At 44.0% G+C, this 72089-nt stretch overlaps 1 protein-coding gene across 1 annotated transcript; it reads right to left on the bottom strand.

Moving 5' to 3' along the window:
- Positions 1 to 55071: 55071 nt before the first annotated feature.
- On the bottom strand, positions 55072 to 57786 carry LOC127313953 (uncharacterized). The gene is made up of 6 exons (XM_051344430.1): positions 57131 to 57786; positions 56933 to 57009; positions 56739 to 56799; positions 56433 to 56649; positions 55879 to 56311; positions 55072 to 55784 (listed from the first exon to the last, which is right to left on the bottom strand). Exons 1-6 carry the CDS (start codon positions 57489 to 57491, stop codon positions 55398 to 55400), a joined length of 1536 nt encoding a protein of 511 aa, XP_051200390.1. The 5' UTR covers positions 57492 to 57786; the 3' UTR covers positions 55072 to 55397.
- Between the last annotated feature and the right edge of the window lie 14303 nt (positions 57787 to 72089).

Raw genomic sequence — 72089 nt, 5'->3', positions numbered from 1 at the left:
GCGCAGAAACAGATTTCTTTGCTGTCACGAATCTGGGCTGTTTTCTCTGTAGGTAACTCAGAAAATTATGCCAATTTACGTGAGTGATCCTCAGATATGTACGCAACTTTCATTCAATTTGAGCATTTTCATTTGAGCAAGTCTGGTGCTTCGATAAAATTCGTCAATACGAACTGTTCTGTTTTGACAGATTCTGCCTTTTATTTCGCATTGCCTCTTTTGCTATGTTGGATGAATTTCTTTGATCCATTAATGTCCAGTAGCTTTATGCAATGTCCAGAAGCGTTAAGAATGATTGTGTCACCTCTGAACATGTTAATTTTTATTGTCGCTAACCCTCTAATGAGTTGTTCTAAGTTGGGTGTGGAGGAAGTTTTCAAGGATCAAGAGAGGAGTATGATGTAACATGATCAAGGAGAGTGAAAGCTCTAAGCTTGGGGATGCCCCGGTGGTTCACCCCTGCATATTCTAAGAAGACTCAAGCGTCTAAGCTTGGGGATGCCCAAGGCATCCCCTTCTTCATCGACAACATTATCAGGTTCCTCCCCTGAAACTATATTTTTATTCCATCACATCTTATGTGCTTTTCTTGGAGCGTCGGTTTGTTTTTGTTTTTTTTGTTTTGTTTGAATAAAATGGATCCTAGCATTCACTTTATGGGAGAGAGACACGCTCCGCTGTAGCATATGGACAAGTATGTCCTTAGGCTTTACTCATAGTATTCATGGCGAAGTTTCTTCTTCGTTAAATTGTTATATGGTTGGAATTGGAAAATGATACATGTAGTAATTGCTATAAATGTCTTGGGTAATGTGATACTTGGCAATTGTTGTGCTCATGTTTAAGCTCTTGCATCATATGCTTTGCACCCATTAATGAACAAATACATAGAGCATGCTAAAATTTGGTTTGCATATTTGGTTTCTCTAAGGTCTAGATAATTTCTAGTATTGAGTTTGAACAACAAGGAAGACGGTGTAGAGTCTTATAATGTTTTCAATATGTCTTTTATGTGAGTTTTGCTGCACCGGTTCATCCTTGTGTTTGTTTCAAATAAGCCTTGCTAGCCTAAACCTTGTATCGAGAGGGAATACTTCTCATGCATCCAAAATACTTGAGCCAACCACTATGCCATTTGTGTCCACCATACCTACCTACTACATGGTATTTTCCGCCATTCCAAAGTAAATTGCTTGAGTGCTACCTTTAAAATTCCATCATTCACCTTTGCAATATATAGCTCATGGGACAAATAGCTTAAAAACTATTGTGGTATTGAATATGTAATTATGCACTTTATCTCTTATTAAGTTGCTTGTTGTGCGATAACCATGTTCACTGGGGACGCCATCAACTACTCTTTGTTGAATTTTATGTGAGTTGCTATGCATGTTCGTCTTGTCTGAAGTAAGAGAGATCTACCACCTTATGGTTAAGCATGCATATTGTTAGAGAAGAACATTGGGCCGCTAACTAAAGCCATGATCTATGGTGGAAGTTTCAGTTTTGGACAATATCCTCAATCTCATATGAGAAAATTATTAATTGTTGTAAATGCTTATGCATAAAAGAGGAGTCCATTATCTGTTGTCTATGTTGTCCCGGTATGGATGTCTAAGTTGAGAATAATCAATAGCGAGAAATCCAATGCGAGCTTTCTCCTTAGACCTTTGTACAGGCGGCATAGAGGTACCCCTTTGTCACACTTGGTTAAAACATGTGCATTGCGATGATCCGGTAGTCCAAGCTAATTAGGACAAGGTGCGGGCACTATTAGTATACTATGCATGAGGCTTGCAACTTATAAGATATAATTTACATGATACATATGCTTTATTACTACCGTTGACAAAATTGTTTCATGTTTTCAAAATCAAAGCTCTAGCACAAATATAGCAATCGATGCTTTTCCTCTATGGAGGACCATTCTTTTACTTTCATTGTTGAGTCAGTTCACCTATTTCTCTCCACCTCAAGAAGCAAACACTTGTGTGAACTGTGCATTGATTCCTACATACTTGCTTATTGCACTTATTATATTACTCTATGTTGACAATATCCATGAGATATACATGTTACAAGTTGAAAGCAACCGCTGAAACTTAATCTTCTTTTGTGTTGCTTCAATGCCTTTACTTTGAATTGTTGCTTTATGAGTTAACTCTTATGCAAGACTTATTGATGCTTGTCTTGAAGTGCTATTCATGAAAATTCTTTGCTTTATGATTCACTTGTTTACTCATGTCATATACATTGTTTTGATCGCTGCATTCACTACATATGCTTTACAAATAGTATGATCAAGGTTATGATGGCATGTCACTCCAGAAATTATCTGTGTTATCGTTTTACCTGCTCGGGACGAGCAGAACTAAGCTTGGGGATGCTGATACGTCTCCGACGTATCGATAATTTCTTATGTTCCATGCCACATTATTGATGTTATCTACATGTTTTATGCACACTTTATGTCATATTCGTGCATTTTCTGGAACTAACCTATTAACAAGATGCCGAAGTGCCGATTCTTTGTTTTCTGCTGTTTTTGGTTTCAGAAATGCTAGTAACGAAATATTCTCGGAATTGGACGAAATCAACGCCCAGGGTCCTATTTTGCCACGAAGCTTCCGGAAGACCGAAGAGGAGACGAAGTGGGGCCACGAGGTGGCCACACCCTAGGCGGCGCGGCCCCCCCTTGGCCGCGCGGCCCTGTGGTGTGGGGCCCTCGTGCCGCCTCCTGACCTGCCCTTCCGCCTACTTAAAGCCTCCGTTGCGAAACCCCCAGTACCGAGAGCCACGATACGGAAAACCTTCCAGAGACACCGCCGCCGCCGATCCCATCTCGGGGGATCTAGGAGATCGCCTCCGGCACCCTGCCGGAGAGGGGAATCATCTCCCGGAGGACTCTACGCCGCCATGGTCGCCTCCGGAGTGATGTGTGAGTAGTCTACCCCTGGACTATGGGTCCATAGCAGTAGCTAGATGGTTGTCTTCTCCCCATTGTGCTTCATTGTCGGATCTTGTGAGCTGCCTAACATGATCAAGATCATCTATCTGTAATTCTATATGTTGCATTTGTTGGGATCCGATGAATAGAGAATACTTGTTATGTTGATTATCAAAGTTATGTCTATGTGTTGTTTATGATCTTGCATGCTCTCCGTTACTAGTAGATGCTCTGGCCAAGTAGATGCTTGTGACTCCAAGAGGGAGTATTTATGCTCGATAGTGGGTTCATGCCTCCATTGATATCTGGGATAGTGACAGAAAGTTCTAAGGTTGTGGATGTGCTGTTGCCACTAGGGATAAAACATTGGTGCTATGTTCAAGGATGTAGTTACTGATTACATTACGCGCAATACTTAATGCAATTGTCTGTTGTTAGCAACTTAATACTTGGAGGGTTCGGATGATAACTTTGAAGGTGGACTTTTTAGGCATAGATGCATGCTGGATGGCGGTCTATGTACTTTGTCGTAATGCCCAATTAAATCTCACTATACTCATCATAATATGTATGTGCATGGTCATGCCCTCTTTATTTGTCAATTGCCCAACTGTAATTTGTTCACCCAACATGCTGTTTATCTTATGGGAGAGACACCTCTAGTGAACTGTGGACCCCGGTCCAATTCTCTATACTGAAATACAATCTACTGCAATACTTGTTCTACTGTTTTCTGCAAACAATCATCTTCCACACAATACGGTTAATCCTTTGTTACAGCAAGCCGGTGAGATTGACAACCTCACTGTTTTCGTTGGGGCAAAGTACTTTGGTTGTGTTGTGCAGGTTCCACGTTGGCGCCGGAATCCCTGGTGTTGCGCCGCACTACATCCCGCCGCCATCAACCTTCAACGTGCTTCTTGGCTCCTCCTGGTTCGATAAACCTTGGTTTCTTTATGAGGGAAAACTTGCTGCTGTGCGCATCATACCTTCCTCTTGGGGTTCCCAACGAACGTGTGAGTTACACGCCATCATGCCACATAGATATAAACCCTAGCTTGATACCACATGTTAGCACCATTGATCACCACTCCTATATACCACACCATTAAGGTCAACCTCAATCATCAAACCCTAGTAGAACCATAATGATAAACCCTAGTACCAATCTTGTGTAGTAATACACATCACATGCTCCTATTCCCCTGAACCCTATTCAGGAAGTGATAAACCATCTAGTTTAGAAGCCATTAATCATTACTTAGTAAAGCAAATGTGAAACCATAGTAAGCCCTAATAGCTAATTTATAGAACCATCTTGATAACCATCCTTTGATATGATGCTTAGAATAAACCATAGCAATAAACCTACCAATACTTGCTATATAGAAACCCAAATCCAAATTAAGAACCAACTAGTTCCTATTAGTGAAATTAAAGGAATCCAATAGTAAACCCTAGAAAGCCATAGCACCTATATATAGTAGTTCATATTCTTATTTTAACCTGTTCTTCAAAAGTTATTCTTTTGAAGTACAAATGTCAATCAAACCTTAGAAACCCTAATCCTTCTTTGAAATACTCAATATTTCTTAAACAACATGTTCTTCAAAAGTTATTCTTTTGAAGTATAGTATAAGTAATCATCAACCATGATCTGTAGAACTTAAAATTGACAACTGTTCTTTACATACTATTCCATCACTATTCTTATGTGTATGAATGTTATGATGCCTTATATCACTTGGTTATGATGCTAATATAACCAAACCCTAATAAGAACCTTCGTTGAGAACCATTCTAAAATGCAACCAACCCTAAAGAAATCTTTACAACTCATACATCCTAAATCATCGAGGTTAGGTTACGCTCGGGACGATTGCATCTCATACTATGCATTATAGCATCTTTGCCAGTTCGTTAAACATTGTCCTTACCGGACGATGATGGTATTTCAGAATTTGGAGTTCTCACGTATCGAAGCTTTTGCCTGCATAATCTTGCAGTCAAGAAAGGCAAGTTCATCGCTTGCTCATGTCATTTGATTATTTGTATCAAACTATATGCAAAGTACTATACTTATCACTCATGCATTGAAAAGCAAAGTATTATTTTACAATTATGAATATGACTATGTGGTGGGCAATGGAACCATGGTATGTGTTGATATGGTGGAGGTTCCATTGCATGGGTACTACTCATCTAGGACTAAGTACCAATGCCGTCCAGTGATTCTAGCGCCGTACATATCACGTTATCCATAAGATCTATAATGGCTCTGGGGAAGTCAGCTGTATCTTTTCCCTTCTGCACGCCAACGGATTGGTAGAGTCGGCGGGATGTTGGAGGCACTGCCGTAGGTTGGGATAGCCTTTTAAATCCCCATCCATTAGTGATGATGGCTCTACGATCTATGATGGATTGTCCGGAGTACACCATGAGTAAAGCCGTATTATCGGGGGAAGTCTACTGGAGGTGTACGGTTGGACAAAAGGGTGGGTTTGCAGGGTCGCGGAGAAGGCAGTGATTGGCTTGGATCTTATACTGGGCCTCACACCAAAGGAAGTGTGGACGGGGACATACTCTCGGCCGGCAACATGGTTAAGATCTCTTGTGGGGTAAAGTAACGCACCTCTGCAGAGGATATCAAGAATTGTGACTGTCACTCCCTGTTCCGGGAAGGGAACTGCGAACGCGGCAGGAAAGGAACTCCACGAAGTTCTAGTCAACCTGTGAAGACTGACGGGCATAGTTTTCAGAATAAAATAAACCTTTTGAAGAAATGATTATGAAAACTTGCATTGGCCTATGACTTTCTGGTCTATGGCTGTAGCTAGTGCATGATACACCTATTTCCTAATATGAACTTGCTGAGTACGCTCGTACTCATTCTATCTCGTTTGAACCCCCTTCTTAGATCAAGGCACCGAAGGAGAAACTACCGTGGAACTCGAAGACAAAGGAGTCAACTGCAACAAGATGAAGAATGCAATCAAAGAAGCCAATGGAGTCAACTTCTGCATCGGCTATAATGGAAACCTAGACTAGTAATAGAAGGGAACCTTTCCCTAATCCTAGCACCTAAGTAGCTAGATTTCTATAGCAAGCCAATTAGCTCTTAAACTTGAGTTAGCAATAAGATAGACTACGAGTCGTTCTTCTGGAGCTTTATTTGAAGTTTTACCTCACTGTAAAGTAGGAGGCTGTGTGGATCTTATGTAAACAGTTCGTGTGTACTTCTATAGACATACCTTGGACTCGCATATGTTTCTGTTGTACCACTCTGAGAGATGTAATATGAGTGGAACGGTGTTTCACCTGTGTTATGTCAACGACTTGTGTACTACACCATGCAGTGGTACGCTGGGTCACCACAGCTGGTATCAGAGCAAATGCTTTGACCCTAGGATTAAAACCCTTTAAAGGAGACCTATAGGTTTGGTAGTGTCTATAGGAAGTTATTTTAGACAAACCAACTATTCTTTTGACTTGAGATGGGTATTCACTTGAGAATAATCCTGACACACTTGAGTCAATCTTTCTTATCTATTTTCTAAAGTAAAGTTAGTTAGTTATATGGTTTCATTCCAAATAATTAGAACACTGATGGCGTGTAACTCACACGTTCGTTGGGAACCCCAAGAGGAAGGTATGATGCGCACAGCAGCAAGTTTTCCCTCAGAAAGAAACCAAGGTTTATCGAACCAGGAGGAGTCAAGAAGCACGTTGAAGGTTGATGGCGGCGGGATGTAGTGCGGCGCAACACCAGGGATCCCGGCGCCAACGTGGAACCTGCACAACACAACCAAAGTACTTTGCCCCAACGAAACAGTGAGGTTGTCAATCTCACCGGCTTGCTGTAACAAAGGATTAACCGTATTGTGTGGAAGATGATTGTTTGCAGAAAACAGTAGAACAAGTATTGCAGTAGATTGTATTTCAGTATAGAGAATTGGACCGGGGTCCACAGTTCACTAGAGGTGTCTCTCCCATAAGATAAACAGCATGTTGGGTGAACAAATTACAGTTGGGCAATTGACAAATAAAGAGGGCATGACCATGCACATACATATTATGATGAGTATAGTGAGATTTAATTGGGCATTACGACAAAGTACATAGACCGCCATCCAGCATGCATCTATGCCTAAAAAGTCCACCTTCAGGTTATCATCCGAACCCCCTCCAGTATTAAGTTGCTAACAACAGACAATTGCATTAAGTATTGCGCGTAATGTAATCAGTAACTACATCCTTGAACATAGCACCAATGTTTTATCCCTAGTGGCAACAGCACATCCACAACCTTAGAACTTTCTGTCACTGTCCCAGATATCAATGGAGGCATGAACCCACTATCGAGCATAAATACTCCCTCTTGGAGTCACAAGCATCTACTTGGCCAGAGCATCTACTAGTAACGGAGAGCATGCAAGATCATAAACAACACATAGACATAACTTTGATAATCAACATAACAAGTATTCTCTATTCATCGGATCCCAACAAACGCAACATATAGAATTACAGATAGATGATCTTGATCATGTTAGGCAACTCACAAGATCCGACAATGAAGCACAATGGGGAGAAGACAACCATCTAGCTACTGCTATGGACCCATAGTCCAGGGGTAGACTACTCACACATCACTCCGGAGGCGACCATGGAGGCGTAGAGTCCTCCGGGAGATGAATCCCCTCTCCGGCAGGGTGCCGGAGGTGATCTCCTGGATCCCCCGAGATGGGATCGGTGGCGGCGGCGTCTCTGGAAGGTTTTCCGTATCGTGGCTCTCGGTACTGGGGGTTTCGCGATGGAGGCTTTAAGTAGGCGGAAGGGCAGGTCAGGAGGCGGCACGAGGGCCCCACACCACCGGGCCGCGCGGCCAAGGGGGGGGGCCGCGCCGCCCTAGGGTGTGGCCACCTCGTGGCCCCACTTCGTCTCCTCTTCGGTCTTCTGGAAGCTTCGTGGCAAAATAGGACCCTGGGCGTTGATTTCGTCCAATTCCGAGAATATTTCGTTACTAGGATTTCTGAAACCAAAAACAGCAGAAAACAAAGAATCGGCACTTCGGCATCTTGTTAATAGGTTAGTTCCAGAAAATGCACGAATATGACATAAAGTGTGCATAAAACATGTAGATAACATCAATAATGTGGCATGGAACATAAGAAATTATCGATACGTCGGAGACGTATCAGCATCCCCAAGCTTAGTTCTGCTCGTCCCGAGCAGGTAAAACGATAACACAGATAATTTCTGGAGTGACATGCCATCATAACCTTGATCATACTATTTGTAAAGCATATGTAGTGAATGCAGCGATCAAAACAATGTATATGACATGAGTAAACAAGTGAATCATAAAGCAAAGACTTTTCATGAATAGCACTTCAAGACAAGCATCAATAAGTCTTGCATAAGAGTTAACTCATAAAGCAATAATTCATAGTAAAAGCATTGAAGCAACACAAAGGAAGATTAAGTTTCAGCGGTTGCTTTCAACTTATAACATGTATATCTCATGGATATTGTCAACATAGAGTAATATAATAAGTGCAATAAGCAAGTATGTAGGAATCAATGCACAGTTCACACAAGTGTTTGCTTCTTGAGGTGGAGAGAAATAGGTGAACTGACTCAACATTGAAAGTAAAAGAATGGTCCTCCATAGAGGAAAAGCATCGATTGCTATATTTGTGCTAGAGCTTTGATTTTGAAAACATGAAACAATTTTGTCAACGGTAGTAATAAAGCATATGTATCATGTAAATTATATCTTACAAGTTGCAAGCCTTATGCATAGTGTACTAATAGTGCCCGCACCTTGTCCTAATTAGCTTGGACTACCGGATCATCACAATGCACATGTTTTAACCAAGTGTCACAAAGGGGTACCTCTATGTCGCCTGTACAAAGGTCTAAGGAGAAAGCTCGCATTGGATTTCTCGCTATTGATTATTCTCAACTTAGACATCCATACCGGGACAACATAGACAACAGATAATGGACTCCTCTTTTATGCATAAGCATGTAACAACAATTAATAATTTTCTCATATGAGATTGAGGATATTGTCCAAAACTGAAACTTCCACCATGGATCATGGCTTTAGTTAGCGGCCCAATGTTCTTCTCTAACAATATGCATGCTTAATCATAAGGTGGTAGATCTCTCTTACTTCAGACAAGACGAACATGCATAGCAACTCACATGATATTCAACAAAGAGTAGTTGATGGCGTCCCCAGTGAACATGGTTATCGCACAACAAGCAACTTAATAAGAGATAAAGTGCATAAGTACATATTCAATACCACAATAGTTTTTAAGCTATTTGTCCCATGAGCTATATATTGCAAAGGTGAATGATGGAATTTTAAAGGTAGCACTCAAGCAATTTACTTTGGAATGGCGAAAAATACCATGTAGTAGGTTGGTATGGTGGACACAAATGGCATAGTGGTTGGCTCAAGTATTTTGGATGCATGAGAAGTATTCCCTCTCGATACAAGGTTTAGGCTAGCAAGGCTTATTTGAAACAAACACAAGGATGAACCGGTGCAGCAAAACTCACATAAAAGACATATTGTAAACATTATAAGACTCTACACCGTCTTCCTTGTTGTTCAAACTCAATACTAGAAATTATCTAGGCCTTAGAGAAACCAAATATGCAAACCAAATTTTAACATGCTCTATGTATTTCTTCATTAATAGGTGCAAAGCATATGATGCAAGAGCTTAAACATGAGCACAACAATTGCCAAGTATCACATTACCCAAGACATTTATAGCAATTTACTACATGTATCATTTTCCAATTCCAACCATATAACAATTTAACGAAGAAGAAACTTCGCCATGAATACTATGAGTAGAAACTAAGGACATACTTGTCCATATGCTACAGCGGAGTGTGTCTCTCTCCCATAAAGTGAATGCTAGGATCCATTTTATTCAAACAAAACAAAAAAACAAAAACAAACCGACGCTCCAAGAAAAGCACATAAGATGTGATGGAATAAAAATACAGTTTCAGGGGAGGAACCTGATAATGTTGTCGATGAAGAAGGGGATGCCTTGGGCATCCCCAAGCTTAGACGCTTGAGTCTTCTTAGAATATGCAGGGGTGAACCACCGGGGCATCCCCAAGCTTAGAGCTTTCACTCTCCTTGATCATGTTGCATCATACTCCTCTCTTGATCCTTGAAAACTTCCTCCACACCAAACTTAGAACAACTCATTAGAGGGTTAGCGACAATAAAAATTAACATGTTCAGAGGTGACACAATCATTCTTAACACTTCTGGACATTTCATAAAGCTACTGGACATTAATGGATCAAAGAAATTCATCCAACATAGCAAAAGAGGCAATGCGAAATAAAAGGCAGAATCTGTCAAAACAGAACAGTTCATATTGACGAATTTTATCGAGGCACCATACTTGCTCAAATGAAAATGCTCAAATTTAATGAAAGTTGCGTACATATCTGAGGATCACTCACGTAAATTGGCATAATTTTCTGAGTTACCTACAGAGAAAACAGCCCAGATTCGTGACAGCAAAGAAATCTGTTTCTGCGCAGTAATCCAAATCTAGTATGAACTTTTCTATCAACGACTTTACTTGGCACAACAAAACACTAAACTAAGATAAGGAGAGGTTGCTACAGTAGTAAACAACTTCCAAGACACAAAATAAAAACAAAGTACTGTAGGTAAAAACATGGGTTGTCTCCCATAAGCGCTTTTCTTTAACGCCTTTCAGCTAGGCGCAGAAAGTGTGTATCAAGTATTATCAAGAGACGAAGTGTCAACATCATAATTTGTTCTAATAATAGAATCAAAAGGTAACTTCATTCTCTTTCTAGGGAAGTGTTCCATACCTTTCTTGAGAGGAAATTGATATTTTATATTACCTTCCTTCATATCAATGATAGCACCAACAGTTCGAAGAAAAGGTCTTCCCAATATAATGGGACAAGATGCATTGCATTCAATATCCAAGACAACAAAATCAACGGGGACAAGGTTATTGTTAACGGTAATACGAACATTATCAACTTTCCCCAAAGGTTTCTTTGTAGAATGATCAGCAAGATTAACATCCAAATAACAATTTTTCAGCGGTGGCAAGTCAAGCATATTATAGATTTTCTTAGGCATAACAGAAATACTTGCACCAAGATCACATAAAGCATTACAATCAAAATCTTTAACCTTCATCTTAATGATGGGCTCCCAACCATCCTCTAGCTTTTTAGGAATAGAGGCTTCGCGCTCTAGTTTCTCTTCTCTAGCTTTTATGAGAGCATTTGTAATATGTTGCGTGAAAGCCAAATTTATAGCACTAGCATTAGGACTTTTAGCAAGTTTTTGCAAGAACTTTATAACTTCAGAGATGTGGCAATCATAAAAATTCAAACCATTATAATCTAAAGCAATGGGATCATCATCCCCAATGTTGGAAAAAATTTCAGCAGTTTTATCACAAGCAGTTTCAGCAGTTTTAGCAGTTTCAGGTAGTTTCTCGCGCTTTGCATTAGAAGTGGAAACATTGCTAACACCAATTATTTTATTATTAATAGTAGGAGGTGCAGCAACATGTGTAGCATTAGCATTACTAGTGGTGGTAATAGTCCAAACTTTAGCTACATTCTTTTCTTTAGCTAGTTTTTCATTTTCTTCTCTATCCCACCTAGCAAGCAGTTCAGCCATTAATCTTATATTCTCATTAATTCTAACTTGGATGGCATTTGCTGTAGTAACAATTTTATTTTCAATATCCCTATTAGGCATAACTTTCGATTTCAAAAGATCAACATCAGCAGCAAGACTATCGACTTTAGAAGCAAGTATATCAATTTTCCCAAGCTTTTCTTCAACAGATTTGTTAAAGGCAGTTTGTGTACTAATAAATTCTTTAAGCATGGCTTCAAGTCCAGGGGGTGAACTTCTATTATTGTTGTAAGAATTCCCATAAGAATTAGCATAACCGTCACCATTATTATAAGGATATGGCCTATAGTTAATACTAGAATTGTTCCGGTAAGCATTGTTGTTGAAATTATTATTTTTAATGAAGTTCACATCAACATGTTCTTCTTGTGCAACCAATGAAGCTAATGGAACATTATTAGGATCAACATTAGTCCTATCATTCACAAGCATAGACATAATAGCATCAATCTTATCACTCAAGGAAGAGGTTTCTTCGACAGAATTTACCTTCTTACCTTGTGGAGCTCTTTCCGTGTGCCATTCAGAGTAGTTGATCATCATATTATCAAGAAGCTTTGTTGATTCACCAAGAGTGATGGACATAAAGGTACCTCTAGCAGCTGAATCCAATAGGTTCCGCGAAGAAAAATTCAGTCCTGCAAAAAAGGTTTGGATGATCATCCAAGTAGTCAGTCCATGGGTTGGGCAATTTTTAACCAGAGATTTCATTCTTTCCCAAGCTTGAGCAACATGTTCAGTATCTAATTGTTTAAAATTCATTATGCTACTCCTCAAAGATATAATTTTAGCAGGGGGATAATATCTACCAATAAAAGCATCCTTGCATTTAGTCCATGAATCAATACTATTCTTAGGCAGAGATAGCAACCAATCTTTAGCTCTTCCTCTTAATGAGAAAGGGAACAATTTTAGTTTAATAATGTCACCATCTACATCTTTATATTTTTGCATTTCACATAGTTCAACAAAATTATTAAGATGGGCAGCAGCATCATCAGAACTAACACCAGAAAATTGCTCTCGCATAACAAGATTTAGTAAAGCAGGTTTAATTTCAAAGAATTCTGCTGTAGTAGCAGGTGGAGCAATAGGTGTGCATAAGAAATCATTATTATTTGTGGTTGTGAAGTCACACAACTTAGTATTTTCAGGGTTGGCCATTTTAGCAACAGTAAATAAAACAAACTAGATAAAGAAAATGCAAGTAACTAATTTTTTTGTGTTTTTGATATAGCAAACAAGATAACAAATAAAGTAAAAGTAGCAACTAATTTTTTTGTATTTTGATTTAGTGCAGCAAACAAAGTAGTAAATAAAACTAAGCAAGACAAAAACAAAGTAAAGAGATTGGGAAGTGGAGACTCCCCTTGCAGCGTGTCTTGATCTCCCCGGCAACGGCGCCAGAAAAAGAGCTTGATGGCGTGTAACTCACACGTTCGTTGGGAACCCCAAGAGGAAGGTATGATGCGCACAGCAGCAAGTTTTCCCTCAGAAAGAAACCAAGGTTTATCGAACCAGGAGGAGCCAAGAAGCACGTTGAAGGTTGATGGCGGCGGGATGTAGTGCGGCGCAACACCAGGGATTCCGGCGCCAACGTGGAACCTGCACAACACAACCAAAGTACTTTGCCCCAACGAAACAGTGAGGTTGTCAATCTCACCGGCTTGCTGTAACAAAGGATTAACCGTATTGTGTGGAAGATGATTGTTTGCAGAAAACAGTAGAACAAGTATTGCAGTAGATTGTATTTCAGTATAGAGAATTGGACCGGGGTCCACAGTTCACTAGAGGTGTCTCTCCCATAAGATAAACAGCATGTTGGGTGAACAAATTACAGTTGGGCAATTGACAAATAAAGAGGGCATGACCATGCACATACATATTATGATGAGTATAGTGAGATTTAATTGGGCATTACGACAAAGTACATAGACCGCCATCCAGCATGCATCTATGCCTAAAAAGTCCACCTTCAGGTTATCATCCGAACCCCCTCCAGTATTAAGTTGCTAACAACAGACAATTGCATTAAGTATTGCGCGTAATGTAATCAGTAACTACATCCTTGAACATAGCACCAATGTTTTATCCCTAGTGGCAACAGCACATCCACAACCTTAGAACTTTCTGTCACTGTCCCAGATATCAATGGAGGCATGAACCCACTATCGAGCATAAATACTCCCTCTTGGAGTCACAAGCATCTACTTGGCCAGAGCATCTACTAGTAACGGAGAGCATGCAAGATCATAAACAACACATAGACATAACTTTGATAATCAACATAACAAGTATTCTCTATTCATCGGATCCCAACAAACGCAACATATAGAATTACAGATAGATGATCTTGATCATGTTAGGCAGCTCACAAGATCCGACAATGAAGCACAATGGGGAGGAGACAACCATCTAGCTACTGCTATGGACCCATAGTCCAGGGGTAGACTACTCATACATCACTCCGGAGGCGACCATGGCGGCGTAGAGTCCTCCGGGAGATGAATCCCCTCTCCGGCAGGGTGCCGGAGGCGATCTCCTGGATCCCCCGAGATGGGATCGGCGGCGGCGGCGTCTCTGGAAGGTTTTCCGTATCGTGGCTCTCGGTACTGGGGGTTTCGCGACGGAGGCTTTAAGTAGGCGGAAGGGCAGGTCAGGAGGCGGCACGAGGGCCCCACACCACAGGGCCGCGCGGCCAAGGGTGGGGGCCGCGCCGCCCTAGGGTGTGGCCACCTCGTGGCCCCACTTCGTCTCCTCTTCGGTCTTCTGGAAGCTTCGTGGCAAAATAGGACCCTGGGCGTTGATTTCATCCAATTCCGAGAATATTTCGTTACTAGGATTTCTGAAACAAAAAACAGCAGAAAACAGCAACTGGCACTTCGGCATCTTGTTAATAGGTTAGTTCCAGAAAATGCACGAATATGACATAAAGTGTGCATAAAACATGTAGATAATATCAATAATGTGGCATGGAACATAAGAAATTATCGATACGTCGGAGACGTATCAAACACCATTGAAGCTTAAGATAAATGGTGGTAGTAGACCACAATTGGTATACAATACATGGTAGTCCAAAGAGAGGATACAACCATAAGGAAGATATCCTATTGGAAGAAGTATACCAATACAAGTATTGTTAAGTAAGAGTCATTAAAAACACTAAGATGAATGATGTTAAGTGAGGAATATAAGATATATAAGGTAGTATATGTCTATGATGAGTCAATCATAGGAGGTAAGGAAGAGTGATAGGAGTTACATGAGTCTACTTTCAATAATAAACTAGGAACTCATATATGATTCACTTGGGAATCATGGTATGATGGAGTAGAACATCATAAGTACGATAACAAAAGGATGATAAGGAGTAGGATTTAGGGAATAGTTCGAAAGCTTAGGCCTTAAAATCCTGGAAACTGTGTCAAGAATGTTAGAACCATAGTCCTTAATTTAAAGAAGGCTTATTTAGAGCATATCACACAGAGAAATCCTAGAGTTATAGGTGGTATCTTCTAAACAATCATGTGTTTAGAGTAGACATGTTAGAACTAATGGTATTATAGGAAGTAGTCCTCAATAGCACATATATATGGTATACTATTTTGTTAGTACTTCTAACGAAAACTAGGTTAACTTCAACTATCCCAGGCCATTTTGTTTCAGGTTTGTCTCATTACAAATGTGCAATTAAGATAAATATTGAGACAAATAGGAGAAATTCACGTATTTATGCTAAGTATCACAACCTAAACCTATCTTATGTGGTGTTATATACTACACATCTGATCCTGATGTTTAGGGATGTCTTACCCAACTACTATATTCAGGCATATAAAGATGTGTATTGTATGCACAAAGCTGGATTTTCTTGGATTTTCTTGAATCTTCATTGATTGACTAGATCCATACATGAAGTTTGACTTTGATATGCAAATGCATGTTGCAATATCAAGCTCTTACTTGATGTTATTGGTCTAGAGGGTAAAGGTATTCGTGTGAGGAAGTGAGGAATTATGAAGATTTTTGGAAGACAAGATGAAGGTTCACTAGAAGAAGGAAGTAAAGTTGTGGGAAGCAACCACAATACTCTAGAGGAAGGACCAATCAAACTCACTTTTATCCTTAATCAAGGAGTACTTCAACATAGAAGTATCATGAAAGTGAGAAAAATAGTGAATATGGAGCAGTAGAAGTAGAGCCATATTCATTCTAGAAGAAGGGAATGCAAGTGAAGTCACTTACAATACTATTTTTATAGTGCCAACAAGTGGTTTTCTTGCAAAATAAACCCTGGAAGAAGGAAAATAGACAAGTGAAGTCGTAGCTGGTATACTAAGACCGCAGCTGATATAGGATAATCATGAAGAGAAAGTATGTGAAGTGAGGTATATCTTAATTAAAACTATGTAAGTAGCCACAGCTGGTAGGTAGATATTGAATAAAACTATAACATAGCCACAACTGGTATCCAATAAGCCACATCTGGTACTAGGTAGTCTGCAGCTGGTACCAGATAGCCCACAGCCTGAACATTTCTTTACCCTAAAAGAAAGGGGGATTCCGCAGCTAGTATTTCACAGCTGGTATCTCGTAGTTGGTAAATATTTGGTCGGAGGATTCGTAATGGATACCCACAACTGTGTGGATACACCGCAAAGAATTCTTCGTGAGACTTTAGAAAGGTACAAAATATAAACCAGACCTAAACCAACTACCTAACCTTGGAGTTTAATGATTAGAAGAAAGGAAGTTTGAAGATCATTAGTAAACTCCAAGGGGGAGAGGAAGGCTGAATGAGAAGTATTAAAATATAATATTCGAAGTATGATGGACCAAGAAGAAGGTCTGAACTGAAAGGAAGTCCGATCTTATTTTTATAAGGTTGTTGGGAACTACCCATATAATAGTACTCTCAGGAGGATATCAGACCAGAAGCCGAGGTTCATATCTCGAGGAAGTAAAGGGTAGACCCTAACTTGAGTGGGTAATTGATAATTACTCAAAAGTAGAAGAGCTCAAGTAAGTCAAAGATGATGAAGTTGGATGAAGAAAATATCGAAGGACATGCAAAGCCTAAGAAAACAAAAGACCGAAGGGTTTGACCATACCAACACTAATGATTATTAGAAAGATTCCTTTCATGGAACCTAAAGAAACCAAAAGGAAGATAACTAGCAGAAACTAGAAGCCATGATTGGATGGACTAAATGAGTTTAATCCATTCGTAGGACTAAACAACCAGGACCATGCCTATTGTAAATACCTTACTAAGCACCATTACTTTCGTTATGGTAGTAAGGAAAAAAAATACCTTACCTTAAATAAATCTTTTAGAATTAAGGTTTGGACACCGCAGCTAGTACACCATAGTGCCATATTACATCGCAGCTGGATTACCGCAGCTGGTAGAACCAAGTTTTGATACCCAAATAGGAAGATGTCACCACAGCCATTAGTAAAGTCCATTAACACAATAAGATGTCTTAATCCAAGAATCTTTGGATAGTAAGCCTATAAGTTTAGAGTGTTGGAAGAAATCATAGAATTAAAGAAAGTATCAGTGCCAGACATCAGAAGACTCCAGGAAGGATCTGGACAAGGGATATATTCCACTATATCTAGTGTGATCACCATGGAGTTGAAGGATGGTGATCTGTTCAAGACATTTCAACGTTCCGAAACATGAGAGCGTTCGAACTTCGGGACGAAGTTCAGTTTAAGGGGGAGAGGCTGTAATATCCCAGGTTTAGAGGCAATAAAATGAGAGAACACCAAAGTGTGCATTTCATTCATGCATAGAAAATCCGGGGAATTTTCGCGCTTCAAATAAAACTTACCACAGTAACTGAAGTTTCACTTGACTTGCTGGAATTGAAGTAGATCATCAAGTCAAGCGCTATAAACTTCACTGTGATCTTTGTTAAAACCTGGTTTTGGGTAGAGATGATTTGATCTATGGGCTAGATCAAATAGAATTAGCTTTACAACAAACAACACCTTAAGTAAGGATCAACTACAAGATCTTATAAAGGATCTCAACATGCCATTCCTTACAACAACACATGAATAATTATTCAACCATAAATCAAAGAACACAAATAAATAAGACACTATTCCTTACTTATCTTATCCATGTCTTCTACTAAATAAATGTTCCTACCATGAGTCACATGGTATATCTTTTCCACTACAATACTTGAATCCATGTCAAGAACATTCATATTCATTCCTCATTAACCCTTGACCATTCCAACCTTGTTTCCCAACTCATACCATTACATCTAGAGAAAGGAGAGAATCATTCATATGCTTATTCTATCCATTGAATAGAACCTAGATTACTATTTAAACCTTATCTAATTGAGGTACTTGTTGATACTAACCAATGATACAAGAAATATAAGTCAAGTATTAAACTCTACTTGACCTAGCTAATACTTGATAGTAAGTAAGTACCTATTTGACTAGAGATTCAAGTAAGGCAAGTGTTGTGATCATTACAACTAGGTAATGATCATAAACCCTAGAGGAACCCTAGCTATTCAGTAGAGCTCAACCTAAAGAGGTATACTCAAGTATATGTACCAATACTTGATCTTGGAGAGAGAACCATAGTTAACTAATGAATTGTTATGAGACTAATACTTTGATCATTACAAATTGAGTGATGATCATAAACCCTAAGAGTTTAAGTGAGTGTGTTGAGTTAAGGATTAAAGAAGAGAGATTAGTGATGAATAAGTGGATCATGTCTGATGCATGATCTTGCTTTATAACTTGAGATGATAAGTTAAACCTATAGATGTGATCTATAGATCTCATTCTTCTCATGAAATAATAAGTAACTCATTAGTAGTTAACCAAACCAATACTCATGCCTTGTATAGAGTAGTAATGATATTGTATTTAAACCTTACCTATTTAAACATTTGGGACAAACCTAGCATTTCCTTGATTCAATAATTCTACCTAAGTGAGGAGGATAACCCTAGCCACTAAAATTGAATCAATGCTTATGCTCATACCTAATCCTAGTGGTGATCACTACTTAAACCCTAGGCCATGTTTGAATTCCAATCCAAGCATCACTTTGGATTATAAATATAACCCTGCCATACCTCATGCCTATTTACACTTAAGTTTAGTGAAGATTATGCAAAACTCTAAACCCTTTCATCTAGGATCCACCCCACATAAAATATTAAGTCCCCACTTATGTATCATGGATCACAAATATAAATTAAACCATCATTAGCAAATGCATTGCTAATTATAAACATAGGATCCATCTTAATTAGTTCAAGCTAAAGTTTACTACAACCATATTAGTGATTATAGAATTTTCTTAGCCATCTTCTTAAAATCATAGAAATAATTCTTCACATACAATCATAACACAATTCCAACCTCAATACCATTTAATTTAAAACTCCAACCTTAATTAAAATATATGTGAACCTCACTATTGTTAAGCACCCTAGCCAAATTAAATGATATGTTCACCATGCACAGGTTATAAATTTCAAACCATTCAAATAGAATTGTATCTCAAATAAAAAGAATTAAGATCAAAACCTGAACCCTATCTATTTTAATTATACATCACAAGAAGACCAATTTAACTCAAATATTAAATAATTAATTGATAACACAATTATGTAGGGAGTATTATTATCAGGTGATATTGAAAATCAAATATTTTAGAATATGCAAAACAACACATAATTCAAATCAAGTTAAAACCAGTAAATAAAAACAGAAAAAGAAAACAGAAATTTGAAAAAGAAAATGGAGGGAAACTTACCTGGCAGGCCGAGCAGCACCGCAGCAGCCCATCACCACCACGTCCACCAAGCCCAGTATCAGCCCAGCCCAAAGCCACTTACCGTATGGACCGCTTTAAAAATCGTGCAAGAAGAAAGCCACCTTCTTCTTCTTCTCCGGCATCGACAGCGCAGAGGTGAGCTCAGGCCACGTCCTCGACGACGATAAGGATGCCCTGGACGCCGCAGAAGCTTCTAGAACTCCACCCTATATCTCTCGCGTCCGTCTTATCCCTTCCGCATCAAGATTCACGCCCGAATGCAGCTCACCGTCGCCATCGCATCTCGGCCAGTACCGCCGGCGAGCCGACGAACCAGACCCTCTCTTGCCCTATAAATACTCCTAGAGCACCGCCAGGAAACCCTAGCACCTTGCCGCCCATCCATTTCTTCCCAGAACCTCTCTATCTCTCACATTGTTCCACGTACTGTCGCCGGTGTCGTGGTCGAACTCGACGGTAGAAGCCACCCCTGGGCTAACCAAGCAGTCCTGGTGATGCGCATCATCACCAGAAGCATCCTGGAGGAGTCCAACATCAAGCGGAGTGAGGAGGAGGGAGAATTTTGGCGTTCCCTTTCTCTCGGGTTCGCCGGAAAATGCTGGATTGCCATCGTCTCCGACCATCTCGAGCTTCTCCGAGGGTCTCATCATCTTCCTGGTGAGCTTGCGCATCTTCTGAACACATTAGACCTTCCTAGCATCGTCTGTAGCTTCGTTTCGAGGTTTGGCCGGAGTGCGCCGCCGCAGCACATGGTTGCCGGCGATGCTCCGGCGAGTTTCTCGGCAAACCACCACTACCATCATGTTCAGTAGGTCATGGGGATCCAGAAAAGTATACTCGCGCATTCCGGGAGGCCAGAAATCGGTGTCGCCGCCGCGTTCTGACCCGCCGGCGTCAAGCCGCCGGTGGTGTCGACGTGGAGGTGGACCCGCTGATCGTGTTGACTGGTCTTTGCCCACGTGGCAAGTGACCTAGTCAACGGCCCCACCTGTCTGTCTCTAGGGCTAGGAGTGAACCGGTATCTTTAGCATTTTCGTTTTATTTTAAATTCCAGAAAATGCTGAAACTTTGCAAAATTGTATAAAATTCATTTCAACTCAGAAAATTATGAATAATATATCAAAATGCTCACAAAAATAAACTCTATTCAAATAAAATATAAAACAAAAATGTGTGTCAAAATAAAAATTCACTTATCTTTAACCTTATTAATTATGCCATTTCATTTATTTAAAATAAAATTGGAATTCAATAATTAGTAAAGTTTCAAAATTAAATTTTAACTATTCAGTAACTAAATAAAATGTTAAGATTAATTTTCTTTATCATAGTCGCATTAACTTAATTATTAGTGGTAATTCATAAACCCTAATTTGAAAATTCTAAGTTACTATTTTCTTAAATAATAATAAATCAAGAAAATAATAAAACCAATCTTAATTTAGTAACTTAAATATTGTGAACTTAAATAATTTTAATTTGCAAGTTATTATTTTTTAAACCTAGTAATAATTGTTAAACCCTTATCTCTGAATTAAACCTAATTAGGAGTTACCCTAATTATTAATTCTTGTGGAAGTTAATAAAATGCCAAACCATTAACAATTATGCTTCAAAGTAATTAGTTACCACACCTATATTTCCAATCATCATTTTAGGAGATGTACCATAATTTAGAAACCCTAGTTTTAATTTAAGTAAGACATTGATCTCATTATTTCATGTATTCATTCATAGTAGTTGCAAACCTAAAACCCTAGGGATTTAATCCATGTGATCATTACACTTTAGAAGCAACTCTAAAACCCTAATTTTGTGTCACATGTGATCATGTGAAATTCACATAACATATAGAACCCTAATAAGCAACAATTGAATGCATGCTTATGATCCACTAGCATAAAAACCAAGTCACGTGAGATTATCATTCCATGTCCCTATTCTTAATTAAAACCTATATGATCCACTAGTGCCACATAGATATAAACCCTAGCTTGATACCACATGTTAGCACCATTGATCACCACTCCTATATACCACACCATTAAGGTCAACCTCAATCATCAAACCCTAGTAGAACCATAATGATAAACCCTAGTACCAATCTTGTGTAGTAATACACATCACATGCTCCTATTCCCCTGAACCCTATTCAGGAAGTGATAAACCATCTAGTTTAGAAGCCATTAATCATTACTTAGTAAAGCAAATGTGAAACCATAGTAAGCCCTAATAGCTAATTTATAGAACCATCTTGATAACCATCCTTTGATATGATGCTTAGAATAAACCATAGCAATAAACCTACCAATACTTGCTATATAGAAACCCAAATCCAAATTAAGAACCAACTAGTTCCTATTAGTGAAACTAAAGGAATCCAATAGTAAACCCTAGAAAGCCATAGCACCTATATATAGTAGTTCATATTCTTATTTTAACCTGTTCTTCAAAAGTTATTCTTTTGAAGTACAAATGTCAATCAAACCTTAGAAACCCTAATCCTTCTTTGAAATACTCAATATTTCTTAAACAACATGTTTTTCAAAAGTTATTCTTTTGAAGTATAGTATAAGTAATCATCAACCATGATCTGTAGAACTTAAAATTGACAACTGTTCTTTACATACTATTCCATCACTATTCTTATGTGTATGAATGTTATGATGCCTTATATCACTTGGTTATGATGCTAATATAACCAAACCCTAATAAGAACCTTGGTTGAGAACCATTCTAAAATGCAACCAACCCTAAAGAAATCTTTACAACTCATACATCCTAAATCATCGAGGTTAGGTTACGCTCGGAACGATTGCATCTCATACTATGCATTATAGCATCTTTGCCAGTTCGTTAAACATTGTCCTTACCGGACGATGGTGGTATTTCAGAATTTGGAGTTCTCACATATCGAAGCTTTTGCCTGCATAATCTTGCAGTCAAGAAAGGCAAGTTCATCGCTTGCTCATGTCATTTGATTATTTGTATCAAACTATATGCAAAGTACTATACTTATCACTCATGCATTGAAAAGCAAAGTATTATTTTACAATTATGAATATGACTATGTGGTGGGCAATGGAACTATGGTATGTGTTGATATGGTGGAGGTTCCATTGCATGGGTACTACTCATCTAGGACTAAGTACCAATGCCGTCCAGTGATTCTAGCGCCGTACATATCGCGTTATCCATAAGATCTATAATGGCTCTGGGGAAGTCAGCTGTATCTTTTCCCTTCTGCACGCCAACGGATTGGTAGAGCCGGCGGGGTGTTGGAGGCACTGCCGTAGGTTGGGATAGCCTTTTAAATCCCCATCCATTAGTGATGATGGCTCTACGATCTATGATGGATTGTCCGGAGTACACCATGAGTAAAGCCGTATTATCGGGGGAAGTCTACTGGAGGTGTACGGTTGGACAAAAGGGTGGGTTTGCAGGGTCGCGGAGAAGGCAGTGATTGGCTTGGATCTTATACTGGGCCTCACACCAAAGGAAGTGTGGACGGGGACATACTCTCGGCCGGCAACATGGTTAAGATCTCTTGTGGGGTAAAGTAACGCACCTCTGCAGAGGATATCAAGAATTGTGACTGTCACTCCCTGTTCCGGGAAGGGAACTGCGAACGCGGCAGGAAAGGAACTCCACGAAGTTCTAGTCAACCTGTGAAGACTGACGGGTATAGTTTTCAGAATAAAATAAACCTTTTGAAGAAATGATTATGAAAACTTGCATTGGCCTATGACTTTCTGGTCTATGGCTGTAGCTAGTGCATGATACACCTATTTCCTAATATGAACTTGCTGAGTACGCTCGTACTCATTCTATCTCGTTTGAACCCCCTTCTTAGATCAAGGCACCGAAGGAGAAACTACCGTGGAACACGAAGACAAAGGAGTCAACTGCAACAAGATGAAGAATGCAATCAAAGAAGCCAATGGAGTCAACTTCTGCATCAGCTATAATGGAAACCTAGACTAGTAATAGAAGGGAACCTTTCCCTAATCCTAGCACCTAAGTAGCTAGATTTCTATAGCAAGCCAATTAGCTCTTAAACTTGAGTTAGCAATAAGATAGACTACGAGTCGTTCTTCTGAAGCTTTATTTGAAGTTTTACCTCACTGTAAAGTAGGAGGCTGTGTGGATCTTATGTAAACAGTTCGTGTGTACTTCTATAGACATACCTTGGACTCGCATATGTTTCTGTTGTACCACTCTGAGAGATGTAATATGAGTGGAACGGTGTTTCACTTGTGTTATGTCAACGACTTGTGTACTACACCATGCAGTGGTACGCTGGGTCACCACAGAAGGCGGCGGAGAAGGCGAAGAAAAAGCTTCATGCGAGAAGCGCCGCGCCGAGTCCGCGGCGAGGAAGGCGGAGAGGGCCGCGAAGGCGGCGAGGAAGGAGGAGGAAAAGAAGAACGGCGCAGGGCCCCCGACCATCGTCCTCTCCTCCTCCTCCTTCGAGTGGACGACGACGCCGGTGTCGGAGACGACTCCGAGCAGCTCGGACTTCGATTGGGACTCCTCCGAGTAGTTCCAGTTCTATATGTCGCATTGTATCGTAGAACTTTTATAATATATTCGTATTTTCGATCAAATTTTCATAGTTCGTTCGATTTAAATTTTCAAAAAACGGTCGGATTAGCACTTTGTGCTGCGCGCGCTGCAAAATAGCGCCTCTGCCGGAGGTGCGTTTTTCGCACAGCAACGCGCGCTGGAAAATAGCGCCTCTGCCGCGGGCAAATTCGCTAACACGCGCGCTAGCGGTATACAGCGCGCCGAATCGCGCGTTTACAGCGCCAGATTTTACAGCGCCTGTTGGAGATGCTCTTAGGGCTCCTATATACAAATACAATTTTTTTCATTCCTATAGTCTTGCAGGGAGATCGGTGGGCACCGACGCACTCACGCGAACTCGATGTGCCGCGCCCCAGCCCATGGCGCGACACATCAAAGTGCGGCACCGAGAGCAAGGGCGCCACACGTCTGCCTCCTGGGACCCACTAGTCCATGCTGGCGCGACCGCGGAGCCATGCTCCACAGCATGACAGGGATGGCTTCGGCGCCCTTCGGGATGGCGCGGATAAAAAGGGTTATTTTTGTGAAATTGTTTCGCCGAAAGTTTATTCAGCTCAGCTAATTATGTGCTAATCATATACTACCCTTGTGACATCTAATTCAGCACAGAACATGATGCGCTGAACCATCAATTACTCTCGTCGGTAGGAGCGGCGCCTAAGCAAAAGTACCAAGTCAAGGAGTGTTGTCAGGTTTGGTGTGGCTATTTGACATTGGAAGGTCCCGTCGTCGATATTGGAATTTCCTGGCGCGGTTTGGTGACGATCCCGTCGATTCCCTACCTATAATATCTCGGTGGCCATGCGTACAGTATAAATCCTGAAACGGTCAAGCGAGCTAGCAATAGCAGGGTTGCATGATCGGTCGACCGCAACATTCTATTGCGCACTGCAGCGCTGTATGTTAGTCAGAGGGATGTCACCTCGCATCCTTGTCCTCGTCGATCACTCCTCTGTGTCAATTTCTCAGCCTAGCGAGAGACCTACACAAATGGCTAAGAAGTTCCATGTAGCTAGCATGTGTGTGTGTGAGATGAAAAATAGACAATTCTGACCTGGTCGAAAACTTCAGCCGACAATGTTCGGTTCCATTTTCGGAAAAAAAGAATGCTCATTCTAGAATATAATTTCAGATATCACTGGTGGAAAAAGGGGCTTTGGTCGCGGTTCGCAACTGCCATTAGTCGCGGTTGCGCAACCGCGACCAAAGTAGCGCGACTAAAGGCCCCCCCTTTAGTCGCGGTTCCTTACGAACCGCGACTAAAGGCCCGTCCACGTGGGCCGCAGGCGAGCGCCAGGGCGGAGGACCTTTAGTCGCGGTTCTTCTGGCCAACCGCGACTAAAGGCCTCCGCAGGGTTTAGGGTTTAGCCCCCCTCCCCCTAAATCTGGTTTCTTTTTAATTTGTATTGTTTTATTTCTTTTGGGTTTTAATTTTGAAGGAGTTTCACATATTGTACGGTACTGTATACATACATGCATATGAATGTACAATTTCAAACAAATTTGAAATTAGAACCAAAAAGAATTCAAGAGGAATATACAATATATATTCAATATCGGATGACCATATACAATATATATTCAATATCGGATGACCATATACAATTTTGAACAAGTTAGTTACAAATTCTGGTGCATATAAAGTTCTACGTCATCGTAATAGTGTTCTCCTCTAGGATCGATGACTTCCCTCGCCAACCATCCAGCTAGTTCCTCTTGAAGTGGTCGGAAGCGAGCTTCTGGACTAAGCGTCTTCCGGAGGTTATTCCTCAGGATGTTGTTCTCACACGTCTGGTCCCGCTCATTGCAGTATCTCCGGATCCTCTCACAAACATAGTATCCACATAGATTGGTCCCCGGTGGCTGAATATCCCCAGTCGTCCGCACTGCCATTTTAAAATGTAGCTCTTTTTTGAATTCACCGACCTTGGTATCTACGAACCGTCTCCAAACCCTACGAGGCAAAGAAAATTAAATAAACAAGAGAGTTATTAATTAGTTACTTGATATTAGGAAATGATGAACGAAATAGGCCGATCGATATAGAGCGCAAATGAATGAAAATAATTACTTTTGCATCATTTTTCTCATGTCGGCCCAAAGCGCCGGATCCATATTCAGAGAGTCGTGGACGAGAACTGAGGAGGTCTGAACTTGAATTACCATAAGAATCCAGTGGAACCTGCGGACACGATACATGCACAGTCATGCATAACTCATCGATTAGCCACATACCATGCATGGAGTAAACAAAAGAGAATGTGCTCAAGACAGAAACACTCACCCAAAATGGTAAGGAAATAGAATATCACTTTTCTGTTGCTGTTTTCTAATAAACCGCCACAGGTCATCCTCCACGTCGGCGGGGTGGTGTTCTAACACATGTGAATTAACGATGTGTGGGTCAATGAACCCAACATCATGGATGTTCCTTATTCGCATTTCCCGCTTCTTCATTCTGCATAATAGCGTACACAACAAGATAGTTAGGACAGTGCAGGCAATGAACGAGATGGGGTAGAAATTAATAAATCACTTACAGAACGTAGCAACTGATGATAGATTTGTCGAGGTCGCGCAGATTGAACAGCTGGAACAATTCACTCAGATGAATTTGTACCCAGTAATGTTTGAAGTGATGCTCATATCTAACTTCCGCATAGATATACTCTTTGGCGTTTTTATGTTTTATGTAACCCTTGTACCAATTTAGCAGACCTAGCATTTGTCGAGGTAGATCCCCTTCCTGCGCAGGCTCGACGAGAGGGCCATTCTTCACATATGTAAATACTACGTCCTTCATTGGCGCCTCATCAAGGCCTAGCGATTGCACGAAGAGTGATACCTAACTCGGCCGCTTGTTCTCTGGCACTCGTTACAGTCAATCCATGTGCTGCTGCAGCTGCTATGATATCGGGGGCATCCGGATCGGCGGCTTGCACTATGAGCGGGGCGATCGATTGTTTACTTTGTTCCCCGAGCTGGGCAACTTCTTTCCCCCTTTCTAATTTTGACTCGGCCTCGTCCTTCAAGGCTTTCTTCTCCGCCAACTCTTTCCTGTTCTTGAACGCGAGTGCTTGCCTACGAAGTTCACGTAAATAGTCGTCAGGCAGATTCTTCGCGGCTTGGGACGGTGTGTTCAAAAATGACTTAGCCCACTGCTTTTCCTTGTCAGAATATACTGGCTTGGGCTCGCCCTCTATTTTCTTCTTGACGCTCGCCTTCCATTTCTCTAAATCAGCAGCCGCGCCCGCCTCGACTTCCTCGGCACTACTTTCCCAAGGCCTCGTGGGGAGAGGCTTCAGTGATACCTCCGGTACCTTTGTTTTCTTAGGTACGTAAGGGTCCGGGTTAATAACCCAGGACTGCTTCTGCTTCTTCGCCGGAGGTGGATTGGGGGGCGGTACCGGTGTCTGATCACCCGCCGGACGAGGACTGGGGGGCGGCGGCGTCGGCTGACGTGAATGAGGTGTATTAGGTGAAGCACCACCGCCACCGTCACCGCCACCGCCACCGTCACCGCCACCGCCACCGCCACCGTCACCGCCACCGCCACCACCACCACCGTACGGGGGTGGACTTGTTGGCGCCTCGCCTGGAAACTTGATAAATTTCTTCTACCATAGAATGAACTGGCGCTTGACATCTCCAAGTCTTTTCACCCCTTCAGGTGTAGCAATGTCAATGTCCAGGTTTTCAAACCCTTGGACTATCTCCTCCACCGTGACACGAGCATAGCCATCTTGAATGGGGTTGTTGTGGTGGAGTGCTCCAGGTGGCAAAGCACTGCCGATGGCTACCTTCATGGACATGTTCCCGATAGGATAATACAGATGACATGCTTTCATCTCCTTTATATCGTCCACGGGGTAGCGAGGAGGCTCCGGTGCAGTAATTTGGACCACCAGAGGCTCCGGTGCAGTAATTTCTATCGTCGGTGCACCAGCCGGTGAGGCCTCCGTGGAAGCCACGCTGCTTCTTCTCCGCTGCTGGCTTCCGAGATCCATTGGATGATCTTCAGCATGCTGCGCCCGAGCTGCATCTCTTTCGGCTACTAGTACACTCACGGTTTCCTTCAAGACATCCATTTCCGTTACCAACTTCGCCACAACATCTGCATCCCGATCCATCTTTCTCTTACGGCTTCTGTAACCGTACGGGTCATCGTTCTGGGGGAACCCTACTTTCCACGGAATGGGCCCCATGCCTCGTATACGTCCTCCGTGTTCAGGATTCCCGAGGGCTTTTGTCAGGGCGTCGTTCTCTCTGTTGAACCTGATCCTCCCCTCTTGAGCCTCCCTCATTGCCTCAATAAGCTTTTTGGTGGGTGTAATTATTTTGCCCTGGTAAACACACTCTCCTGTCTCCGGGTTCAGCGATCCCCCATGCCCGTACCACCAGCTTTTGGCCCTTGGGTCCCATCCCTCCGTACCTGGACGGATTCCTCGCGCCCTCAGCTCGTTCTCCATCTTCTCCCACTTAGGCTGCCAAAAGCGATACCCTCCTGGCCCCATTTTATGATTGTACTCCTTCTTGGCCGCATTTTCCTTATTTTTTCGATAGTTCAAGGAACTGCTCCGATTTCTTTTGCTTCACAAATTCTGGCCAATCATGTTGCAGTTTCTCATATTGTCCTTTGAAATCCGGAGTCATGCCCTGGTTGACAAAGTCATGGGCTAGATTTTGCTTGTATTTCCGAATGCGTTGGCCATCCTAGAAAGAGCGAACTGTTTGACTAGCTTGCGCCTCTCCTTGTTTTCCGCAATCTTGTTACCCTCCTCATCGTATTTGCGGTATTCCGGAGGTAGAACGAAATGTTCCATAAGCTTGTTGAAGCAATCTTTTTTTTCTCTCTTATCGACAAAAGTGAAACCAACACGTGCCTTCTTTGGCTCATTCCACTCTGGCGGGTGATCGAGACGTTGTCTCTAACAACGGCTCCGCATTGGCTGACAAACTTGGTGGCGTTCTTGCTGGGCTCCAGCGGCCTGCCGGTTGCTTCATCGACAACATCGATGGTGCATGTTTCTCCTGGTTTCATCGTCTTGGTTGCGCCACGCTTTGACGACGTACTCGATTTTTTCGACGATCCGGCCGAGGGCTAAAATAAGAAAGAGAGTCGCGCGTTAGTACACACACATTTATTCAAATCAGTTAGTTTGTATCACCAGACGCTCAATATGTATATATATATACCTCGGCGCCGGAGGTGGTTGCTACTTCCAATTGAAGATCGTCGTTTATCGACGTTTCTTCGGCATCATCTGCTTGCTGACGGCGCCCTTCATCTTCACACTCAAGGTTCAGATAAGAAGAGATATCATCTTCTTCTTCTCCGGTCGGCACATATGGAATATCGCCTTTTATGATGCCGAACATATGGTCTTCAGCGTCCGGATCATAGTTGTCCAGAATCGGGTCAGCTCTATCGTCCGCCATATGTCAGTCCTGAAAACATGTAGTCAAAACAAATTAATTAAGTGAAGAAGGGGGGCGGTGGCGGTGGCGAAAGGGCGGTGCCAAAAGGAGGGGGCGAGGAAAGGGTGGGAGAGGGTGTCGCGGTATATGCGGGGTCGCGGTGGCGAAAGGGGGGCGGCGGAAGGTAGGCGCGCGGTGGCGGTGGCGAAAGGGCGGCGGTGGCAAAAGCGCAGTGGCGGTGCCGTGTGTTCTCCTGTCCCCATTACCCCATCCCTGTTTGCTGTGGCTGTGCGGTGGTGGGATTGGCCGACTAGTCCGTCGTTAGCTTATATATGCATGATGCAACCCACCGGACTTCTTTCGTGTCATGGGATTGCCCGTCTCCTCTAACATGTAATTCGTTTTTTGTTGGTTCATCAAACATGTTTATTTGGTTCACCCACTTTAGTTACATATTGTGATGAAACAACAAGTTACATATTGTGATGAAACAACAAGTTTATTTGGTTCACCGGCCCACTTTAGTCAAATTTTAGTTAGTCAAATTTTAGTTTACAATTTTAATTAACAACAAGTTTATTTGGTTCACCGGCCGGCCCACTTTAGTCAAATTTTAGTTTTTTAGTCAAATTTTAGTTTACAATTTTAATTAACAACAAGTTTATTTGGTTCACCGGCCGGCCCACTTTAGTCAAATTTTAGTTTTTTAGTCAAATTTTAGTTTACAATTTTAATTAACAACAAGTTAATTCGTTTAAGTCAATTTTTAGTTTTTTTTCCAAAATCTTTTGAAGTCAAATTTTAGTTTACAATTTTAGTTAGCAAAAACAAAAAAAAACAAAAAAAAATGAGATCGGGCCGGGCGCCGTACGTGTGTACTGGCGCGCCCCGCGCGCCCTCTCTCTCCCGCGCGGCGGTGGGCGGCGGCGGTTCGAGAGGCGGCGACGTGCAGAGGGTACTGCGGCGGAGTGTACTGCGGCGGCGGCGTGTGTGCAGCGGCGCGTGTGCGGCCGGAGAGTTCGCGCGGCGCGGCGAGTCGACGACGTACGTACGGGGCGCCGGGCCGGGGCAGCGAGGTCGCTCGAGCGGCGGCGGCTGCGGCCGTTGATGGCGGCGGGCCGGCGAGGGCGGCGACGTGCAGAGAGGGCGCGGGGGCAGCCTGACGGCGTCAGCGAGCAGGCGAGCGAGGGCGGCGACGTGCAGAGAAGCTTCACAGATCGACGGAGAAGACGAAGACTGAACCGCCGTCCGCGGAGCGCGGTATTTATACCGTCGGGGCTTTAGTCGCGGTTGGGGTTACCAACCGCGACTAAAGGTAACCCCAACCGCGACTAAAGCCTTTTTTCGCACCTTTTGCGGTTCCCGCGGAAACTGACCTTTAGTCGCGGTTGGCCGGGCCCACCGCGACGAAATGCTTTTTTAGAAAATATTTAGTTTAAAAAAAGTTGAGAGTACATATAATATATCAAAAAATTCATAAAAATAAAACTAATTCAATTCAAAATGTTAAAAATACAAATTATATATCAAAAAATTAAGAAAAATAAAACTAATTCATTTAAAAAATGTTTAGAATACATATAATATATCAAAAAATTCATAAAAATAAAACTAATTCAATTCAAAATTTTAAAAATACAAATAATACATCAATAAATTCAGAAAAATAAAACTAATTCAATTCAAAATGTTAAAAATACAAATTATATATCAAAAAATTAAGAAAAATAAAACTAATTCATTTCAAAAATGTTTACAATACATATAATATATCAAAAAATTCATAAAAATAAAACTAATTCAATTCAAAATTTTAAAAATACAAATAATACATCAATAAATTCAGAAAAATAAAACTAATTCAATTCAAAATGTTAAAAATACAAATTATACATCAAAAAATCAAAAAGTAAAACTAATTCAATTCAAATTCTTAAAAATACAAATAATATATCAAAAAATTAAGAAAAATAAAACTAATTCATTTCAAAAATGTTTACAATACATATAATATATCAAAAAATTCATAAAAATAAAACTAATTCAATTCAAAATTTTAAAAATACAAATAATACATCAATAAATTCAGAAAAATAAAACTAATTCAATTCAAAATTTTAAAAATACAAATAATACATCAATAAATTTAGAAAAATAAAACTAATTCAATTCAAAATGTTAAAAATACAAATTATATATCAAAAAATCAAAAAGTAAAACTAATTCAATTCAAATTCTTAAAAATACAAATAATATATCAAAAAAATCAGAAAAATTCTTCCCGCCACTTTCTTCCCGCCACTTTCTTCCCGCCTCTTTCTTCCCGCCACTTTCTTCCCGCCACTTTCTTTCCGCCTCTTTCTTCCCGCCACTTTCTTCCCGCCACTTTCTTCCCGCCTCCTGTCTTCCCGCTCCCATTTTTCCCGCCATTTGTCACTACATATAGGTAGCCCGGCTTGGCCAGCATTATCACATCTCTACAATCTCTCATCACTCTCTCATGGCTTCCACCGCACCCACTCTAACCTACCAGCAGGTGGAGGAGCTTTGCGCCTCGAACTACCCTTGCCCACCGGGCTACCGCGTCCTTGCCGGAGCCTAAGCGCCGGCGGCGTGCCGGTCCCTCCCGTCCTCGTGGTCTTTGCGCGTCGGGCGGCCATCACGAACCACTACTACCTCGACCTCACGCCGGAGCAGCGGATGAATCCCCGCTGGCATCCCGATAACCAGCATACTTGGGACGCCTTCTTCATCAATCGGCGTGAGAGGGCGCTCGCCAGGTATGAGGAGGACGGTCGCCTCCCCGGAAACTTCCACGAGGCCGGCCGTCGGCTATGGTGGTACGGCCGGACTCTGCAGAGCGTCATGGACTACATCACGGCCGGCGATATCCCCCGCCTGCGCTACCCTCGATTCGAGCCACGAGCGCCGCCCGACGACAATGACGACAGCAACAACGACGACGCCGGCAACTTAGAAGGCGACGACTACCAGTACAACGGCGGCGGCTATGAAGACTACGAGTATGCATATTATACGCCTAGGCAGGAGTATGACTAAATCACTCCAAATTTCATGTATGCAGGAGTATGACTTAGTCACTCCAAATTTCTTGTATGCAGGAGTATGACTTAGTCACTCCAAATTTCATGTATCATCAGTGCTATCTCGAGTCAATTGAATCATTCGAAAATGGACACCAAACACATCACGGGTAATATAATTCACATGATCCATTCAACAAAGTTTGGTACAATAAATTATTACACATCATTTCTTTCCTTGTGTCCCTGCTTGCTTACGATTGTGCCGTATCCATGGAGCATCCTCATCATTTAACTTAATGCTTGGGTCGGTGTTCACTTTGAAGGGCGGAATTTCAGCAAACATATTATAATCTTCTGACATGTCTGTCTTCTCCTCCACTCCCACGATGTTTCTTTTCCCGGAAAGAACAATGTGGCGCTTTGGATCATCGCATGTTGTACTGATCGTTTTCTTATCTTTCCGTTTCCTCGGTTTGCTACTCATGTCCTTCACATAGAAAACCTGAGCGACATCTTTCGCTAGGACGAATGGTTCGTCAAGGTAACCAAGATTGTTGAAATCCACCATTGTCATTCCGTATTGCTGGTCCACCTTTACCCCACCTCCTGTTAGCTTGAACCATTTGCACCGGAACAAAGGGACCCTAAAGGAGGGTCCATAGTCAAGTTCCCATATCTCCTCTATGTAACCATAATATGTGACCTTTTGCCCATTCTCGGTTGCTGCATCAAAGCGGACACCACTGTTTTGGTTGGTGCTCTTTTTATCTTGGGCGATCGTGTAAAATGTATTCCCATTTATCTCGTACCCTTGGAAAGTCGTTATAGTCGAAGATGGTGTCTTGGCCAACATGTACAGCTGATCTACAACCTTATTGTCACTCATTAAATGTTTTCTCAACCAACCGCCGAAAGTGTCCATGTGGGCGTTCCTCAGCCAGGTGTCTGGCTTCCCGGGGATGTCCGAGCGTAAAATATTCTTGTGTTTCTCAAAGTACGGAGCCACCAAGCTGGAATTGGTCGGAACCGTGTGGTGTGCTTGATCAGAGAATGGCCATCCATACATATCATTGATTTCCTTCCGATCGTGCCTTTTCCACTTAGTCTCCCCTCGTGCCGCGATCGAGGAAGACCAATCGGCTTAAGGTCAGGAACAAAGTCAACACAAAACTCAATTACCTCCTCATTTCCATAGCCCTTGGCGATGCTTCCTTCTGGCCTAGCACGGTTACGAACATATTTCTTTAATACTCCCATGAACCTCTCGAAGGGAACATATTGTGTAGAAATACAGGACCGAGAATGGAAATCTCATCGACTAGGTGAACCAGGAGGTGCGTCATAATATTGAAGAAGGATGGCGGGAACACCAACTCGAAACTGACAAGACATTGGATCACATCGTTCTGTAACCGTGGTAGAACTTCTGGATTGATTACCTTCTGAGAGATTGCATTGAGGAATGCACATAGCTTCACAATGGCTACTCGAACATTTTCCGGCAGGAGCCCCCTCAAAGCAATCGGAAGCAATTGCGTCATAATCACGTGGCAGTCGTGAGACTTCAGGTTTTGGAACTTTTTCTCCGCCATGTTGATTATTCCCTTTATATTGGACGAGAATCCTGACGGGACCTTCATACTGCTCAGGCATTCAAAAAAGATGACCTTCTCTTCTTTGGTCAGAGCGTAGCTGGCACGACCTTGAAACCGTTCCGGATGCCGGTCATCAGGGTCTTTCAAACTTTGCTGGTCCTGCCGTGCTTCCTTTGTATCATTTGACTTCCCATACACGCCCAAGAAGCTTAGGATGTTCACGCAAATATTCTTCGTAACGTGCATCACGTCGATTGCAGAGCGGACTTCTAGGACTTTCCAATATTCTAGCTCCCAGAATATAGATTTCTTCTTCCACATGGCTACGTGCCCGTCAGCTCCCTTCGGAACTGATTGTCCGCCAGGACCCTTTCCAAAGATGACTTTCAAACCCTTGACCATATCAAATACCTCAGCACCAGTGTGTTCCGCAGGCTTCGGCCGGTGATCTGCCTTGCCGTTGTAATGCTTGCCTTTCTTTCTTACTGGATGACCTTTCGGAAGAAATCGACGATGCCCAAGGTACACGTTCTTCTTACAATTTGGCAAATGTACACTTTCAGTCTCATGTAAGCAGTGCGTGCATGCATTGTATCCCTTATTTGACAGTCCCGAAAGGTTACTAAGAGCAGGCCAATCGTTGATGGTTACGAAAAGCAACGCTCGTAGGTCAAATTCCTCTTCTTTGTGCTCATCCCACACACGGACACCAGGTCTGCCCCACAGCTGTAAAAGTTCATCAACTAATGGCCTTAGGTACACATCGATGTCGTTGCCGGGTTGCTTCGGACCTTGGATGAGCAATGGCATCATAATGAACTTCCGCTTCATGCACAACCAAGGAGGAAGGTTGTAGATGCATAGAGTCACGGGCCAGGTACTATGGCTGGAGCTCTGCTCGCCAAAAGGATTCATGCCATCCGTACTTAGACCAAATCTTATGTTCCTTGCGTCAGCTGCAAAATCTTTGAACTCTCTGTCGATCTTTCTCCATTGCGTTCCATCTGCGGGGTGTCTCAACTCCCCGTCCGACTTACGGTCCTCTTTGTGCCATCGCAACAACTTGGCATGCTCTTTGTTCCTGACCAGACGGGTCAACCGTGGTCTTAGAGGAGCATACCACATCACCTTGGCGGGACCCCTCTTCCTGGGTTTTACGGCCCTCAACATCGTCACCAGGGTCATCGCCTCGATCTTATAACGCAATGCGGTGCATACCGGGCATTCATTCAAATTCTCGTATTCACCGCGGTAGAGGATGCGATCGTTGATGCATGCATGTATCTTCGTAACCTCTAAACCTAGAGGGCAGACAACCTTCTTTGCTTCGTACGTAGTGGCGGGCAACTCGTTATTCTTTGGAAACATATTCTTCAACATTTTCAGCAAGTTTTCAAATGCCGAGTCAGCTACACCTGCCTGTGCCTTCCATCTCAGCAAATCCAGTGTGCAGCCCAGCTTTTTCAGACCATCATCGCATCCGGGGTACAGCGCCTTCCTGTGATCCTCTAACATGCGATCCAAATTCTCCCTCTCTTTTTCAGTTTCGCAGCGTCTCCGTGCATCAGCAATGGTCCGACCAAGATCATCAACGGGATCATCACGTGCCTCTTCTTCACCTTCCCCTTCACCTTCCCCTTCACCTTCAGCATCCTCCATGAAAGTATCACCGAAATGAGCAAGATAGCTTTCATCGATGAAATCATCCCCTTCTTCATCTTCTTCCATTATAACCCCTCTTTCTCCATGCTTGGTCCAACAATTATAGCTTGGCATGAAACCGTGCCGAAGCAGGTGCATGTGAACATCTCTTGAGGAAGAGTAACCATTCTGATTCTTACATTTAACACATGGACAGATAACAAAACCCCCCTGCTTGTTCGCATTAGCCACTACGAGGAAATCTTTCAAACCCGCACTGAACTCGCCGGAGAGTCGGTTACCGTACATCCATTGTCGATTCATCTGCATTATTATAATATAAAATATATAATTAACCATCATATGCATTTGTTAAACTAACTAGCTACAAACAATATAAATTAAACAATGAACTACACACACATGCACATTTTATCAACGACACATCAAAGGTTCAAGTTGCTAACCGCGATCGAGGAGGAAAAAATAAATGAGAAAGCTCAAGTGTGGCTCCAACACTTCATATCATGTTTGTTTCATGCTCTTGGGGCATTTCATCAAACACCTTATGTGCATAAGAGGAACCAAAAGCAAACCTAACACCCACTTGTGAAGCTTGTGAAGAGAATGGCACCAAATGGCTAAGTGTTGGCTGCTGGGTGGGTATATATAGGGGAGGGGCTTTAGTCCCGGTTGGCCTGGCCAACCGCGACTAAAGGCCTTCGGGCACCTTTAGTCGCGGTTGGCCTGGCCAACCGCGACTAAAGACCCCCCACGTGCACCGGCTGGCCACCGAGCGCCCTGGGCCCAGGCCTTTGGTCGCGGTTCGCCACACGAACCGCGACTAAAGACCCCATTAGTCGCGGTTCCTTCACCGTCGCGACTTATGGGGCTTCCCGGAAGCCTGTTTTTCCACCAGTGTATGATAATTTTGCTCAATGTTTTATGGAGGTATCTACACGGTTCAAGAACACGGGTAGGGAGTTTATTTCCCAACATGGGTGACTGCATATTAGGCGGATTGAAGAATATAATTTCAGATATGATAATTTTGCTCTTATTATTTTTGTTTTTAGACTTGATACTCGAACGGATGTGTCAATCTCAGCTATGCAGAGGCTGGGTGTAATGCTTGAATATTATGAGTAACGAAGCGCCATTTATCGAAAAAAAACATGTTCGGAACTTTGAGGTTGAAATACCCAATGTCAAAGTACCAAGATGACCGGATGCGCGAATTCGCCGACCCAGGGCGTTGGGATACCCAGGCTCAACACACTGACCCGGGACGTTGAGATAGTAGAGGCCAACTGCATAGGTCACGAGACATTGATCCCATCCATGTAAGGCCTCGGCGCCTGGCCATCTTGGCACCTCAACCCCTTGATCCAAGGCGTTCACCAGTTCAATCTCAATGCCCTAACGATGAGCGTCGATCAGAAGCAGATACTGTAATTATTTTCTAGATAGTTATTTTTTGAATGAAAGGCATAGCCTAGTGGTGGGAGGGGTTGATGCCTTCCACCCACCCGAATAGTCTTTCTACCCAGCAATTTCGATGATGTTGCACCATTCTTCTTGTTATGGGCTCTCTCCATGACTACATCGACACCCATCCTTTCTAAATAGGGTTATCATTGGCTGATCATTCAGACAAGGGTTAGAATTTTCAGTTTCGTGCATGTTTGAGTGCTTATCATGTATAGTGTGTGTTCTGACTCCTGATTGATAAATAGTCATCCTTTTTGATGTTTCTCTGAAGCTCGCAGGTGACAGGCCAGTAGGCTAGGGACCGAAACAATGCCGAATTTCAGGGAATAGGGTAGGCACAGACCTGTCCTACGTACTGTCAAAGAAACTGTGAAATGAGACATGCAACGCGCGTGTAGTCTGTGCATACAGTTTTATACAGATTCTATTTTGACCCGATCCGCATGTACGCACTATATATCAGAAGTGGTTCCAAGAAGAGCTACTATGTATATGATCGACATGCTATTGAGCGAATGAAGGTTTTTGGTACTTTCCGTGTGCCTAACAGCGAGTGTGAGATGACCTTCGACTCCTGGGCAAATCAAGTGCAGCCAATATATATTTTACCTGAAGTTTGGGTGAGGATTTATGGTATTCCGATCCTGATAGTGCTAGGAATGATTTTCTAGACTTATGGCGGGCACACTTTTTGGAAAAACTTTACGGATGGACATGCCTTACTTAAGGCAGCATTGGGTACATTGGTTGCGTCTCAATGTGAAGGATCGATTCTATGATCTCTCTTTTGAAGTTGAGGGGATGCCACCTCGGATAGCAGCTGATCTTGTCATGACTGATGCTCATCCTGGCGATCATGAGGACCATGGTTCGGAACTTCGGATGGTAACCTTGCAAATCTTGAGGGGGCTGTCGATGCTGCGGGTAATAAAAAGGAAGATAATAATGCTAAGGAGGTGCATATTTTTGAGAGAGGTGGTGCTGCCGTGGCCCGTGGACATGTCTGGGGCAAAGAACCAATCTGCAAAGCTTATGTGCAAGCGGGGAGTTATCTTTTCTCATGTGGAACCTGACACGAGAGGAATTGTTGAAATTTGTGTCTCATCAGTCGATTTTGGCACAGCAGGAGCACTACGGGAACCCGCCAAGGAGCCGACGGCCAGAATCTGGGCCGACGGCCGCCGTCGGCACAGAAGCCCGCGCCGTCAGGCCAGGAAAGTGGCCGTCGATACAGCACCATCAGGGCCGAAGGCCGCCGTCGGCACACGCCTCGTCTGTGCCGACGGCACGCCTCCTAGCCGTCGGCACATGATCAGGTGGTAGGGCCACCGACAGCCACCGACAACGGTGTCAGCGGGTGGCAAACGGCGTCTATCTGTGCCGACGGCCAGGCCGTCGGCACAGCTTTCCACTATGTGGGCCGACGGCCAAGCCGTCGGCACAACTTACCTGCAATTTTTTCCCTCCGACCAATCCCGCCATTTTTCCCCGCTCCTTCCCTCCCGCCCTTTTTCCCGCCATTCTTCTCGCGGCCATTCTCTCCCGCCAAGTATTCCTGCCGTTTCAACCCTCGTTGGCCTATATATAGCCATGTCTTCTCCACTAATATCACCAGCAATATTTCTCTCCTCATCAACTCTCTCATCCAAAAGCACCACAGAATCCTCTGAGGTCAGCTGCCGTTGAGATGGCTCCTCGTCACCGTAGCAACACAGGCTTCACCGGCATTCGCCAGCGGGCTGCGGGCCATTTCGCGGCTGAATTCACCGCCGGTGGTGTGCGTATGTGGCTCGACACCTTCTACACGAAATAGGCTGCTGCCCTCGCATACGACGTTGCGGCTTGGAGGCTGCTGCCCGCGCATACGAATGTGCCGACGGCGTCATCCCACCGTCGGGCTGGACGCTGTGCCGACGGCCACACGTGTGCCGACGGCGACGTGCGCTGTGCCGAGGAGGTATTGTGCCGAGGCGAGGCACAGGCGTGGGCTGACGGCAGGTGAGGTTGTGCCGACGGCTGCCGGCCATCGGCCCCTCGACTAGTTCCCGTAGTGGAGTCTACATCGGAGATGTCTGTTGTATGTTCTGGTGAGCATGTTGTTGGTGCTGAGCCTCCTTCACCTCGAGTGGTAGTGCAGCTATGTTCTCGTACGCATTGCTTCTCTGACGGAGGTTTGTGCCGCTTATGTGGTGTCACCGGTTTCGGTTAGGGCGACGTCGATGGCACCTATCACTACACGCGGGAGCCTGGTGGTTTCTCCTTCGACGCCACGTGGCCAGCCTATCGTGTTAGCTGGACATGGTGGCGTGACCCACCCATCTCGACAGGCAGGTGGCCCTCTGTGGAGTCGCTAGTTTTGGTTTCAGCGCCATTGGCGACGGCGATGATGCCGGTCACTCCAGTAGGAGCCCGGTGGTGTCTCATTCGACACCACGTGGTCAGCCTCTCGTGTAAGGTGGACATGGCGGTGTGACCCCCTCGCCAACAAGCATGCGACCTTCCGCGGTGGAGGTGATGGCATATGGTGGTATTGCCGACTGCGGATCCCTCGCTGGTTGGCTTTCGGTCTAGTGAGTGTGTCCGTGCTCAGGCCAATGCGGATGCCTCTTAGTTGGAGCGTGCCATGCATTTGGCGCAGAGTCGTAACGACCTTGTTCTTAATGCCAAGCACTCGATTTTAGAGTTTACTGATATTTTTCGATAAACGGAGTATAAATTACACCCAGTCTCTGCAACACCGTAGTGCTCTAATAGCAATACGAATGCACACAACTAAAATAAAATTACATAAAAGAAAAGCTCCACCACAGTGACCAGTTTCTCAAAACCGCGGACCAAACACCACCAAGTCAACACTAGAAATCCATCAACTCCGAAAATGATGCCTCCACGAAGGAAACAGTGCACAAGCACCATCATCGCCCTGATCAAAGACCATGGGTTTTCACCCTGGAGAAAGTCCTCACTCACAAAACAATGCCTTCAACAAGGTCATTGCTAGACACAACCAATTAAGATCAGACCTTGGCTTGTTACCCTGCCGTTTAGATACTAAATTTCTCATGTGTTATCGCCCCCACTTGCCAATTCCGCTGCTCCAAATCACAAATCATCAAGTCATAATCCCTACACCCCCATGACTCAAACTTCCATCGCCAGTCTTCAGTTTCCGGATTCCATGCCATTCTCCGTGTCGGACTTCACCGTGGAACTAACACATGTCCCGGGATGGCAACATATCGCAGAGCTTCACAACATCCCCTCTGATATCAAATGATCAGATAAAAACATGGTTGCGCGCAATCGAAACACCGTCCGCACCGAAAAACTCCAGGCATGTCGTCCATTTAAAATTTGCCGGCTGAATCTTTCAAAACTCGGCAATCCACCCAAAATTAATGACGCTCCCAATAGGCTGTTTTTCATCACGGCACTCTGGACGTGACCTTCCTCTGATCATGTCCGCGCACAGACACAGCCCAACGCCATGGTGTATGTGCATGAATCAGGATGCATACAGTCCCACATGCAAGTATGTCTTCGTGGCTTTCTGCCATGGTCGTGCATGTGCATCCAGCTCCGGTGTACAGATTGGAAGGCCAGTGAACTGCTAGATCGGGTGGCCGCGACGCAGGAAGGCGACAGCCAAATCTTGAGGCCAGCGACATAGCAAAGGCGGCGGCCAGATCTTGAGGCCAGCTTCACAGGACGGCGGCGGCCAGATCTTGAGGCCACCTTCACAGGACGGCGGCGGCCAGATCTTGAGACCAGCGACACAGGACGTCGGCGGCCGGATTGTGAGGCCGGCGACGTAGTCTATGGCAGTCGGATCCGAGATGACTTGGTACAATGGAGGATGAGGAGGACCACCAGGCGGGAGAAAAAGAAAAGCGAGCGCCTCGCCGCCGTCGGAAGGCCTCCACTGGCGGCGGCGAGCAGGACGGGCTGGTGGTGGGGCGCCTCCTGAGGTTGCGGCGGCGATGCCTCCAGAGTGGCCACAAGCGACCCGGGAGGCTAGGGTCGCTCTCTCGGTGGCTCTAGAGATGATGAGGTTGTACAAAGGGCGTCTCGATTAGGTGTTTCTTTAGGTGTGTCTGCGTCTTAAGTTGCTATGTCGGTAGCACTATAAATTTTTTAGAAACATCACGTAACTTGGTTATTTTGAACAATTCTTTGAGTAGCACGGTTGAAGAGGGTAGTAATAGTCACTACGGGAAAATCAGGCGCTGCCGTGCAGCCTATCATTGCCGTGAGGCACTGCACGGCAAAGACTTCTTTGTCGTGCGACGCAAGAGGCACGCACGGCAAAGAGTTAAATCACGGCAAAGTTTCATGGTGGCGCACGGCAAATTATCGACGCACGGCAAAGTTAGAAGTGCCTCATGGCAACGCATTAGCGCACGACAAAGTCCTTCAAAAGCGCACGGCAAAGAAGCCAGGACGGCAAAGATCCTACACACCGCACGGCAAAGATCCGGTGACACCTTTCACCGTGAACAACACGAACATCATCCGGAGCATGAACCGCGGTGAGTCCTCCTACACTTGTGCCCAACCCGCTACTTGTACTTGTTCAAGTGTTCAATATGCAAGTGCAAATGCTAATTCCATCAACCTTGTAGATTATGTGTCACAAGGCAATGACGATGAGGCGGGCACAAGCAATGGAGGAGGACAAGGTTGATGGCATGGTCTTCGTGCACTCGTCGTCGTTGTAATGGATTGTTCGCACTAGTTATGGATTGTAATAATGGACATTGCTATATGGATGGACTCTATGTAACGGATTGTATGCATGAACTATGTGTGCTCGATGTATTTGTGGTATTGTTGATGTGTTTGGTGATCATATGTTGATATATATGTTATATATGCTATATTTGTGAAATGCAATATTTTAAATGCAGGGATAATTGAAAAACAACAAAAAAATGAAAAAATCAGGCCCTTTGCCGTGTATGTGCACACGGCAAAGGACTTTACACACGGCAAAAAAGCCACGTGGTGCGTAACTGTGCTCCTGGGCGCTCACTGGGTGTGGCTGCAGGAGCCTTTGCCGTGCGGGAAGGGGCGCGGGCGCACAGCAAAGGTCACTGCACGACACATACTAGTGCACGGCAAAGACATAGAGGCACGGCAAAGTACTGGCGCACGTCAAAGTTCGGGATCACGGCAAGGAACTCGACGCACGGCAGAGTTCGCCCGCACGACAAAGCAAAGTGCGCACGACATAGAACGCAACGCAACGCACGGCAAAGGCTTTGCCGTGCAGAACTCGCGAAGCGCTCGGCAAAGGATCCGTTGCCGTTAGTTTCTTTGCCGACCAGTCGTTGCCGTGCGGCTACGCACGGCAAAGGCTTTGCCGTGCAAATAGGCCCCTTTGCCGTGCGATTGGTCGCACGGCAACGTAGTGTTTTCCCGTAGTGAGTTTGGTTTTATCTAAAGCCTCAAATCTGTCCGAGGATTTAGTTGATGATGAGAATATGGAGTCAGAAGATCATATGGATCTGCTACTCCGTGGTGAAAAACATGCTCGTGTTCTTGAGAAAAAAAGTGTAGACCGGCTAAGTGTCCGACGCAATGTTAGAATTTAGAAGAATAAAAATATGGATACGTGGCAGCTCAGGATGCCCATAAACCAGATTTCTTGGCGGAGCTTGTGAGGATTTGTGATCACGAAACATTACCTAAGTTAGCAGGCGGTGATTTTAATATACTCCGTCGACAAGAAGAGAAAAATAACGAAAATTTTAATGCAAGATGGCCGTTCATATTTAATGTGATTATTGAGAGTCTTGACTTAAGAGATATTGTTCTATCTGGTATACAATTTACTTGGACTAATAGACGGGAGATCCCAACATATGAGAAGCTAGATCATGTTCTGCCTAGTGTGGAATGGGAGCAAAAATTTCCCCTAGTAACTGTGCGTGCTATGACCCGAACAGGGTGAGACCATACACCGCTTCTAGTAGATTTTAGTAATCCGGCTCACCATGGGAACAAAGCTCACTTCTCTTTTGAACTCCCTTGGCTGCGTCACGAGGTTTTTTTTACAGATTTGATCGAGCATGAATGGAATTTGGTTCTTTCTGGAAGTTGTCCAATGGAAATATGGCAGAATAAGATTAGGCATTTTCTCCCTGGTTGGGCAAAAAATCTGAGTGGAGTGTATAATGAAGAGAAGGAGAGGCTTCTTCTCTTAATAGATGAACTCGATGTAAAAGCTGAATCATCTCCCCTATCGGCGGTTAAGAGGGGCTGCAATGAAGAGACTAAGTGGACTCAGCGCGCAAAAGTTAAGCATGTGCAAGAGGGTGGAAATAATAATAAATATTTTCATTTTAATTGCAAACGGGAAACATAGGAAGAAAATGATCTTCCAGCTTGAACAAGATGATAGGACTATAGTTGGTGAGGCTAACTTGAAAGTCTTTATTACCGAATACTATAAAAAAATATTCGGTGCGCCGGTCCCGAATAATTTTTCTATGGTAGAGGATTTCGATAATGATATTCCAAAACTATCTCCGAAAGAGTGTGCCATTTTAATAGACAACTTTACAGAGAAGGAGGTGTTTGAGCCCGTCTCCCAGATGGAACATAATAAGGCGCCGGGACCAGATGGCTTTCCGGCGAAATTCTATCAAAAGTTTTGGGATGTCATTAAAGATGATTTGATGGCTTTATTCGCTCAGCCGCAATCAAGGGACCTACCGCTGTTCAAACTTAATTTTGGAGTCATTACTTCATTACCTAAAAAAGAAGATGCTAGTCGCATTGAGCAATATAGACCCATTTGTCTACTGAATGTTAGTTTCAAAATCTTTACGAATGTTGGTAGAAAACATGGTTCAACCAACACAATCGGCTTTTATGCCGGGTAGAAATATATTAGAAGGTGTAGTTATTTTGCATTAAACCATCCATGAGATTCACAGGAATAAAATGATAGTGTCCTTTTTAAAACTGATTTCGAAAATTCTTATGACAAAATTAAATGGTCTTTTTTGCAACAAGCCCTTTGTATGAAAGGCTTTCCACCTTTGTGGTGTGAATGAGTTGCAAGATTTGTCCAGGGTGGAAGTGTGGGTATTAGAGTCAATGATGATATTGGTCATTACTTTCAGACTTTAAAGGGATTGTGCCAAGGCGATCCGTTGTCCCCCCTGCTTTTTAATATAGTAGCGGATATGTTGGAAATTCTCATTAGCCGGGCTAAGGAGGATGGGCAGGTTGCAGGCCTCGTACCGCACCTTGTTGAGGGAGGGGTCTCAATTTTACAATACGCCGTTGACACTATTCTCTTCATGGAACATGACTTGCAGAAAGTTGTAAACATGAAATTAATTTTGTGCATCTTTAAACAACTCGCGGATCTTAAGATTAACTTTTACAAAAGTGAGATTTTCTATTTCGTAAAGGATAAAGATTTTAAGGAGTAATATATGCGTATATATGGTTGTACGACTGGTTCTCTTCCTTTCAAATACCTAGGTGTTTCTTTTGGCAAAGCGGCAATCTGAAAAAGAAGTATTGTCTTGCAAAGTGGAACATTATCTGTCGCCCTATAGGTCAGGGCCGTTTAGGCATCGATGTACTGGAGATAAAGAATAAGTGTTTACTCATCAAGTGGCTATTTAACTATTGAATGAACAAGGGGTGTGGCAGGAGCTGCTGGATAACAAATACCTAAGTCAAAAAACTCTATCTCAAGTACGAGTCAAACCTACTGATTCACCCTTTTGGAGAGGGATTATGGGTGTCAGCGATGAGTTCTTCAATCGAGGATCGTTTGTCATTAAGGACGGGGCTAGCACTCAATTTTTGGAAGAGAGATGGTTGGTAACACATCTTTATCCACTCAATATCCATCACTATATAACAATGTGCAACATAAACATGTTACGGTTGCAAATGTTTTGTCTAATACACCGCTAAATGTTGGTTTTAATAGGATTTTGACAAGAGGTAAGTACCCAAAAAATGAAACTGTGTCTAGAAGGAACTAGACACTTTTTTGATATATAGTAGAAACGGGACTTGGCGTGAGAATTCCGAAATTTGTCCCTGACAGGAATCAAACTCTGGTCGTTGGGGTGCGCCACTGCGACCCCAACCACTGGGGTAACCCCACGTCGTCTCAAGAGGTAAGTACAAAGCATGCTTAAATTTAGTGGAATGATTGATGAGTATTAACCTGATCGACGCACCTGATAGGTTCTCATGTCGTTTAACTTCTTCTCGGTCTTTCTCGGTTAAACCTATGTACGCAGAATTTATGAATGAACATACTATATTTCCGCGGAAGTATCTTTGAAAGTTAAAGGTTCCATTACAGATAAAGGTCTTCATGTGGTTCCTACATAGAAAAGGTATTCTCACTAAAGAAAACCTAGCAAAACGACGGTGGATTGGATGTACGAAGTGTGTTTTTTGTCACGTTGAGGAGACTATTGACCATCTCTTTATTTCCTGTCCATTTGCTAAACCTGTTTGGAGAGTTGTTTATTTTACTTTTAATGTTCAACCACCTGCTATGTAACCAATATGTTTGGAAATTGGCTTAATGAGATTGAACCAATTGTTAAGGCTAGAATTCGAGTGGGAGTTTGTGCCTTAGTTTGGGCAATTTGGAATTGTCGAAATGATGTTGTGTTTAACAAAACAAGTGTGCCAAACTTTTTGCAGGTCATCTACAAAGTCACCTACTGGATTCACATGTGTGGTGTTTCCTTCTTCGTGTGGCGCAGCGGGAACATATGAATTCTGGATGCACTCGGTTGATAACGGTTGTTTGGGCTATATTCAACCAGGGTGGCTAGCGGCAATCTAATAGGATCCAAAATAATGCGTAGAGAGATGTTTTTAGCTTTTTTTTCGTTGGTTGATCCTTGCTAAAACTTTGTGTAATCATTAAGATGTAAACCCTGAATCTATATTTTGCAATGAATAAGGTTGTGTGCATCGCTTTGATGCAGAGGCCGGGGCTTTGCAAACCCTATTCGAAAAAAGAAAAAAATTAATTAGTCCAAAATGGTACGTACTGGATATGCTGGCAACTGTTCTACGAGAAAGAAGTAACCAAACTAATATACATGTTACCGAGGAAAGCACACAATTGTTGCCTTTACAAAAATGGGCATCACAACCCTTATTGAAAACTATTGTTGGACGGCCTAATTTTTTTCCGACCAAGTATTGTACTAGCTAGTTTTTGGGCGGTCCGTAGGGTAATATCCACATTTAATTGTATTGTACAAATTTATATCCTAAACTTTTTATAATACAATGTTCTTAATATAAGTACTCTACCTACAACTATAATATGTTGTAATAGAGCACATACATACCAGAAATATTTTCAGAATAATGGCATATTTAATTCAAAGTACTTTAATAGGAGTTTTGGAGGGTTGGAATCATTAGCTGATGTTTGTATGTGTGTTTTTTTTTATGGTTGCAACCTATTGAATTTATTCCTAAGGAAATCATTTCTACCAACTTTCGTACTATGAAACTTAAGATCCAATCAATCCTCTTTGTAATAATTCTTTGCTTTTCCGGTGGCACAATCAACCAAAACATTGTTGCAAATGAAATCCCATAGGATTGAAACAAGCATGAGATTGGAAAACTGCGTTTTCTGAAACGAGAGAAAAAGCAACACCATAATCAATTACTTAAGAAATGAGAGTACAAGAAAGTAAAAGTTCCATATTATAACAACGTCATACTCTCACGGCATCATATTACTCATGCGCTTTTTTACTCGCTAAAACCAAAAGATCCTGGGATGACCTAGGGTGCACTGTTCTTGATTTTTAACAGCCGCATTGTGTTTATTCCAAAGTTCCCAAGATGCAAGGAGAGTGACAAAAAGCCAATTCTTTGCTCTTTGTTATGATCTTTCACAAAGAAATAATAGATTGCACGGGCAAAGCCTCAAGGTCAATGAAGTAGATCCCGAGCCAAGCCTTAATTAGGCCCCAAAGTCTTATGTTGTATCTACAGTGAGATGCGGTCTACCGTTTCTAGCACATGCTTGCAAAGCGGGCAAACCCCATAAAAACCTATTTTGAATGGCTAGCCAAACAAAAAAGTTGATTTTGGGGCCAGCCTAATTTTTCCAAACCAAGGAGCTTATAGACGAGCAGGTTGCCCCAAAGAATTGAGCCTTCTATGTGGATTTAGCCAAATATTACTCACTTTCCATTAGGTTCCAAGCAATATTGTTCTCCACACCATCTTGAAGGTTGACATGCCGAAGTTAAATCTAAAACGAACCATATTGGCAGATGTGGTCCATTGAAAAGTCTGTGTTCATGTTAATCTTGGATATCCACCCTTCATTATTTTGTGTTTGCTTCACATTTCATTTCTTCCTCGTAGAGATCTTGTAGAAAAGGGGAGAAATAGTTTTTGCCTTTGTACATCTAGCCATGGAGTCTCCCAAATGGGTGTTTTCTCTCCATTTCCAATGAATTTTTTATGGCGGCATAAAAAAGCTCCATGTCCGCATCGTTGCATGAGTTTCCCAAGCCAACCCAATTCTTTGACAGATCCTTGCATTCAAGCCGTAGACATCTCAAACTAATGGTTCTTGCAAAAAAAAGATTACTATTGAAGACTTCTAAACCACCAAGGTTTTATCTTTCTCCAATTCACCTTGCATTGGCCCCCACTAGAAGGCCCGCTCAATATCTTTATGATATGCATGGTGTGTCAGGAGGGACAATGAGCGGTATAAAGTGGTAAATGGATGTATCTCTTTTTTGAGATCATGCGAATCGAATGGGGGCTAATATATATAGTGAGTAACTGGATATGAATCGAATGGGGCCACAAGAATAACCTGTTAGGCGTGCCTTGAACGGAGCCGAAGCAACCGGACGGCGCCGAGCCGGCAGTGCCAGATTCGCCCGGTGCCCGGCGCTCAGGTGGGGCTAGATCCCGCCTGCCGATCCCAGCTCCTCCGAGGTGTGCGCAGGATCGCTCTCGGAAGCCTACGTCGCCGGCCGGCAGCGGCAAGCCGGGGCAATCGCAGTACAACTCCGCAACACTCCAGGCAGGTCTCCCCAATCCCGCCGGCCCTGCACGTCCAGATCGCGAGGCGGAGGCAACGTATCCGTCCCATCGCCCGCAATTCGATCGGATCGAAGAACTGGAGTTCCGTGGCGCGTGATGGGGCCTGCGCGTGATGGGGCGGCTCGGTCGGATCCTGCGCGTGCCGCCGGCGCATCGGCTCCTCCCTCGCCGGCGCGGCCAACCGTTGGATCCAGATTCTGCTGCTTAGCGGAGGACGAGGATTCTGACGAGAAGACGCGGGAAATGGCGGAGGAGGCGGCGTGGTCGGTGCTTGGGTTTGAACCAGCAGTGCAGCAGATCGGGCGGTTGCCGGAATTGTCCCTAGAGGAGGTGAGAGAAGACTTCTGGACAAAGATCGGATTCCCGACGTCTGAGTCCAGGGAATGGTCAAGGTCTGCGTCACCGGAGGTACGTTTTTCGTCGTGCAGGTTGTCGGAGCGGGCAAGGTCTGCGTCGCCGCCGCCGAGGGAGAAGGTCAAGAGGTCTGTGATGAGGGCGGTGTCCTCGTCGTCGGTAGGCCTGCGGCTTTCCCGGATGCCGCGGATGATGCCCTGGAGAGGCCCGCTTCCGCGTCGTCGAGTCACGCCGGCGCTTGTCTTTGGGGACTTCCTTGCTACAGCCACGACACATCGGCCGGTGGCGATCGCGCCGGTGGATCCTTCTTTGGGGTCTGCTACCTCCGTGGTGCTTGGGCCGTCTCCGACGCTGAGTCGCGTGGTGGTGGAGGCGACGCCGGCAGCTTCGCCTTCGGTGACGGCCGAGGAGACGGCGGTGCGGCCGTTGATCGCGGCGGGTCTCGAGCCGCGATTCAAACCGGCGGATGCGGCACTGGAGGCCTCCTCTAGTGGGCCGCAAAGTCGATGGGCCTGGTTCGGTCGGGCCGTCATGGCTGTGCAGAAGGCGCCTCGCTGCGTCCCTATCGACAACAGCATACGATCACGGGAGATCGACCAGGTCCCGTATCGTTCCAGAGTCATCTTCACCGCCGCCGCTCGCCCTTGCGTGGTGGTGGAGGCGACGCCGGCAGCTTCGCCTTCGGTGACGGCCGAGGAGCCGGCGGTGCGGCCGTTGATCGCGGCGGGTCTCGAGCCGCGATTCAAACCGGCGGATGCGGCACTGGAGGCCTCCTCTAGTGGGCCGCAAAGTCGATGGGCCTGGTTCGGTCGGGCCGTGATGGCTGTGCAGAAGGCGCCTCGCTGCGTCCCTATCGACAACATGCAGCAGTCGGCCGCGGTGACCCCAGCGTCGCTGCAGCTGACCACGGGCCTGCTGGCATTGGGGCCGATGCACCGGCCGGCTATGCAGCAGCCGGCCATGTCGCCACCTTCATCGCAGCAGCCGACTTCGGAGGTCGATACGCAGCTGCACGGTGCGGCGGAGGACGCTACGCTACCGCGCCATCTGGATGCGGGGCAGCGGACCTTGAGGATCTCGTCGTGTCCCGCGGACGGACCCGTTGAGCCTGTGATACCGCCTCCATGGGCGGAGGGGCAGGCTGATGGGACGAAGGGCGCTTCTTCTTCGACACCCTCTTCCCCCGCGAAGGGGGACTCGCCTGGGGCTGCTGTGATACAGGGGGCTACATCACCTTCTACCCCTGTATCGACGACCTCTTCTCCCTCACCGGCTTGGTCTCCACCGCCCTCGACTTCTCCATCGCCGGTATCTACCCTGCAGCAGCCGCCACCCACGGTCCCTCCTCCCGTTGTTCAACCGACAGTGAGGCGGAGTGGGAGGTACGCTCTTGCGGTGGATGGGGCGGGGTCGACGGATGAGGACGCCATGCAGAGAGCCATGCGGCGTAAGGCTGAGAAGAACCTCGACACGGCAGGTAATAAGCAACCATCCAAGTCGTTTAATTCGTTTTCAGATACTCGTATTTCTTCAAATTTGAGTAGCATAGGAGTTAATATGGGTAGTAGGTCTGATGAGATTTCAGTTTCGGCCAATGTGTTGAGACAGACGGAGCTTGACCGTCTAACGGTTGTTCCGAATGTTTCCACTGGGCATGAAACAATAGTAGTAGACGATGAGGAAGAGGATGACACCCTAGATGGTCAGCTTCTCTCGGCTATTATTGGTAATATTTCAGAAGTCGATTTAGAACACGTGGAGCTTAGTTCTGATCTACAAGCTTCTGAACGTGGTTCTCGATCGTCGGCTGGAAAGAAATCTCGTAGATATAGCAAGAATACTAAATCTAAAATAGTTTCTCGATGAATGGCATGTTTCGGAATAGCAGAGGTCTTGGTGACTTGGCTAAACATTCCCACATTGCCGATGGTTGTAGAGATTATGATTTAGATTTCATTTCTATATCGGAGATGGGTAGGCGAAATTTCACACAGTTTTCTCGACCGACTGTCAGGCGGGATTAACTTTCAGTGGTTTTCTTACCCGCCTCGTTGTAGGTCCGGTGGCATTTTACTTGCCGTCCGTATAGACACCATGACTGTCTTAGCTTGTTCTGATGGAGAGTATCACATTAAGCTCGACATTCAGAATAAAGTAGACGGTTTCACGTGGAGTCTGGTTGCTGTGTATGGTGCCGCCCAGGATGCTTTTAAGGCTGACTTTTTACGTGAGTTGGTAAATCTTACAAAAGATAATCCTTATCCGATTTTAATCGGAGGCGATTTTAATTTGTTGAGATTTCCTCACGAGAAAAGTAAAGGCCGTTTCGATGGACATTGACCTTTCTTGTTCAATGCTGTCATTGATATCCTTGATTTAAGAGAGGTGTTTATGTCCGGTCGACAGTTTACTTGGGCCAACAGCTTGCCTGAACCCACATACGAGAAACTAGATCGCGTGTTGATGGATACCGAATGGGAAAATAAATACCCTATGGTGTCAGTCCGTGCACTAGAACGTATTGAAAAACTGTCTGACCATGCTCCCATCCTCCTAACTACTGGGAATCCCCGTCCTGTTTGTAAACGGCCGTTCAAATTTGAACTTGGCTGGCTACATCGAGAGGGATTTCATGATATGGTTAAGAAGGTTTGGGAGAGACCGGTCGGGGGCAGCACTCCAATTTTGAGATGGAATAATAAGATGCGGAAAATGCGCAAACATCTCTCTGGTTGGGCTGCCCATACGGCCGGTATCCTTAAAAAAGAGAAGGCTCGCTTATCAAATGTAATTGATGAGCTTGAGGCTGTTGCGGAGGTTAGACCGTTGTCTACGCAAGAGATTGAACTTAAAAATCAATCAAATGCGCAGATGGCGAGTCTTCTTCGCGAGGAGGAACTCAAATGGTATCAACGCTCCAAAGCTCAATTCATATTGGAAGGAGATTCAAATACGCGATATTTCCATGGCTTAGCCAATGGGAGACATCGGAAAAAACGTATTCATTCTCTTATTCAAGATGAAGGGTTGATTGAAGGCCATGAGCAACTCAAATCTTACATTACTAATTATTATAAAGGTCTGTTTGGTCCTCCGGAGGAAAGCACCTTCTCTCTTAATGAGGACTTAACGGACGATATACCCCAAGTTTCTATGAAAGAAAATGGTCTACTAACCGCACCTTATACTGAGGAAGAGGTTCAGAAGGCAATTTTCCAAATGGAATGCAACAAAGCACCGGGTCCTGATGGTTTTCCAGCGGAGTTTTATCAAACTTTCTGGGATACGATTAAATCGGACCTTCTAGATTTGTTTAGTGACCTACATATTGGACAACTAGAATTATTTTGTCTAAATTTTGGTGAAGTAATCTTGTTACCGAAAGTTAATGAGGCAGAAAGGATTCAACAATATAGAACTATTTGCCTCTTAAATGTAAGTTTCAAGATTTTCACGAAAGTGGCCACCATTAGACTTAATACGGTTGCGGATCATGTTGTCCAGCCATCACAGACAGCGTTTATGCAAGGAAGGAACATCCTTGATGGAGTGGCGGTCTTGCATGAGACGGTACATGAGATGCATTCTAAGAAATTACATGGGGTTATTCTAAAACTAGATTTTGAAAAGGCGTATGATAAAGTTAAGTGGTCTTTCCTACAGCACACACTCAGGATGAAAGGTTTTTCTCCAGAGTGGCGCGCTCTAATAAATGATTTTGTGTATGGAGATAGTGTTGCAATCCGGGTTAATGATGACACCGGCCACTATTTCCAAACAGGAAAAGGGTTGCGCCAAGGGGATCCATTATCACCGATGTTGTTTAACATTGTAGCGGATATGCTGGCTATACTCATAGAGCGGGCCAAGGCTGATAGCCAGATTGAAGGAGTGATTCCACATCTGGTTGATGGTGGTCTATCTATACTTCAATATGCCGACGATACAATTCTGTTTATGGATCATGATCTTGAAAAAGCTCAAAATCTGAAATTAATTTTGGCGGCTTTTGAGCAGTTGTCAGGATTGAAAATCAATTTCCATAAAAGCTAATTGTTCTGTTTCGGTAATGCCCAAAACGATACGGCTCTGTATACAGAGTTGTTTGGTTGCGGGCAAGGCCAATTTCCTATTCGTTATTTGGGTATTCTGATTCATTATCGGAGACTTACAATCGCAGAATGGAAATTAGTGGAAGAAAGATTACAAAAACGCCTTAGTAGTTGGAAAGGTAAATTGTTGTCCCTGGGAAGAAGATTGGTACTCATTAATTCGGTACTCACAAATATGGTACTGTATATGTTATCATTCTTCATCCTACCGAAAGGAATTCTGCATAAACTCGATTACTATCGATCCAGATTCTTTTGGCAAGGGGACAGCGAGAAAAAGAAATATCGACTGGTTAAGTGGAGTATAGTTTGTAGTCCCAAAGATCAAGGAGGGCTTGGAGTTCATGACCTGGAGGTCAAGAATTCAGCTCTTCTGGGTAAATGGCTGTTTAAGCTACTTACTGAGGATGAGACTTGGCAAACTATTCTTCGGAGAAAGTATATCGGTTCGAAGACATTATCCCAAGTGGTTTGGAAACCTGGGGATTCTCACTTCTGGGCTGGTCTTATGGCGACAAAAAATGTATTCTTTCGCCATGGTACTTTCTCAATCAGGAATGGAGCACAGATACGGTTCTGGGAAGATGCTTGGCTAGACAATGCACCCTTAAGTGAACAATATCCTGCTCTGTATAGGATTGCTCATCGCCAAGGTGATACCATTGCTACTGTAATGGCTACCTCACCTCCGAATGTGACGTTCAGACGGGTTTTACTTAGACAAAGACTTGTGGCATGGAATACCCTAATTCAACGGCTCGGAGATATTCATTTATCACCTGAACTGCATTTAATTTAGATGGAACCTTCATGTAGATGGTACCTTTTCCGTAAAATCTTTCTACAATGCGATCCTTCTTTCTGACTTACCAGTTGACAACAATAAGAAGATTTGGAAGATGAAGATACCACTAAAAATTAAAAATTTTGGATGGTATCTTCGTCGTGGGGTTATTCTCACCAAAGACAATCTTGTTAAGCGGAATTGGCATGGAAGTACACGGTGTGTTTTTTGTCATCAGGACGAAACAATCAAACACTTATTCTTGCAGTGCCAGTTCGCGAGATCTATATGGTCTGTCATCCAAGTAGCGTCTACCTTGTATCCTCCGACTAGTGTCGCCAATGTCTTTGGCAATTGGCTTCATGGTATAGATTCAAGGTTTAAGATGCTTCTTAGGGTGGGGGCGCTAGCAGTTATCTGGGCGCTTTGGCTATGTAGAAATGACAAGATCTTTAATGAAAAAAATTGTTCTTTGTTGCAGGTCATCTACAGATGTACAGGTATTCTCCGTTCATGGTTACCTCTACAGCGAGTGGAGAACCGACAGCTATGTACGGTGGTCTGTACACGGTTGGAGGCTACGGCGAGGGATACTTTTTCCCTACGTGGGTGGCAGCATTGTCTACGGATAGATGCCCCACCTACGCTTTAGGCGTTATATGATTCATCGTTCCGATATGTATCTCGCCTAGTTTTTATTATTTATCCTTTTGGACTTGAGACAACAAAACGGCTGTGTGCATCCTGGTTATGTAGAGGCTGGATGTAATTGCTTATTAAAGTAATAAAGCATCCTTTATCGAAAAAAATTGGATGTGAAAATATACCATCTTTCTAGTGTAAAATGATAGTAATAGCTCATATCAATGGTGATAAGCGATACATGACTACCTAACTTATAAAATGTATGAACATTGTGAGAAGTGAGACTGTGTAATAAAAAAAGTGCATACACATGTACACTTCATTATATTTTGAATCTCATTCATTTTATGCAGTCCATAAATATTGTTTGTTTACATATGTTCTCACAAGTTAGGAATTGTATTTTTATGTTGTGGTCAGTAGTGGTAAAATAGTGAATGTATCATTTTATGTAGTCATTAAATCGGTGCAAGCCTGAGACATAGTCTATCAGAATTAAGTGGGTTGCTTATAATATATAAAATAGAATTTGATGATCTAACAAGATTATTTTAGATGATGTGTATGGTGGATTAAACGTATTTAAAACTTCTGACTTGTACAACACTATAAGTGATATGAATGTGAAACTTAACTGCTCTGTGTATGCATATATATTTTTATTTATTTATATTACACTATCTATGTGTTTTAATCCAGTGCACATTTTCCTTCCTATTGAAGCTAGGAAACAATTTTATGTATATATGAGCATTCAACTAAGCTAGCTTAATCATAACACAGATAGATAAAAATACAAACTCTTGCGAGAAAAGTTCTGTTGTTAAGATTGATTGGTTTATCAATCAGTAGTAGTTCACGTACATGTACTCTGTTTTTATTCTATATATTAACTGCACAATGATACCATGACAGAATTTTGAACTGATCAAATGCATGTGATCTATATGGAGGAACAGTCATCCTAGCTGCTACATGTCACTCAACAAATAATATATATATTTATGTATATTTGTCTGGAAGCATGGTTAAATTAGATTAACAATCTTATTAATTAATCTCATGGTGCAGTGTGCAAATTTTGGAAGGCCTTGGGATAAGTACTTGAAAGATCTCACTCCAATGCCTTTATCGACATGGTCAGATCCAAAGTACTCAGCCCCAGAGCGGCCTTCTTGCTGCTGCTACCTGTCGCTACCTCTAACCTCCTGGAATCCCTGCTAGCACCATCGTCGCCACCACCAAGTAGTGACAGCGACAGTGAGAGTGGCAGACTGTCGCTGCCGACCTCCTGCCCAGCGTTGTTCCTCTTCTTGCCCCTGCCTGCATTGTCTGTTCCCATGTTGGGGCTCAGGCTTAGCTGCAACTCCGGCGTCCACCCGTTCTCCCGCACCACTGCTGTCGCCGCCGCCACCGATATCTTCATCCTCCTCGCCTCTGCGTCGTTTCTGAGTTCATCATTAGGTTTGGCAGGAGCCATAGACACTGCCTGTTTCAGCAACTGCAAGCATGGCACAGAGAGTTGCAGCTTAATTATACTACAGGTGAATGTAGTATGTGTTGATTGAAATCGAGATGTAAACAATGCTACGTACCACGAGTGGAGAACCTGCTTCACGTACCACCGCTGGTTCTGAAGATGGTATTGTTGTGCTAGTCTTGCCATTGCTGCTGGCGCCGGCGGTGCCTCGCCATCTAAACGAGAGACTGTGATCGCCCTGTTCAAAACCATTGGTGACCGCCGACGATGTTGTCCTAGTGAGTGGTCGGGAGCTGCTGCCTATCCAATTAATGCTTCCGACCATGGCGCCATCTGGCCTAGGGACGGCGGTGCTCGTGGTTGCCGCCGCCGACGACCTCAGGTTGGTGGCGATACTGGCGCCCATCACGTCTGACAATTGCGACGTTGGCTTGCCGACCTTGTTCCTTAAGATCATATCCTGTACGAGCCCTTTTGGAGGACCATGGTCATCAACGGCTCCTGCCCTGGCGGCCGTGTTGTGCTGGTTGAACGCCCATTCTTGATTTCTAGACGCATGGATGATATTACCGGTTAGGGTTTCGACATCCTCACTCGCATCGCATCAGGTATGTCCTTAATGAATAATGAGTAGATCGAGTACGCAGGCGCATGTAATATTTCTATTACCTAAGGCTCGTATAGCTCTTGAAGTCGAAGGTTTGTAATGGAGGCTGCCGGCGTTGGAGGAGGCCGTAAATACGACTAGCATCGGGAAAGAAGCTGGTGCTTCTTGACGCAAAGACCCCGGTGTTGGAGGTCAGTGCCGAGCCAGGTGCTCCTTGGAAGAACATGTCGTGGAAACCATGATTCCCTCTCCTCATGTGGAAATTCATGGGAGAAAAGACTGCCACATATAATTGGGAAAAATCAGGTAAATGAAATCCTAGGGGGATAAACTGGAGATGTCTAATGTCGAGGACTGTAGATGATAACCTGAGGACATGGCCGCCCTCTCGTGGCTGGACTCATGTTCTATCTTTTTGCTTCTGTACATCTGAAAAGTCGAAAAAAGATGGACAAGAAAAGGGTTAGGTTCAACACTTGTCGTGTGAAGGAAAGAAGCAACTAGCTAGAGAACAGCTACGGAGCAGTCATGAGAAATAGGCTGTTTCCTTTTCTGCCTTTACCTGCAAGTGACTTTTTACATGAGCAATGCTGAGCCCCCTCACGTTCATCATCTGAAGCACCAGCTTTGGGGTTGCTCCTATATCGAAAAGGAGATCAACAAACAGAAAAGTTTAGATCACGAATCGAAGGGAAACAATTTACGAGAAAAATAATGTAAACCAAGACATATATGGGAGTAGCTGCGATTAATTACTTACTCTCTTGGCCGCCCAGCCGCTCGACGGCATGGAGGAACGCCATGTGGAGGTCCGGCGTCCACCGGAGACGGGGGTGCTTAGACCGGTTGTACTGCCGCACCGTTGGCACCCTCTCGCCGCCGCCCTCAGGACCCCTGCTTTCCGAATCATGGTTGCTGCTGCTGTTGTTGCTGCTTGAGCTCCCTCCTCCTCGTCCTGCAACCTCACTTGTGCTACCGCCTCCGTCGCCGTCGTCACCACCGTCTTCCTCTCCCAAGTCCTCGTTGAGGTCCAGCTCCCCAGCCTCGTCATCTTCCGAAGATCCCTTCCCAAGGTCTTCAAGAGTCTCCACCAGCCCCTCCTTCTCCTTCACCTCGCCCATACCCTCCCTGGCCTCCACCACTTCTCCTTGACCTCGTCTACCTCTCTACATGGGGGTCTATACAAGCACGTTAGGATTGGAATGATATGGGGGTAGGAAGAAGATGGGAATGTGATGGAATAATTAGTAGGCAGACGGGAGCGTAAGCAAAGCCAGTGATGTAGGAATTAAAATAACGGAAGGGAGGAAATGGACAAGTAGTAATTCCACCACATTGACTTGTTTTCAAGACTGGTATTCCGTCTCATTCCTTTTTCTATAGCCTAAAGGAATTTGAGAGTATACTACCGTTGTTATTTTGTGATGGGTGTTGGGGGGGGGGGCTATATATTTGGATGTGGAGAGGGGGACTGGTTATCAATTGGCAAATGACTAGGTGTGTGGGAAAGGAAGCAAAAGGAGAACGTTGACACTTGCCGCTAGACGACTCTTGTGGTGATAACAACTGTTGCTCTCCAGTTTTTGTCACCTTAATTATGTTTATCGTCCATGGTAGAAGGGTGGAAAATATAATTGTGAGTTTCTTAAAAGATAAACTTCTTACGACCACAAATTCTACAATAAAAGAGGACCATACTTTTAATTTCCCATTTCATACAACCATAATAAAAATAAATAATATGCACAAAGTAAACTTGGTATGGTTGCTATTTCTTTTTTGTTTTGCGAAAGTTTCACCGATATATTAATAATCATCTATGATAGCACAAATCGCCTGAAAAGCAATATAAGGGCCACCTAGCAACGACTCCTCACCCCTCCATCACCAGAGTCAGACAATAGTTATCCTAGTAGAGTTTGTTGTACTGAAGGTAAAACCTAAAGCTCTCCGTGTTGGCTTGATGGAGATAATTACGATTGTGATATTTGGCGGTAATTCTGTTGGACCAGCTCTAGCAATATAAGAGGATTGTATCTGCTTCCTTGCTCGAGGTTTTGCTAATGTTATCTTTCAGCATTGTTATAGTGAAAGCAGTATAGTGGGTCATACATTATAGCTAGTAAGCACATGGAGCTCAATCTGTGGTGTGGCTTGAGGATCCACCAGATTTTATCTATGACTTAATGGTAGATGATGCAACGATCTTTGAGAATTAGTAAAAACGGTGTTGTGGCTTTCTCTCAGAAAACAACCCCGCGCTGCTATAGAAAGGTTGCCCCAGTATAAATTCTCACACTTGGACAATCAAACTAGTCTTTGAACACCAAGAGTATTGTATGCTCACCTGCAATAGGACAGATCTCAACATTAACTTTCGGATATATTAAACTTATACTTTAGCCAATGTAACAAAAAGTCTGAATTGATAAAAAAGGGTTATTAACCCTCCCCTCGTGTCTATGGTCCCCGAGACGTCATACATAAGATTTATGAAAGACCACGTCTATTTTATTTAATAGTGTGTTGGTTGGGTTCTTGAACTTCATATCATTAGGCTCTCATACCATACGGAATTGATGCATCAATCAACATATTCAAAAGTCCACAACTGGAAAGGGCTAGGCAATATATTTCAATAAGAGAATGCAACACAAAAAACTCTTCGTTGTATCCGCTCCGAGGAGGATAAATTCTATACCACCATCTGCCACACGCGTGCAAGGAGATAAATGGCTTCCACAGTTGCACGTAGGGACATGAGATGCAAACTATCACTTCCAATACTGGTTTCAACGAGCATGAGAAGGTTGTATAAACCACTTTAAGGAGGAGAAGGATGCCACCAACTCAATCACCGCGTTGGGGTATAGGAGAAAGACACCACTACCACCCCATTGAGGTAGGAGAATGGAGCCACGCTATGCCGAGGGGGAGGACAAGCTTGTTGTCATTAGTATCGTTGCCTCCACTCAAAACCTGTATGTCCCGACATCTGCCATTGCACGAATGTGAGGTCCTCTAGTCTCCTACTCATCTTGAGCAACGGTTCCGGTATGACTAGGGATAAAGGAAATAAAATATTTTGTTTTAATTAGACAAATTGAAAATATATTGGTATGATAGTTGTTCAATATTCCCATGGATTCAAGAACATTATTTCATGGATTGGGTGAAATAAATACTATAGTGTTTCTATAATGTAGGATATAATGACTGTAGAGTTCCGTAGAAGAAAACAAAGACATTCCTACAAACAAGAACGAATGGCCATGATCTATTCTATGCATATGTAAGGCAACCTAGGAGTTTTGGTGTTCATGCCTTGAAGATCGAAAGCATTACTTTGCGAACGAAATGTTGTTTATGAAGGTGTACGACGACCCTGACCTCAAGGTTGAGTAGAACTACATGCGGAGAAGGCTACAACTGGAAGCACCTCCGTAGTTCTACATGTGTAAGGTGTAGATGACGTACACCTGACTCCCATCCAGCGAAGCACAGGAAGAAGAAGATGCGGACCAAATATCTAGCAGCACGACGGTGTGCATATGGTGTAGAACTCCAACCCTGTGTGCAAGTTCCAAAACTCGGGAACCACACACGAGGGAGAGAGGGAGAGTGGGAGAGAGAGGCAAAGAGACAAAAAGGATGGGATTGAGAGGAGGGAGTGCCTCCTCTTGATATAAGGGTTGGGGGAGGGGAGGTGGGACCTCCAACCATGCGCCCCTTAAGCCATTGCACCCCTAGGGTTTCGGGGGGTGGGGCACTTGGGAAAACGGCTACCTCCTACCCATGGTGCTTGTGGAGCCCCCCTTATGGGCTGCCACATGGGGGCCCATTAGGGGTTAGCCCTATATATAATCCATTTTAGTATTTCATTCAATTAATTAAATACTAAAACACATTAATTAAGTCTCCGAGCAATTCATTGACTCTACAACTTCTTCTGGTACCTCTCCGGAACAATTCCGGAGATCTATCTTGTTACTCCGACGATCCCGAGTCAAACCCTAAGCATCATATACCCTTAAGCGTGCCACCCTAAGGTTCGAGAATGCACAGACATGATCGAGATACATCTCCGAACCAACAACGGGATGTGGAAAACCATGATGGCCCATTTGCCATCCACGAATTAATCTTGTCGTTTGAACCTTAATGTCGAGTCATATTCCCTTTGTCTCACGGTGCCTAGTTTGTCCGAGGTCCGATCTTCGGTATCTTGATACCTAGTTCGATCTCGTTACCGACAAACACATATACTCGTTCCTATCACATTCTCGTGACCTAGTCGCATGGTTGCAAACTTCATAGATGTAATATCACTGAGTGGGCTTAGAGTACCTATCTGTCATGCGGACGGACAAATCCCGATATCGACACATATGCCTCAGCGCATCTCTTCGGAATACCTGACATACACCTTTATGATCACCTTGTTACGGTGTGATGGTTGATGCAGTCAAAGCAGCCTCCAGTGATAGCGATTAGATATGATCTCACGGCCTAAGGAATATGTTACAATGTTTCTTTAGTTACCACAATGCTGAACTTTTTAAATGGATCGCATTGCAATATTTATGTTGGGTGAGTGTCCATCACATCAGTCATCCAATGATATGACTCCATTACTAATTGAAAGGAATGCCCATGATCAGGAAACCTTGATCATCTCTTAATCAATGGACTTGATTACTAGGGATATAGTTTTGTTTACATACCACATGTGTACTAATGTTTCCGCTTAATACAGTTATAGCATGTCATAAAACTTATTATGAACATTACATATATGACGATAAAAACATCTTTATTATTTGCCTCCAGGCACATGTCCAACACTGACAACGTTATTTTGAATGTTATATAGCTTATTGTAGGATATAGTGTAGATTAGTTTGATAAATTTGTATCTTTTGAATGATCGACCAGTATTGTAGACCCCAAACTATTTGAACAAACTCAGTTATATTTGATTTTCTAAGCCATCAAATAATTTAAAATTTACATTATCACAAATTAAGGAAACTTCCCTAGGGTCTATCATATGTTTGTCCATGTATAAGGTAATTTATGCAAGACTCACCCAATAGAGTTTGTATCTCCGTATAATCTTTGCAACCACGCTCTCTCCACTCTTTCTCATAGTACAAAACTCTAGTAGATCGTCTGACCCCTATGTGCCTCGCACTATGGTCGAACTCCATTTCTCCCCTTGTAGAGGCTGATAATTATGCCTTTCCACATTAGTGGTGGCTTTCATGGTACACCGGCACATCGATGAACATGCATGAAACTATCTACACTAGTGGAAAACATGGCTTTTGTTCCGGGTGGTAAGGGTCTTTTATCGTGGGTGGCCATCCGCGACAAAAGAGGCGCGATAAAAGGTCCACCTTTTGTCGCGGGTCGCTTACCACCCGCGACATATAGTCCACCACGTGGCAGGCGCGGGGCGCGCAGGGGACAAGCTCTTTTGTCGCGGGCCGTATTACCACCCGCGACAAAAGACCCTCTACGTGGCGCGCGCACAACGCTGCTGCTTTAGGGTTTGAGGGGTGCAGCACCCCCCCCCCCCCCCGCCACCGACCCCCTTTTATTTCATTTTTTTCATTCGAAAATAAAAGTTGCATATATTTGTACACTACTAGAAGTGGTACACGTTCATTCATTGTATATATATAGATCGATCAAACAAATATTGGAAGCAAAAGTCGATTCCCCTTACATATTCGTAGATTCCCCTTACATATATATATACATGGAGCTCACGATCGACAAGCGGTACTAACGACCGTCTATTTAGAGGTAGAGCATCTATTTGGACTAAACAAGCATTTGTTGTTTAATACTTCTCTAACAAAAAGTCCCGCCAGTTCCTCCGCGATTCCTAGTAGGTGTTCCTTTGGTTGGAGTCTGTCCCGCATGAAGTCGACCTATATACGAAAATGAGATGAGTATGACTATATCAATCTTGATAACGAAATATTGATGATAATAAATAAAGTTGTGAATGTTATTGCTTATGTTGAATTTATTTTTGTTCTGCTTCTCAGTGGTTAACATGCGAATGGACTCGCAAACATAGTATCCACATAGATTCGTCCCTTGTGGCTGCTGGGGGCACGGTACAGGAGTAAATGTTAGCTTCTCTGCCCAGGTACCCTCCTTATGATGATTCTTGAAAGCTCTCCAAGCCCTGCCAGGCAAAAGAATGATTGAATGAGTGGATAATTAATTGATATCTCACGAAAGATATAGCGCAGCGATGAAGGAAATTACACTTGGAGCAACTTCTGCAAGTCGCGGAACCCGTCCACGCCTCTACTCAGTGGGTCTCTTACTTCAACTATTCCCTTATCAGGTTGAATGTCTAGTAGAATCCAGTGGAAGCTGCACATGTTATGTATATACGTCAGGAATTACACTTAACATCGAGTAAGAAAAAATGAATGTGCATAAAAGATCATTAAGACTCTCACTCGTAGTTGTAAGGAAGCAATATTGAATCACAGAAATATTGCTCCCCCAAAAACCTTAGTAGGTTCCCCCCCCCCCCCCCCCGTTTCTTGGCGTTTATGCTTTACCGTTTCAACATGTATTTTATCCGGGTCAACAAACCCAATATTGATAATATTATTACTTTTGCATTCACTGATCTTCAGTCTGCATAAGAGAACACATAAGATATAATGAGTATATGCAATGAAAACGAAAATGAACTGAATGAAAATGAACTTATATGTAGTTAACAACTTACAAGCAATAGCAACTCATGAGAGATTTGTCGAGGGCTTCTAAATTGAATAACTGCCAGAGTTCATTCATCTCAATATGGATCTCCTCCTTTCGGTAGTAATATTCAAATGGTATATTCGCCACGATGTACCTTATGTTCTCCTTGCATGCATCAAGGTACCACTGATGCAAATTCCGCATATGTGTTGGCAGTTTATGCAGCTGCTCTCTGCTGACCAAGTCGGCCCCGTAGATAAATTTAGGAGCTATATCAGCAGTGGGTAGTGCAGCATCTGCTGCAGACAGTAATTCCTCCACGGTAACTGAACAGGCAGCCGCTAGCCTTGCAGCTTCTTCCATATCGAAACCACCATGTTCCTGGTACACCTTGGGAACATTAAACACTTTGAGTGCTGGGATCGATTGTTTGGGCTGATCTCCGAGGAGGGGAACTTCCTTTCTCTTTTTGCCTTTTGTCGTTTGCTTGGCCTTGAGGGGTGCACTTGTTGAACTTGACTTTTTCTCGGCTGCACTTCTAGCTGATGATTTGCTTGTGCCAGCAATATCCTTCTCCTTAGACTTTTCATCCTTCTTCTCGTCAATTACCTTCGTAAGGTGGCGTGTATAGTCATCCTTCTTCTCGTGTAAGTCATACTGCGATGGTGTGTTCAGAAAACTAACAACATATTCTTTTTGCTTCTCTATGTATGGCTCTGGCGCTGGAGGTCTCCTTATGAAAAAAATCATAATTGTACTATTTCTTAACAATGGCATCATTTTCCTCCTCAGTACGATCGTAAGGACGGGGGGGGGGGGGGGGGGAGGAACCTTTGGGACTTTTGGGGGGGGGTGATCAGTAGGAGGAGGTGATGGTGGCCTGCGAAAACCTGGTGGAGGTGATGGTGACCCGTCGGGACGACCGGTACTAGGGGCTACCCAGCGGGCAGCTGATGTTCTTCTTTTCCCAGAGAATGATTTCTCCCAGCACCTCTCTGAGTGTAAGCCCCCCATCACCTCCAGGGATTTCGAGCTCCAATGTCTCCCACGACGGTACAACTGAATCCACCCCGACACGAGCATAGCCAGCTGGAATCTGATTGCCATGCCATGTTGCCGGCTCACCTTCAGGTCCAAATGCCGGTAAGACATAGCCGACCGCCACCTTAACAGACACCTTCCTGAACACCTCATGGAGATCACAAGGTGTTTGCTCCTTGATTCCATCCAAGGGGTCGCCAGGACCGGCATCTATCATCATCCGTGTAGGCGGGGCCTCCGAGTCGGCCACGCTGCTGTCTCGTCGCTGAGATATGCCGGCGCGGCCCGAGGCGGAGCGGCGCAGGCGACGGCCCGAGGACGCGCAGGGGAGGCGGCCCGAGGCTAGCTCGCAGAGGAGCGCGCAGCGGCGGCCCGAGGCGGAGCTTGCGCGCGCGGCTGAGGGCGTCGGCGGCGGCGGTGAAATCCGGCAGCCTGGCGGCGCTACTTTGCGTTAGGGTTGGCCTCCAGTGTCGCGGGTGGCGGCTCCGCCCGCGACGCCCACTATTTATACCTACCCCCTTTTGTCACGGGTGGTGGCTCGACCCGCGACAAAAGACCCCGGCACCACCCGCGACAAAAGGGGGGGTCTTTTGTCGCGGGTCGAGCCACCACCCGCGACAAAAGGATTTTGGGCTGATCCGTGGCACAGCGCATCCAACGGCTCTGGCCGTTTGAATCCAACGGCCTAGAGCCGTTGGACGCGGATCAGCTCATACCCTCTCAGACCCCTTTTCTTTTTTCTATTTTAAATTAATAAAACTATTATTTTAATAACTTTTGAATGGTAACTCAAATACAAATGTTTTATATATGAATATTGATCAGAAAAAGCTAATGAACATGAATATGACATCCATATACCTATTTGCATCTCGCATCATATCAAACATTGAAAGTCGTGTATGTTTCACCCCTGTGCACCGCCGCCGTGCCACACGTGTCGCGTCCCTGTGCCACGTGTCGCGTCCCGTCGACGCCGTTGTGCGACGTGTCACCACCGCTTCCACGTGCCTCGCCCCACCGACGCCGTCGTGCGACGTGTAGCCACCGCTTCCACGTGCCTCGCCCCGTCGACGCCGGCGTGCGACGTGTGTAGCCGTGGCTTACACGTGCCATGCCCCGCGTGCGCTATATAGAGCGACGAGTGCGGGCGCAACCACACGTCGCCACCGCCTCCTCCACTCATTCATCTCCGGGATGCCTCCATGTTGTCGAGGGGCGTCCGGTTTCCGTGGCGTTCGTGTGCGTCCAAGCGGTAGGTTCTACGCCGAGATACGCGCCGGTGGCTTCCACCTCACCCTCGGCATGTACAACACGCCGGAGCTGGCGGCGCACGCTTATGACGCGGCGGCGTGGCGTTTTTCAGCGGCCACGGCGCGACATGAACTTCCCGGATGTTGAATCGCTAGAGGAGGCGGAGTTCCTCGCGCCACCGCCGTGCCTCATCGACGACGAGGACCGTCGCCGGCACCGCCAGGTGCAGCGCAGGATCGGCATCGCCGAGCACGACGAGCAGTTGATGCGCCAGTGGAGGGCGCAGTTCCCCAACAACGTCGACAACACCGACGCGTTCTTCGCTAACCTTAGGGCACAACGCAGGTCCAACAGGCGCCACCGTCGGGCCGTCGCCACCTTCGCGCTCGAGAACCCGAATACAACTTGGACCGAAAACGACCCTCGGTGGGATGACATTTGGACGGAGACAACCTCCGACGACAAGTAGAGACTAGACTAGTAATTTATCTATTTTATTGTAATTTCAATTAAGTCGTTGTCGATTCTATTAGTTTTTGTTCAATAAAGTGGTTGACACAAAATTTATTACGATTGAACTGAAATTAAAGTACAGAGCTCAACTGAAAATTAAGATACATGGCGAGATTCGAATGTTGCAGCCATTCAATCATAGTCGTGCCTAGCCCTATAATAGTCGCCACTGTAGTCATCATAGTCGCCGACGTCATCGTCGCTAGCATCGGGGTCGCGGTTGTCGAACCTCGGCGGGTGAGCACGCGTGGGCTGGGATTGAGGGTAGCGTAGGCAGGGGCCACGATAGGCCATGACGCTCTGGAGAGTCCGGCCGCGCCACCACATCCGACGGCCGGCCTCGTTGAAGTTCTCCTTCTCTTGTTTGGTAAGAGCGTAGCTGGTAGGCCCTTCAAACTTCCCTGGATGATTTCCGTTTCGTCCTTTATGATGTTTCTGGTCCTCCCGTGCTTCTGTTGTATCTTTTCTCTTCCCATACACGCCCAGGAAACCTAGAATATTCACACAAAGATTCTTGGTCAGGTGCATCACGTCGATTGCAGAGCGGACTTCCAGGACTTTCCAATATTCTAGTGAAGGAGATATGCCCTAGAGGCAATAATAAAGTGGTTATTATATATCTTTATGTTTATGATAAATGTTTATATACCATGCTATAATTGTATTAACCGAAACATTAATACATGTGTGATATGTAAACAACAAAAGAGTCCCTAGTATGTCTCTTAACTAGCTTGTTGATTAATGGATGATTAGTTTCATAATCATGAACATTGGATGTTATTAATAACAAGGTTATATCATTGTATGAATGATGTAATGGACACACCTAATTAAGCGTAGCATAAGATCACGTCATTAAGTTATTTGCTATAAGCTTTCGATACATAGTTACCTAGTCCTTATGACCATGAGATCATGTAAATCACTTATACCGGAAAGGTACTTTGATTACATCAAACGCCACTGCGTAAATGGGTGGTTATAAAGGTGGGATTAAGTATCCGGAAAGTATGAGTTGAGGCATATGGATCAACAGTGGGATTTGTCCATCCCGATGACGGATAGATATACTCTGGGCCCTCTCGGTGGAATGTCGTCTAATGTCTTGCAAGCATATGAATGAGTTCATAAGAGACCACATACCATGGTACGAGTAAAGAGTAATTGTCAGGAGACGAGGTTGAACAAGGTATGGAGTGATACCGATGATCAAACCTCGGACAAGTAAAATATTGCGTGACAAAGGGAATTGGTATCGTATGTGAATGGTTCATTCGATCACTAAAGTCATCGTTGAATATGTGGGAGCCATTATGGATCTCCAGATCCCACTATTGGTTATTGGTCGGAGTGAGTACTCAACCATGTCCGCATAGTTCACGAACCGTAGGGTGACACACTTAAAGTTGGATGTTGAAATGGTAGAACTTGAATATGGAATGGAGTTCGAATATTTGTTCGGAGTCCCGGATGAGATCCCGGACATCACGAGGAGTTCCGGAATGGTCCGGAGAATAAGATTCATATATAGGAAGTCATTTTATAATATTTAAAATGATCCGGAAGGTTCTATGTAAGGTTCTAGAAGGTTCTAGAAAAGTCCGGAAGAAACCACTTTGGAAGGCGGAGTCCCAAAGGGACTCCACCTCCATGGCCGGCCAACCCTAGAGAGGGAGGAGTCCCAAGTGGACTCCCCCAAAGGGGGCCGGCCACCCCCCCACATGGAAGGGGGGAATCCCACCCCAAGTGGGATTCCCACCTTGGGTAGGTTTCCCTATCACATGGAAAGTTTTGGGTTCAGGTCTTATTCAGAGACTTGTAGTCCAACACTTGGGGCTTCCACCTATATAATGAGGGCCAAGGGGAGGGGGCCGGCCACCCCAACAACCACAAGGTGGCCGCACCCCTTAGTGGCCGGCGCCCCCCTCTCCCCAAACCCTAGCCGCCCCGCTCCTCCATTTCCCGCACGCTTAGCGAAGCTCCGCCGGGTTTCTCCACCACCACCGACACCACGCCGTCGTGCTGTTGGATTCAAGAGGAGCTACTACTTCTGCTGCCCGCTGGAACGGGGAGGTGGACGTCGTCTTCATCAACAACCGAACGTGTGACCGAGTACGGAGGTGCTGCCCGTTCGTGGCGCCGTGATCAAGATCTTCTACGCGCTTTTCCAAGCGGCAAGTGAACGTCTACCACAGCAACAAGAGCCTCATCTTGTAGGCTTTGGAATCTCTTCAAGGGTGAGACTCGACAATCCCCTCATTGCTACCGTCTTCTAGATTGCATCTTGGCTTGGATTGCGTGTTCGCGGTAGAAATTTTTTTGTTTTCTATGCAACGAATCCCTACAGTGGTATCAGAGCCGTGTCTATGCATAGATGGTTGCACGAGTAGAACACAATGGTTTTGTAGGCGTTGATGCTCTTGTTATCTTTAGTTGAGTACTTTGTATCTTTGTGGCATAGTGGGATGAAGCGGCTCGGACTAACTTTACATGACCGCGTTCATGGGACTTGTTCCTCGTTCGACATGCAACTTGTATTGCATAAGAGGCTTTGCGGGTGTCTGTCTCTCCTACTATAGTGAAGATTCAATTTACTCTTCTATTGACAACATTAGTATCAACGTTGTGGTTCATGTTCGTAGGTAGATTACATCTCTATCGAAAACCCTAAACCACGTAAAATATACAAACCAAATTAGAGACGTCTAACTTGTTTTTGCAGGGTTTGGTGATGTGATATGGCCATAATGTGATGATGAATATGTATGAGATGATCATTATTGTATTGTGGCAACCGGCAGGAGCCTTATGGTTGTTTTTAAATTTCATGTTGAGTAGTATTTCAAAGTAGTTGTAATAGTTGCTACATGGAGGACAATCATGAAGACGGCGCCATTGACCTTGACGCTACGCCGACGATGATGGAGATCATGCCCGAAGATGATGGAGATCATGTACGTGCTTTGGAGATGAAGATCAAAGGCGCAAAGACAAAAGGGCCATATCATATCACATATGAACTGCATGTGATGTTAATCCTTTTATGCATCTTATTTTGCTTAGATCGCGACGGTAGCATTATAAGATGATCCCTCACTAAAATCTCAAGATAATAAAGAGTTCGTCCTTAGTAGCACCGTTGCCAAGACTTGTCGTTTCGAAGCATCTCGTGATGATCGGGTGTGATAGAATCAACAAGTGCATACAACGGGTGCAAGACAGTTTTGCACATGCGGATACTAAGGTGGCCTTGACAAGCCTAGCATGTGCAGACATGGTCTCGGAACACGTGATACCGAAAGGTAGAGCATGAATCATATGGTTGATATGATGAACACTTTGAGTGTTCGCCACTGAAATCACACCTTGTCTCGTGATGATCGGACTTAGGTGTGGTGGATTTGGTTCGTGTGATCACTAAGACAATGCGAGGGATATTGTTTTGAGTGGGAGTTCACCTAGATTTTTAATTATGTTGAATTAAAATTTGAACTCAATTTGTCATAAACTTAGTCTAAACTTTTGCAAATATATGTTGTAGAGATGGCGTCCCCAATCAATTTTAACCAGTTCCTAGAGAAAGAAAAACTTAAGAGCAACGGTAGCAACTTCACCGACTGGTTCCGTCATGTGAGGATCTTCCTCTCTGGCGGAAATCTGCAATTTGTGCTTGATGCACCGCTAGGTGACCCTCCTGCAGAAACTGAAACCGATGAAGTAAAAGCTGTTTACGAGACTCGGAAAACTCGGTACTCTCAAGTTCAGTGTGCCCTCCTGTGCAGTCTGAAAGCCGATCTTCAAAAACGTTTTGAGCACCACGATCCTCATGAGTTGGTCAATGAGCTGAAAGCTATATTTGAAACTCATGCGGCCGTGGAATGCTATGAAGCATCGAAACACTTCTTCATTTGCATGATGGAAGAAGGTAGCTCCGTTAGTGAGCACATGCTCGCCATGACCGGGCATGCGAAGAAACTCAGTGACTTGGGAATAGTGATTCCTAACAGACTGGGGATTAATCATGTCCTTCAATCACTGCCACCAAGTTACAAGAACTTTGTGATGAACTACAATATGCAGAACATGAACAAGGAGTTACCTGAACTCTTTGGCATGCTAAAAGCTGCTGAGATTGAGATCAAGAAAGAGCACCAAGTGTTGATGGTCAACAAGACCACCAGTTTCAAGAAACAGGGCAAGTCTAAGGGAAAATTCAAGAAGGGTGGCAAGAAAGCTGCCACACCTCCTGTGAAACCTAAGAACGGCCCTAAGCCTGATGCTGAGTGCTATTACTGCAAGGAGAAGGGACACTGGAAGCGTAATTGCTCCAAGTATCTGGCTGATCTGAAGAGCGGCCTTGTCAAGAAAAAGAAAGAAGGTATATCTGATATATATGTTATAGATGTTTATCTCACTGGTTCTCGTTCTAGTACCTGGGTATTTGATACTGGTTCGGTTGCTCATATTTATAACTTGAAACAGGAACTAAAGAATAAACGAAGACTACTGAAAGATGAAGTGACGATGCGCGTTGGAAACGGATCCAAAGTCGATGTGATCGATGTCGGCACACTTCCTCTACATCTACCTTCGGGATTAGTTTTAAGCCTAAATAATTGTTATTTTGTACCCGCGTTGAGCATGAACATTATATCTGGATCTTGTTTAATGCAAGACGGTTATTCATTCAAGTCTGAGAATAATGGTTGTTCTATTTTTATGAATAATATCTTTTATGGTCGAGCACCTGAAAAGAATGGCTTATTTCTGTTAGATCTCGATAGTAGTGATACGCATATACATAACATTGATGCTAAGCGAATTAAATTGAATGATAATTCTACTTATATGTGGCACTGTCATCTTGGTCATATTGGAGTGAAACGCATGAAGAAACTCCATACCGATGGATTACTTGAATCACTTGACTTTGAGTCACTTGATAGATGTGAAGCATGTCTAATGGGAAAAATGACTAAGACTCCATTTTCTGGTATGATGGAGCGAGCTACTGACTTATTGGAAATCATACATACCGATGTATGCGGACCAATGAGTGTAGCATCGCGCGGTGGTTATCGTTATGTTCTAACCTTCACAGATGATCTGAGTAGATATGGGTATATCTATTTCATGAAACATAAATCCGAAACTTTCGAGAAGTTCAAGGAATTCCAAAGTGAAGTAGAAAATCAACGTAACAAGAAGATTAAATTTCTACGATCTGATCGTGGAGGTGAATATCTGAGTTATGAGTTTGGCATGCATTTAAAGAAATGCGGAATACTTTCACAATTGACACCGCCGGGGACACCACAAAGAAACGGTGTGTCCGAACGTCGTAATCGAACTCTCTTAGATATGGTTCGTTCTATGATGTCTCTTACTGATTTGCCGTTATCATTTTGGAGTTATGCATTAGAGACAGCCGCATTCACTTTAAATAGAGCACCATCGAAATCCGTAGAAACGACACGGTATGAATTATAGTTTAATAAGAAACCTAAGCTGTCGTTCCTTAAAGTTTGGGGTTGCGAAGCCTATGTAAAGAAGTTACAACCGGACAAGCTAGAACCCAAAGCGGAGAAATGCGTCTTCATAGGATACCCTAAGGAAACTATAGGGTATAATTTCTATCACAGATCCGAAGGCAAAATCTTTGTTGCTAAGAACGGAACCTTTCTTGAGAAAGAATTTCTCACTAAAGAAGTGACTGGAAGAAAAGTAGAACTCGATGAGATTGATGAATCTATACTCGTTGATCAGAGTAGCGTAGTACCGGAAGTTGTACCTGTACCGCCTACACCGGCAACAGAGGAAGCTAATGATAATGATCATGAAACTTCGAACGAGGAAACTACTGAACCTCGCAGATCGACAAAGGAACGTGCCACTCCTGATTAGTATGATCCTTGTCTAAATGTCATGATTGTGGATAACAATGATGAGGACCCTGCGACGTATGAAGAAGCGATGATGAGCCCAGATTCTAACAAATGGCAAGAAGCCATGAAATCCGAAATGGGATCCATGTATGATAACAAAGTGTGGACTTTGGTTGACTTACCTGATAGCCGCAACGCTGTCGAGAATAAATGGATCTTCAAGAGAAAAACAGATGCTGATGGTAATATTACTGTCTATAAAGCTCGACTTGTCGCAAAGGGTTT

Source organism: Lolium perenne, chromosome 7, assembly GCF_019359855.2.
Source record: "Lolium perenne isolate Kyuss_39 chromosome 7, Kyuss_2.0, whole genome shotgun sequence".
Taxonomy (NCBI): Eukaryota; Viridiplantae; Streptophyta; class Magnoliopsida; order Poales; family Poaceae; genus Lolium; species Lolium perenne.
Note: the sequence above shows the minus strand (reverse complement) of the source record. Positions and strands in the feature narration are given on the sequence as shown.

Coding starts and splice junctions, on each gene's coding strand:
- LOC127313953 (XM_051344430.1), bottom strand. CDS start 57,491: ATGGGCGAGGTGAAGGAGAAGGAGGGGCTGGTGGAGACTCTTGAAGAC. Junction 56,650..56,738: donor GAGGGCGGCCATGTCCTCAG/GTTATCATCTAC, acceptor TATATGTGGCAG/TCTTTTCTCCCATGAATTTC. Junction 56,312..56,432: donor AAGAGCTATACGAGCCTTAG/GTAATAGAAATA, acceptor CCATGCGTCTAG/AAATCAAGAATGGGCGTTCA.